General features: G+C 38.4%; 1 protein-coding gene and 1 non-coding gene across 9 annotated transcripts; both read right to left on the bottom strand.

The window, feature by feature from the left end:
* Positions 1-12,174: 12,174 nt before the first annotated feature.
* Positions 12,175-68,253, bottom strand: TNKS2 (tankyrase 2). 8 transcript variants are annotated; one of them, XM_059662823.1, is made up of 27 exons: positions 67,756-68,251; positions 60,109-60,333; positions 57,695-57,790; positions 56,168-56,204; positions 55,927-56,002; positions 55,476-55,570; positions 54,692-54,758; positions 49,927-50,113; positions 48,751-48,872; positions 45,461-45,552; positions 45,294-45,372; positions 42,497-42,668; positions 42,143-42,222; positions 40,403-40,548; positions 37,508-37,673; positions 35,092-35,311; positions 31,914-32,023; positions 31,030-31,218; positions 28,993-29,245; positions 28,087-28,169; positions 26,810-26,930; positions 24,420-24,517; positions 23,555-23,629; positions 20,709-20,814; positions 18,418-18,604; positions 15,788-15,944; positions 12,175-14,520 (listed from the first exon to the last, which is right to left on the bottom strand). In XM_059662823.1, exons 1-27 carry the CDS (start codon positions 67,952-67,954, stop codon positions 14,458-14,460), a joined length of 3,501 nt encoding a protein of 1,166 aa, XP_059518806.1. In that variant the 5' UTR covers positions 67,955-68,251; the 3' UTR covers positions 12,175-14,457. The 8 variants fall into 8 exon arrangements, 4 of the variants coding, with proteins under 4 accessions (XP_059518806.1, XP_059518807.1, XP_059518808.1 ...); XM_059662824.1 differs by having other exon boundaries at positions 48,790-48,872; XR_009448385.1 differs by lacking the exon at positions 12,175-14,520 and adding an exon at positions 17,429-17,557 and having other exon boundaries at positions 15,805-15,944; positions 67,756-68,252.
* Positions 17,896-17,998, bottom strand: LOC132215106 (U6 spliceosomal RNA). The gene has a single exon (XR_009448454.1). It is a non-coding gene; the product is annotated as a U6 spliceosomal RNA (small nuclear RNA).
* Positions 68,254-72,089: the final 3,836 nt, after the last annotated feature.

The following is a 72,089-nucleotide window of genomic DNA, read 5'->3' as shown; positions in this document are numbered from 1 at the left end:
GATTGTTCTGAGCAGTGTGTGTGTGTGTGTGTGTGTGTGTGTGTGATATAGCAAGCACTCAATACACACTGATTATATAATAAGCCAGGAGAGAGAGGCAATAGGACTATAGGAAAAGAATGCTGAGGTCCACATATGTAATAAGAACAGTGACAGGATTTGGGGAAAGTTTTAAAAATATTTTTAAAGGTTACCTATGAAGAGAAAAAATAATGGTTTAATTTGGGTTTGATCAGAGTTATTGTAAAACAGCACAGAAACCATGGATCCAAAGGGAGAGAGAGGTAAGAGAAGATGGAGACTAAGAGCCCTCTGGGACATGGCCCTGAAGTGAGGGCCTAGGAAAAGGAGCTTTGTTGCATCAGGTTTGGGTCAGACTCCAAGGGAGGAAAACACGTTGGTTTGTCTGCCCATGAAAACCAAGATGTGTACTGGAAGCTTAGCAACAAAGTATTTCTGTCAAAAATCCCGTTTTAAAATGTGCTAACCTTAAGGAAAAGATAGATCTAGAATAACCACAGTACCCAAATTTAAATTCCAGAAATGTGCTATGCAGGCTAAAAATAATAAAAACCTTTTAAGAAAATTACCATAAAAATAAATAGCATAACTAGATGCAATGCAATCCATCTTTATTCTGGATTTAAAAAATGTTGGTTCAAAGGCATTTTTGGAACAACAGAGAAAATGTAAATATGGCCTATATTTTAAGTGATTATTACTTAATTAGGGTTCGTTTTCTTCGGTGCGATAAATTATATCAGAGTAGAATGTCATGCGATCTCCAATATACCCTCAAATAATTTAGGAGAAAAATATATCTCTATACAAATAGCTGATTAAGTAATATAACAAGATGTTAACAAGTAATAAAGCTAGAAGGATAGAGAAATGTTTATTTGCCTTATTGCATTACATTTTCAAAGATTCCGCACATTTGAGTATTTTCTAAATAAAAGTTTTAAGAGAAACTAACGGGAAATTGATCATTCGTCTACTTACGAATGGAACAAAGTTACAGAGAAGGCGAGAAAAGAGAGACAAGGCCTGACTGTTCCCACATGCAAAGTGCGGAGGCGGGGGCTGCAGTTTGAAGAGCTTGCCTGGTGCCGGCTTCCCTCTTCTGGACGCTGTGTCGTGACTGCCAGCAAGGGAAGCCACCTACGTGACGTTGGCTTCCTGGGGCCCCACGATTACCTCAAACTATTTTATAAATTATTTGAATTGTAGCGAGAATATGTGGGCTCTGGGGAAAGTAATTATGGTGATTAAGCGGTGACAAAAAAAGGGCAACACCTAAGGGACCCGGGTACAGGTAGAGGACAATGAATTGGGCGGCGCTGCCACAGCGGTTAGTGCTTCTGCGCCGGGTGATGCCCGGGGTGCCCGGTGATGCTCGCGGCGGGCGGGCGCGCACAGGGTTAACCGCGGGCCAAGGGCTCCGAGCATCCTCTGCCAGCCCACATTTCGCCGCTGAATGGAGGCGGTGGCCTGATGCCGGTGGGGTGATGTCGCCCCTCCGCGCCCGACCTTCCCACTGGCCGGGCCCGCGCCCCTCCGGGACCCCCCGCCCCGCGCTCCGCAGTCACGTTATCTTCTCCACCATTCTTGCGGCCAGAAGAGGTTACAAAGCGGGACATGAGTAAGTCTGCGGGCGTCGCAGAAACCAGAATGCGGAGCCCAGAACGTGGAGACAATTACCATGGTTCTGAAAGCCGCCCTCCTTCGCCCCCCCGCGGGTCGCCCAACTTGTAATATGACCCCTTCCGCAATGTTACAAGGGGGTCTGTGTTTGCAAATCTGTTTCTTTGTCTGAATTTGGAAGATAAAGCGTCTTACAGCTTCAGAAATATGTGTGTGTATATGTGAGTGTGCACGCGCCCTTTCATTGAATCCATATGAAAATTACCAAATGGGGACACATTTACTAATTTGCCTTTGTCTAATTTTATAAAATGTGTATATTATAAACTCTTAAATAATAGCAAAACCAGGGTGTAAGTCTACAAAACCTAAGTGTAAATACACATTTTCATAAGTAACACTCCTGAGCTAAGTCAAATCATTTAACCTTGTGACAAACCACATTTCTGAATCTTTTATTTGAGAACTTCAGCTGGCAATAGTTCCTAAAATATTTTATAAGATATATGGAACATAAAATAGTGCAAATGCTTCATTTTTATTACATGATCAAATGACTGTGAAGAAATGGATCAAGTGGGCAAAACATAACGACACTGTCATCAGAGAAAGTAAATTGGCACGTACAGAATGAGTAAAGTAAAATGTCCAAATAGAAAATTAATCCACACTCTTTCAACTAGTCCCTAGCCCATGAGAATTTGGGCTCTGGTAATTCAAAAGTAAGTGGGACGGGCACCGGTCCTGCCCTCAAAAATCTCCCGGGAGCCCTGGATGGATGGCTCAGTTGGTTAAAGCATCCTCCCAGGTTTCAGGTTGGATCCCTGGTCAGGGCACATTCAAAAAGCAAATAATGAATGCATAAATAAGTGGCACAACAAATCAATGTTTCTCTCTCTCTCAAATCAATACAAATAAAAGAAAGAATCTCCCAGGATTCCTGAAAAGGGGCACCAAGTGTAGGGGCCAGTATTATGAAAGGGTAAGTACCAGGTACTGCAGGAGCCCAGGAGGGCCCCCCCACAGGGTCAACTTCACGGAGGTGTGTGGAGGTGAGGGGAGAGGGAGCGGGACTGAGGGAAGGCTTCTTGAAGGAAGAAATACGAAGCTAATTTGGGTCTAAAAGTTACCATGGCTGGTCCTCAGGTAAAGAGAAGGTAAATTGCAACATTTTAACAACTGGGGGGGGGGGGGGTAGGAGGGGATTTTTCTCTTCTCTCAACTCACCTGCTTCATCTTCATCTTGTGCTTTAGTTGTCGCAGCAGAGGCAAAGGTTAAAGGATTATGGTTTCTATCTTCAAATGGTTTCCCTCTCTTTATTAAAAAGCACAAGACCTGGCAAAATTATGAGTACATCCATCATGAAAGGTCAAGAACAGACCAAGGAAAGAGAGGCCACAGGAATGAATATTCCTTCATGTTAGTGGAAGCAAGCTGTGCGAGCTGGAAGTTAAGGTTCTCTCTGCCCTGGTCATGCAATGGCCTCTTGCAATTTAACTCTTGTTCTAAATAGTAGTTGCAGGCCTACAGGCGCTTTACAAAAGAGAAGGAAAGCTTCTCTTAATCCAGCTGAAGCAGCCTGCATTTTCATTAGGTCAGAGACCACAGAGCGTGAACTCCTTCTTTGGGAGGAAGAGGGTGCTATTTTCTGACATTCTAAGAGACCCACCAAAACCCTAACTAAACAGCACATACAAGAAGTTGATTGGAGAGCCCCAGGGAGTGAACCCCGCACTGGCTCTATCTTATTAACCTCTAGAAACCTTTGCATCTCTGTAGGAAAGCAGGAAGGCAGAAGCCAGGCATTTATTCCATTTCATTGGTCTTCCCCTGAAGCACTGGGTGTGTGCAACTGTGACCACATGGGATTAAAAAAGGGCAATCTTTTGTGACCTAGATTCAAGCCACAAAGGCGCTCCAAATTCGGGGACCTCTGAGGGGACAGGGCCAGGACGGGGTCTGGAGGGAGAACACTCTTTTCATTAGTCCCATACCCAGTGCAATAAGGAGTCTGAGCCTCTGAGCCTCTGAACCAACCAATCAGCACAAAGCCCTGAAAAGCGAAAGCTGACCTACTAGTAAAATGAAGTCAGTCACAGGCAAAGCCCGTTGACAGGGAAGGAGAATGTTTAGTAAGAAAATAAATGTGGATTTTGAAGCAAACTCCCCCAAAGTAGCCGGGAGCTGTTGTCGAGCCCTGAAAATAAATCAGGCTTTTCCAAATACCCTTTCTTCTTGGGCACAATGAGGTAACGCCTCCTCACATTTACATGCAGCTTATAATTTGCCAAGTATTTTCACAGACATTACCTCAGCCGAGCCTCATGGTTGGCAGGGCATGCATAATCTTTCCCCTCATTTAATACTGTGAGAAACTGAGGCTCAGAGGGAAAGAGCTGCCCCTTATGCCCACATCTGACTGTAAAGCACTTTCTACTCACTGTTTTTTTTTCAGATCTGGGTTGAGCATAAGCTCTACTGGAGCCACCCAGAGTGCTGGTGGAAAACAGATTTCTGGACCCCACTCTGATCTTGCCAGAGTGACCCTTTAGGGCAGCACTTGGGAGACTATTTTTAACCTGCAGATTGCCCAGGTGGTTCTGATAAGTATCATGTTTAGTAACTATCATGCAACGCACCTAGACAAGATTCAGGAGTGTTTCATTTTGATTCATGGTTCTTGTGAGGTCTTGGATCTAACTTTTTTTTTTTTTAATATATTTTATTGATTTTTTACAGAGAAAGGGAGAGAGATAGAGAGTTAGAAACATCGATGAGAGAGAAACATCGATCAGCTGCCTCCTGCACATCTCCCACTGGGGATATGCCCGCAACCCAGGTACATGCCCTTGACCGGAATCGAACCTGGGACCTTTCAGTCCGCAGGCCGACGCTCTATCCGCTGAGCCAAACCGGTTTTGGCTTGGATCTAACTTTTTAAAATATGTTTTGATTGATTTCAGAGAGAAAGGGAGAGGGAGATAGAAACATCAATGATGAGAGAGAATCATTGATTGGCTGCTTCCCCAACTCCCACTGGGGATCCAGCCCACAACCTGGGCATGTGCCCTGACTGGGAATCGAACTGTGACCTCCTGGTTCATAGGTCAACCACTGAGCCACAATGGCCAGGCAGATCTAACATTTTCTTGGTGTTGTACCAGTTAGACCGTGTGCTGCTGGAAAGATCAGACATCTACCTACTACCTTTTCCCCCTAACACCCTTCCCATAGTTCTGCAGGGATGCTCTGAGGACACTTGCTCCTGACCCCCGGACAACCGAAGTTGAGATACTTTATTCTATGTGATGGAATGCAACGCAGTCATTAAAAATAACCTTTTCAAAAAGAGAATATTTAATGAATGGGAAAATGCTATGGATACATTACACTGAGTGGCCCAATTATTATGACCACCTGACGTTTGTAGGCAAATTAGCCGTACACTGCATCGTATGGGATATGGAAGCCGAGGGCCTGTTCGAACACCTTTGCTGTCTGCAGTTACCAAGATAAAACGTCTCCAATTTGCACAGGAACACAAGGATTGGACAGTTGAGCATTGGAAAAAAGTCATGTGGTCCGATGCATCATGCAGGAGATAAATCACGTTTCCAGTTGCATCATGCAGATGGCAGAGAGAATTTGGCAGAAACAGCATAAAAGCATGCATCCCACATGCATGAGTACAACCCTTCAAGCTGGTGAGGGCAGTGTTATGATTTGGGGCATGTTTTCCTGGTCTGATTTGGGCCCTTTAATTCGTGTGGAACGTCTGAATAGCACAACATGCCTAAGTATCATTGCTGATCAAATTCAGCCTATCATTTTGATAGCGTATCCCAATGGAGAGGGCTTCTTCCAACAAGACAATGCGCCATGCCACGGTCCTCATATTGTGCAGGAGTGGTTTCAAGAACATGAGGGAGACTTTACCTTGCTTAGGTGGCCCCCACAATCACCATATCTCAATCCAATTGAGAATTTGTGGGATGAAGTTAAAAGAGCCACAGCCATCAAATTTCACAGAACCGGCCAGTGCTATTCATCAGGCATGGTGTCAGATTCCTTGCATCACCTTTCAACATTTTGTGGAGTCAATGCCGTAGTATTGAAGGCAAAAGGTGGCCCAACGAAGTCCTGATGGAGTGGTCATAATAATCTGGCCACTCAATGTATAAGAAAAGATTCAGGTTGAGCAATAAGATCTGGATTTGTTAAAAACAAATTGTCTGTATGCATAGAAAACAGATTGTAAATAATTGCACCAAAATGTTGATGGTGGGTTATTTCTATAATGGGTGATTTTTATTTTGCTGTTATTTTATAGCCTTTTCCAAATTTTCTACAATAAAATGGGCGTTACTGTTACCATCAGTAATTTATGTTATTACTTAAATGGATGTTTTAAGGCTCACCCCTAGCACCTGCCACAGCACTTGGAGGAATTAATCCCATCACAGAGAAGATGGGGATCGTGGACAGGTATCCAGCCCTGAAAGTAAGTGCTGTTACCACTTCAGTTCAGTCCTTTTGTTTGAAAGATGCTACTAGATGCTAAATGCCAAATTACATCATCTGGAATCATGGTGACTCTGTGTTGTCAGCTGGGAGAAGGGTGTGTGGTGTCACCTCTTACTTGCTCCCTCCAAGCCCCACCAGGAAGGGCTGGGAAGACATGAAGATGTTGTGTTACATCAGGATGGTATGCAAATGCCAGCTCGTCTCCAATTCTCTAATCCTATCAGGAATGCTTAGCGTGTTAATTTGACCACCTTTCACAGCTCATAAATCTACTTGGGGGCAAAGCTGAGCTGCCAGACACCATCAAGCAAAACTCTTTCTGAGGCTGGCAGTTTGAGTAAAGCAGCAGGGATCATGCATCAGTAAAGTCCAATAAAGAGCTTTGTATGTGGGGGACTGGAAAGCAGCGTCTCACATTTGGATACAATAGAACAAAACAGTGGGAAACGTGAATGTCTGATTATCTGGACTGGTGGTCTCCCCTATGCCCCGCCTGCCCACTGAGCCATGGATTCTCATTCATTCACAATTCTTTGCACGAAGATGGATCTATCTGGTTCCCCAACAACTGCCCACATAGACGGTCAGATTAGTTTATTTAATCATTGTCTGTAAATACAAATGGACTATATTCGCTTCCACTGGAATCTGCTAGCCTTTTTATATTAAAATCTTTTAAACTTCAGCCAGGTCATTTCCTTTATTCATTCTGTGGTCAGAACAGAAACATTCTACTCTTTTTGGGACAGAACACTTCCACCAGGAAGAGTTCCCACTATTCCCTCTTGAGGAATATGTATGGTTGAAATTGCCAATAGAAATCAGTTTCAACCTCTGGATGATAGCCTCACCCAGAATCCACCTGTTCCTCCATTGTTCAGTTTTAAATTCAGCTGTTTAGAGATTCTAAGTAAAAACATTCTTTCCAGCATGTTTCAAGAGGGAAGGCACTGAGGTAGGCAGTTTGATTTTCAACTTCCTTCTCAGTTCAAGCCCCTCTAAGGAAAGTTGGAGCAGTTTTCTGCCTTTAGGAGCATGAAGCTCCTCTGACCAAATCTGCAGGCTGATGGAGGTGGGGCGGAGTGCTGGCTCCAGGACAGAAAGACAGTTGATCTGAGACTTAAGTACCAGAAGCCAGAGATCTACCCATCCTGGATCTGTTACGCTACAGGCAACAAATGGCATTCCCCCAGAGCCTGGAGGACTCCTGTCCCCTTAGGACTGATGAACTGCTCCCGAGAGCACAGCAGACTTTGGAGGGTTGAGGAACACGGGGAAAGGGAATCCTAGAGACTTATCAGCCTTGGCTTTGGGCAAGTTTAACTCTTGAGCTCTAGTTCCCTTATCTGAAAGAGGATCCATGTGGAATTATGTGGCTCATGGTGCAGGAATTTAATACATGGTAACTATGATTGATAGTTATTGCTGGGGGTTAATAAAACCCTTCATATCCTCTCTTTATACATGGATGTATTTCAGTCTGTTTACCAATCTTTGTTCACCATGCTTATTGTATCCCACTCCGTCCTGGATTTGTCTTTTCTGAAGAACAATCCTGAGTTCTTTCAGCAAAATCTGAAAATGTATTTTTTGTCCTTTTTTTTGGACATAAATTTGGAATACCAATTTATCTATGTTAGAAAATTCAAGGCTAACATCCTTTTCTTTTTTCTTTCTCAGCACTTAGAAGGTATTTATTTTTATTTTATTTTAAAATATACTTTATTGATGGATGGAGTTAGAAACATCTGTGAGAGACAAACATCGATCAGCTGCCTCCTGCACATCCCCTACTGGGGATGTGCCCGTAACCAGTAATGGTGAACCTTTTGAGCCCGGCGTGTCAGCATTTTGAAAAACTCTTACTTAACTCTGGTGCCATGTCACATATAGAAATTTTTTTATATTTGCAACCATAGTAAAACAAAGATGTATATATATATATTTTTTTAAAAATATATTTTATTGATTTTTACAGAGAGGAAGGGAGAGGGATAGAGAATCAGAAACACCGAGAGAGAAACATCGATCAGCTGCCTCCTGCACACCCCCACTGGGGATGTGCCCGCACCCAAAGTACATGCCCTTGACCAGAATCGAACCCGGGACCCTTCAGTCCGCAGGCCGACGCTCTATCCACTGAACCAAACCGGTTAGGGCAAGATTTCTATTTTTGATATTTATTTTATATATTTAAATGCCATTTAACAAAGAAAAATCAACCAAAAAAAAAATGAGTTCATGTGTCACCTCTGACATGTGTGTCATAGGTTTGCCATCACTGCCTGCAACCAAGGTACATGCCCTTGACTGGAATCGAACCTGGGACCCTTCAGTCCACAGGCTGAAGCTCTACCCACTGAGCCAAACTGGTTAGGGCCTTAGAAGGTATTTAATGTCTTCCAGCTTTATTGCCGCCAGGGAAAGGCTGCTGTCAGTGTATTATTCCTTTGTTGTTAATGTCTTTTCTCTTTGGTTGCTTTTATTTTTTAAAAAATATTTTTATTGATTTCAGAGAGGAAGGGAGAGGGAAAGAAACATCAATGATGAGAGAGAATCATTGATTGGCTGCCTCCTACACGCTCCCACCAGGGATCAAGTATGCAAGCTGGGCATGTGCCCTTGTTTGGAATCGAACCTGGGACCCTTCAGTCCACAGGCCAATGCTCTATCCACTGAGCCAAACCAGCCAGGGCTCTTTTTGGTTGCTTTTAGATTTTTCTTGTCTTTTGCAATTCTACTACATGTCTAGAAGCAGACTTGTTTTTATTCACCCTACTAGGTATTTGTTATGCCTCGTTGAGGATTCACATTATGAAAAAAATCTTCAAATCTCTTCGATCACTTTTTTTTAATGTATTTTTATTGACTTTTGGGGAGGAAAGAAAGATCAGTGATGAGAATAATTGATTGGCTGCCTCCTGCACACCTCACACTGGGCACTGAGCCTGCAACCCTGGCATGCACTGACTAGTAATCAAACCATGATCTCCTGGTTCATAGGTCGACACTCAACCACTGAGCTATTCCGGCCGAGAACTATTCTGTTCTTTACATTGCACTTTCTCATTCTGTTCTCCAAGTCTCTTATGCCTTTTCTAGTTCCAATATCTTCCTGTTACAATCTGGGTCTTCTGGTTTATCTCCTAGTTCACCAATTCTTCAGATATGCCCAATCTGTGGTTTAATCTGCTCATTGAGTTCTTAATTTCATTAATTATATTTTTTAGTCCTCAAAAGTTTTTTCAGTGTCATCTTTTCTAATGGTTTTTAAGCGTTCTCCCCTCCCATTTTAAACATTCTTATCCCAGTTATTCTAAGTGTGTGTGTGCTAATCTTCTAAGATTGTGTCTGAAGACTTGTGTTCAAAACAGATAGTTTTGGATTTTTAAAAAATGTTTTCATTGAATTTAGAGAGGGAGAGCTAGAAACACCCTGCACGTCCCCTATTGGGGGTCAGGTCTGCAACCCAGGCACGTGCCCTGACTGGGGATTCAACAGACGACCTCTTATGGGTCGACACTCAACCACTGAGACACACTGGCCGGGCTGTTTTGGATTTTTGAATGAGTCCGTTTGAGTGGAGCTTGTTTTTTTTCTCACTGTAGGAACGATACAGCTTGGGTTATGGGTATATTTTCCTTATCCAACCAGGCTGCCATGTCTCCTCTGATGCTTTTATGAGTAATTTTCAAAGTGGGATCCTCAGGCACCTAGAGATTTATATACTTTACATTTTGAGCTTAAGATTTCATTTATTAAAAACATATTTTTAAAAATAGGGCTTTTTTTTTTTAAAAAAAACCTGTTTTTATTGGTTTCAGAGAGGAAGGGAGAGGGAGAGATATAAAACATCAATAATGAGAGAGAATAATTGATTGGCTGCCTCCTGCATGCCCCCTACTGGGGATCGAGCATGCAACCCAGGCATGTGCCCTTGACTGGAATCGAACCTAGAACCCTTCAGTCGGTAGGCCAACGTTTTATCCACTGAGCCAACCAGCCAGGGCGGGCTGACATTTTTTATTAATTTTTAGAGAGGGGGGGGGGGGCAGAGAGAGAGAGAGCGAGCGAGCGCGCATGAGAGAAAGAAACATTGATTTGTTGTTCTACTTATTTATGCATTCATTGGTTGTTTCTTCTATGTGCCCTGACCAGGGACTGAATCCGCAACCTTGGTGTATCAGGACAACGCTCTAACCAACTGAGCTGAGTGGCCAGGAAAGATTTCACTTAGATGAAGGTATCAGTGGCTAATCTTGCTGCTTTAAAAATTCTATGTTCTATGTCTCCATGACAAGTGAGAAAACCCAACCACTAGTTCAGGAGCATACAGGGAAATAATAATTAATACAAAAAGTAGTAATTAACTACAACAAGCAGTTATTGTCAAGTATAGTACTTAAAGGCACATACAGAATATCATTTGGAAAAAGAAAAGCATCATTTAGTTCTCTCAACAACCCTGTAAGTACTCTGAAACTTATCAAGGTCATATAATTTGGTCAAGACCACACAGTTGGTGAGGGATAGGGTAAAATTCAAATCCAAATCCATCTGACCTTAGAGCCCAAGCACTTAATCACTATTTATTTATTGACTCAAAAAGTTTCCTGAGGAATTATTATATGCCAGGCAGGATGTGCTAAGTGATGGGTCTAGTGGTAAACAAAACAGATATATCTTTTATACCTTTCAAATTATCTGAGGGACCAGTTTTTTCTTCCTTTTATTTGTTGCAAACGTTTTTGTAAAGAAAAATTAAAAACATTGCAGCAATGTCTAACTGCTCTAAAAGTTTCCTCATTTTTTTTCATCTCTCCATAAGCTGCTAACAGTCTGCGCACCAACCTACCCGCAGGCTACTTTTGTATAGCACTGCTTTTCAGTATATTGGCAGGCCATTTGGGGGGCTCTGTATACACAGGGTGTTCCCAAAAGTGTACACACTCTGAATAATTACTAATTCCAATGGGTTAAATCTGAAGAGAAACAACTGAGCTATCAGAAAAAAGTGTGTGTACATTTTTTGGGGACACCCTGTATTTGTGTGATTGGGGGCAACTGTGGGTGGATAATGAATTAGAGAAGACACTTCTGATAATGGTGGCTTGTAATGTGGAGAGCATAATTAAATATTTTAAGTTACAGTCTGCCTAGCTAGTAAGCATGAAAAGAGGGGTGGAGTGGTAGAAATTCAGGAGCCAGTGAAAAGGCCACAGTATAGTCTAACTTTACAAAAATACGACAGTCCTCCAGGGGAAGAATGGGTACTACAACTTGCTTCCTCTGTCACTCTAGTCCTCTAACAGCAGAGGACAGTAAGTAAATGGCAAGTCAGGAACTCTAATCACAAAGGCTTAGGGAACTTTATTTGCATGTTTTCTTTCTCCATCTCCCTGCAAATAAGTGGATCACATCATACATGGGAATGCATGCTTATGAACTAGCCAGCAAACATTTTAATACTGTCCTAAGTGAAGCAGGAAGATCAAACTGCTGAAAAATATTTAAAGCCGTGATTTATGGGTTATCTGTGCCATTATTCTCTTACTATGAAAAGCAGAGAATTGAGCACACACATGTGGACATTCAGTGTACTGAAATGCATAATACATTTATTATGCTTTCTTTCAAGAGTAATAAATACCACTAACTTTAAGATTTGAAAACTTATAAATAATTTTTTATATAATATAGAGAACAAAAATATACTCCTCTTTATAAGAAGAAAGATTTCCCAGGAATGAGCTTTAAGGTTTGCCAAAAGTAGTGTTGGGTGGACTAAGTGTCTAAAAGCATATTGCAGCTACTTTCAATCTTAAAGTAGCTGAGAAGATATGGTCACAACCTTCAATATTTCAATCTTTAAACTGCATTCTTTATCACTATTAGACTCAGAAATACAATGTTTTCCTGCAATTGTGGTTTATTGTAATCTTAATCCATTTTCTCAAATTCCATTCAACACACTTATACTAGTCCAGTAATTACCATGCTACCTAAAAAAACAAGTGAACAGTTTATTAAGAATTAAATGAGGGTATGGAATGTGATACAGTACAAGTAGGACACTCTAGATGAATATAACAGTACTACTCACACAAAAAGTTAAATCTCACTTCAAAAAAATTCACAAAACAAAGGAAAAAGCAATTCCATCATTATAAAGTAAGGTATTTCATGCAAAAACTCCAAAAAAATCCCCTAACCCCTCCAACCCCCCCCTTCAAGCTCCCAACAAACAAAAAGCTATCTGAAAATGTCACCATGCTAACATATTAACCACAATATAATCATTTATAGAAAAACTTGAACACACTAATTAAGCAATGGATTAGATGAAACAACACAGGCTGCAATATTGTAAACTCAGACCACGATAATTTTACATGATAAGCAATTCCAGATTCACTCATAGGGTGAGGATTATGGGCTAAATGATTAGATATAAGGTATGTAAATATAAACTCCATCAATTCACCTCATTATCTTAATTATAAAACATGGAAGCTTCCAGAATCTCAAAAATTATATAAAATTTGGCATACTTCATTTGAGTTCCAAGAAATGACTTTAGGATTATGTTTGCAATTATTAGAAAGCTGTATAAAATCACTTAAAGGTCAGGATTGACCTCAAATAATAATCACAACTTACATGGCATTTTATGGGATAGCGTTCTCTCTACAGCTGCCAAACAACTTACATCACAGAAACTCCAGATATGCATTTACTCTGATTAACTCTTAATCAAGGCAAAAAAAACCACCATGATTTTCTAGCACTTTATGTACAAGTTACTGTAAAGGACCAATTAGTTAGAGACTGAATGAAATGTAAAACAAAGGTAAATTGGTATAGAGTGAATGGGAACATCCTCATTTACAAAGACTTAAGTGAGTAAAACTCTTGCCTTGACTTATGAGGACGCTAGAGTCAACAAACAGACTGCCAAGCCGTAACTTGTGTCTCTGTACCAAGATGCCTTAGCATTTTTCATGGAAAAGATAGTTTATATTAGAAACTAGGAATGGCATTTTATGGGATAGTGTATCTCCAACTGGGTGTAATGTCATGATGAGGTGGCCCAGAGCAGAAGCACCCTTCTCACTGCACCTGCCCATTCAGGAGGCGAGGAGAGAACTGGGACACCTACACTTCATGTTCTGGGTGGAGCTTACCTATCGTGTGTAGACTGGCTGTAAGTATAAGGGTAAGGCCACGGAAAAAGAACAGGAAAAAAATAGGACAAAAAAACCACCCACTCCCATTTGCAATTTTTTTCTGCTTACATTTACAGTGATTAGAACATACTGGAAAATTATTCAAGATTATCCTTCCCATCTCTGAAATTTAACTTCCTATTTATATTCCATGAAAAGAACAACGTAATTGTTCAGTGGCAGTACATAACCTTTCTAAAAAAAATAAAAGCACTTGCTCTAATTTTCACAGAATGATATGAAAACTTTTTCCAACGTGAAACCTAGAGTTTGATGCCAGTAAAGAAGCATCTTTAATATTCAGGACTACCATAGTTAGAGCTCTTTGGAATGTATCTTATACATATAAAGGTAGCACAAATTAAATCCCCAGAGAGTTCATGAAATAGGCTCCTAAATGGGAAAGATTTCTAATGAGAGATACATGCTTCCATCAACAAATTAAATGTGATAAATAAATCTTTCCCAACTGACAAAGTCTCTACTGACAACTCAACACAGCCTCTGAAATCAAATGTAAAGATCAATCATGATGATGTAGGATGAAGTGCAGATGAGCGGTACACATGAAAAAAATCTGTAACCACTGCAATTCTGAAACGGTAGATTTATATTACAAAGCAATGTAAATAAATATCGGGCTAGTACAAAAGCTCTTATTTACAGTTTTACAAATGAAACTGTATTCAGTGTAAATGCTGTGTTTTAAAGAACACAGTACTGGATTAGTAAAACGAGTTCTGTTGAAGGATTACAGTTTCTGTTAGAATCAATGCATAACGTATAAAAGATTCAAGTTAATTGTTTATAATTTAGTACAGACAAACCCAGTTTTAACCTGGAATGGCATCTGTTAAAGTGCTGAAAAACAGGAAATATTTAGAAAACACTGTACATTATTAAAGCTTTATCAAGTCAGAATGTTAAAACTTCTTTCACATTTTTTATCCTTTTGCCACAGGCTTGTTGAACAATGATTTTTCTCAGCAAAGGAGTAAAAATTAAGAGGCCACCAGCTGTTTTGATGATTTTAGGTTCAGTGGAATTAGTTTCCTAAAATAATTATCCATCAACCATACCTTCAGGCCTCACAATCTGATAAGTAATTAAATATTCAGGATAAGCCTAAAAGAGAAAGATTAATTCAAATATTGGTAAACAAAAATTTTTTTTAGAAGAGACTTACTCTAAGCATTCCTAAGCTTCAGGGAAGAAGTTTTAAAACTTAGTGCTGTGGATCAGATTCATGTGAAAGCATTTTCTCAAAACACCTCTACCTTGATTCCTGTCCCTTAGATTCTTCAGATCTGGAAGGAGTACTAAGTATGTGTTTGTCTGTTTTTAATGACCTAGATCCATGGTCAGCAAACTGCGGCTTGCGAGCCACATGCGGCTCTTTGGCCCCTTGAGTGTGGCTCTTCCTAAGCCTTAGGAGTACCCTAATTAAGTTAATAACAATGTACCTACCTATATAGTTTAAGTTTAAAAAATTTGGCTCTCAAAAGAAATTTCAATCGTTGTACTGTTGATATTTGGCTCTGTTGACTAATGAGTTTGCCGACCACTGACCTAGATGGTTCTAATACATGTCTCCAATTCAGAACACAATCTAGAGATGCTTTGACCAGATCTGTGTCACTAAGAGCAAGAGGGAATTACACATTTCTTTGCTATAGGCAGATTAACTATTAAATATAGAATTCTACTTAACTGTATTTTAGAAAAGCTGGAAAAAAAATCCAGTATAACTGGCAAAATCTGAATAAGGTATTTTCCTGATTTTGATAATTTTAAGAGAAGCTCCATGCTTTTAGGAAATACACTTATAGTATAGATTTAAGGGTAAAAAAACATGCCTATGTTCCTAAGGGTAAAGGAACTGTCCTCTCAAGTAGGTCAGAAAAAGAAAAAGTATAAACACCTACTCAGGAGGGCGAGACTGATAAAGGAGAGAGAATGTTAAAATGTAACATCTGGGCCCTGGCCAGTGTGGCTCAGATGGTTGGGCGTCGTCCCAGAGGTTGCTGGTTTGATTCCCAATCAGGGCACATGTCTGGGTTGTGGGCTCAATCCCTGGTGGAGGGTGTGCTGGAGGCAGCTGATGATGTGTCGCTCTCATATAGATGTTTCTCCCGCTCCCTTCCTCTCTCTCTAAAAATCAATTTAAAAAATCTTAAAAAAAAAAAAGAACATTTGAAAAATCTGGGTAAAGGGAATTCTTTACTATTTCTGTAACTTTTCTGTAAGTCTGAAATTATTCCCCCCCTCCCCCAAAATTAAAACGAAACCCATTTCTCAAGACAATATACCTTGTTAATTTAAGAGATTAGTAAGAAGAGATTCAAGTATGGCTCTAAAGTATTTTTGAAGATAACAAATAAAAATGAGTTACCTGTTCTCCTCTGTAAATAACATATTCAGCTAATGCTAGGCCATTTACACTGGGTCGACCAGTGACTGAGTGATGTCCTGGAGGAGAATGTGCCATTTTCATTGCACTGAACTGCAGGAATGATTTCCCCAAGGTTACCCGGCAAAAGAGCAGCTGCCTATAGCGTGAAAAGGAAAAGATCTTACTGAATACAAAGTAGCATATGACAATTTTATTTGTGTACACTGTCTAAGCTTTTTAATACATTTATACATAAACATTTATGACTGTTTTTATCATTTCACTCTAAGTGAACTTTATAAGAATGTCTTCTACTATTCTCATTAATGAAAGAATTTTTCACTTTAAATATAAAACCTGAAAATGTAATAACCGTATAGGTATCCAGACTCAGCCATCCTGCTTCAGCAAAAGCACAAATCATAGCCCAAGTGGGAAGGAGGAGCTTTAAGGGACTTCCATGAAGTGGTTTGCAAAGAACGTTTTTTTTTTTTTTTTTTTTTTTTTTTTAAATATATTTTATTGATTTTTTACAGAGAGGAAGGGAGAAAGATAGAGAGCTAGAAACATCGATGAGAGAGAAACATCGACCAGCTGCCTCCTGCACACTCCCCACCGGGGATGTGCCTGCAACCCAGGCACATGCCCTTGACCGGAATCGAACCCGGGACCCCTCAGTCCGCAGGCCGACGCTCTATCCACTGAGCCAAACCGGTTTCGGCGCAAAGAACGTTTTTCCAATGAAGTCCAGTGGCTTCTACCTTCAAAATATATTTACATTCTATTCTCTTCTCTTAAATGTACACCTGGACTATAATAACGGCCTCTAATTTAGTCTTCCTGTTTCTACTCTAATTAATGTTTAAACTATTTTCCATTCAAGCAACCAGTGATTTAGGAAAAAAACAAAAACAAAAACCAAAAACATAAATCAGATCACATCACTTTTCTGCTTAAACCCTTTTAGAGGCTGCTCACTGTACTTAGAAGAAATCCCCAAATTCCTTACAATGGTACCAAATTCTCTAATCTTAATGTGTTCTTCATGCCCCAGATACATTTTCTTCTTTCACATAGTCAAACTTTCTTCCCCCACGACCATGATACATAATATGCTGTTTCCTCTACCAGCCATTCTAACACTCTTCAAATGGCTAACATTCATTTTGCAGGTTTCAGGTGAAATGTTACTTGCTCAACTAGGTCTTCCCTATCAGAAGTTTAAGTAGGTTACTTTCCCACTCCCCTCTGGCATATGATTGGCCTTCTTTAATTCCAAAGAACTATCTCCCATTCCTGCTTTTGATGGACCAGATGATGATTCTATTCTCCAAAGAGATACAATCTATACTTGCTATTTAGCCTCCAGATAATAAAAGTAGAAATAGCAATGTTCAATTTATAAAATATCAAGAAATTATAAGCCTTCTAACCAGTCCAATTTATGATCTAAAATAGAAATGGGTGGGAAGTCATATCCAGGAGGGCTGACTTCAGACACCTACACAAAGTCTAAATTCAGGGGGAAAACCACAAGAACTAAACAAAAACAGACCTCCCTCTAGGGCTATAGTTCTTCACCTTGGCAACCTCTCAAAATCAGCTGGGAAGCCTTTAAAAATCCCAATGCCCAGATCATACCCCAGTCCAATTAAATGAGACTCTCTGAAGGTGGGACACAGACATTCATTTTTAAAGCTTCCTGGGTGATTCCAATGTGCTGCTAAGACCGAGAACTACTGCTCTAGGTTGTTGTTTTTTCTTCTAGATCTGTAATCAGAAGCATCAGGAAACTTGGTAGAATTCAAGTTCTAGGACCCCACCCCAGAACTATTAAATCAGCAACTCAAAAGATAGGGCCTGTGAATCTGCATTTTCATTAACCTTCTAGGTAATTCTGAAGCTTGCTAATGTTTGATAACTATTGCTCTAGATCTTTAAAAGCAGTGCCCTAACTGTAGAATTCATCTCAGTGTTTGATCTTATTTGATTTTTCAAATGGCAAAAGATAATTTATCAGGAGTTTATCAATTAGAGCCAAGTTATTTGAATGCTTCTAACAACCGAGTTAGACCAGGATAACTACTTTGTACTCCCCCCTCCCCTTTTTTTCTTATTTACACTTCATGAATTTGCATGCCACCCTTGCACAGGGGCCATGCTAGTCTGCTCTAAATCCAATTTCAGTATGTGTGCTGCTGAAGCGAGCACACAAGTAGTTATTTGATAATAATGTGCTTTCTACAGGATTGATGTGCTTTATTATAACTTTTCAAGTAGTAATATTATAAATTGAAGATTATGAGTATATCATAATGGAAGAGAGACTTCTTCATGCATTGCCATGAAATAATTAGGTTTGGCAAGTAGTACCATTTTAGCATGTGAATGCTAGAATTTTTAGAGTTCACAGCCCCACAATAAAATCTCTTTCATGCCCAATGATATGTTCTTCTCCATATTCTTTAAAACACCAAATGTACTAATGATTAAATGAGTTAAACAGATCAAGTGCTTAGAACAGTGCTTGGCCCATAAAGTTTACCTAGCCTTGCACCCCCAAATTTTCAATATGGAACCAGTTCTTATCTGATTCTTATAAAAATAAATGAGAACAAGTGCTCTCTTACCTGTGGCAAATGTAACAAGATCTGTCTTTGTGAACTGGACACCCAGTACCTCCTCCAATTCCATATACATACTGATTGCTTTTGGAAGAGTTTTCAGCAAAATAAATCCCAGCTCCGAACATGCCACCTATATAGGCATGCCTTTCATCGAAGCCTTTATGGATAATTGCATTCACAAAGGGAGACCCTAAAACACATATAGATGAATAACAATTTTATCTTAAAAGAAAAAGAACAAAAACTAAAGCTTCTTAGAAGTTAAACTCTTAAATATACATACATCACTACAATAAAGCAAAATCATAAAACAAGGACAAGTTAACTGTCAGCTGATTCGCTGCTTTAGAATAATTATTTTAGAGGAATTACAAAAGTCAATCAATGTTCTAATAGGGTGGTAGTAGTTGAGCTGGTAAAATAAAGACACATACATATTCAACTAGAATAACAAACAGATCACTTGAAATACAAATGCTAGAGTTATCAAATTCCAGACCCTCAATCTATACAAATCAGAATCAATCCTACATAATAAAAGGCTAATATGCAAATTATCCCCTCAACCAGGAGTTCTAGCAGAAGTTAGACCAGGGGGCGGGGTCGACCCACCAACTGCCCATGTCCCCTCCCCCACCTGGCCCCGATCAGGGCAGGCTGGCTGGACCCCACCCATGCATGAATTCGTGTACCAGGCCTCAAGTAATCTTATAATTCACCTCATATAGCAAGGATGAGTTCATTAGGTCTCAGAATGACACCCATGTCTATGTACATTTTTTAGATATCAAAAGTAACCAAAGTGACCTTTTCAATGTTCATTCTCTTCTTTATATCTTGTTTTTCCTATCTTTCCAGTGCTCTGCCTTTCATCACCTGCTTTAACAGATTCCATCTGCAGAAGAGGTGTGCCTTCATTCCTGCACAGTGACGTCTTTCTCTTTCTTCCTTGTACGTGTGCAAAGACAGGGAGCTTAGCCAAAGGGGAGGAACTGAGCACGGGAACCGGGCTAGGGAGTGGGGTCAGGATATGAGTTGGGAAAAGCCAATATAAAATAGCTAACTGATTCATCAAAATCAGTGTCCCTGTTCATTAAGAGACAGGAAAATACAATGAATTCCACTTTACAGAAACACTGAAGAACAGAATCACTTATTTGAAATAGGAATAACAAACCATTTAAGTCAATACATAAATATTTTTGTAGGTCAATGCCAGAATAGGATGCATACATTCTTTTGAGGTGATTTTCAGTTCTTACTTTAATTTTAATTCAATCAACTAGTTAAAAATAAAACAATTTCTCAGAGTGTCATAATAAGCAAAATATTATATGAAGAAAAAAAGGCCCTAGCTGGTTTGGCTCAGTGTATAGAGCATCGGCCTGGAGACTCAAGGGTCCTGGGTTTGATTCCAGTCAAAGACACATGCCCAGGTTGGGAGCTCGGTCCCCAGTAGGGGGCATGCAGGAGGCAGCCAATCAATGATTCCCTCTCATCATTGATGTTTCTATCTCTCTCTTCCTCTCCCTTCCTTTCTGAAATCAATAAAAATATATTTTAAAAAAAGAAAAGAAACTAGGACTTAAAAAAAAAGGAGGAAAATATGAATAGTGAACATTCCCATTTCTGTATTTTTTCCATTATGGCAATCTTGTTTATAGAAGCTATCCATTGGGAAATATGTAAATTCAAAAGAGGTTGAAAATATGAATATAGCCCAGTCAGCGTGACTCAGTGGTTGAGCATCAACCTATGAACTAGGAGGTCCTGGTTTGATTCCCGGTCAAGCTCAATCCCCAGTGGGGGCTGTGCAGGAGGCAGGTAATCAATAATTCTCTCTCATCATTGATGTTTCTCTCTTCCCTCCTCTCTGGTATCAATAAAAAACAAACACAAAACAACGAAAAAAAATACGAATATATAAATATAAAATTTACAGAAATAGTTTTAAAAAATGACAAAAGGGCCCTAACCGGTTTGGCTCAGTGGATAGAGCGTCGGCCTGCGGATTGAAGGGTCCCAGGTTTGATACCAGTCAAGGGCATGTGCCTTGGTTGTGGGCACATCCCCAGTAGGGGGTGTGCAGGAGGCAGCTGATTGATGTTTCTCTCTCATGGATGTTTCTAACTCTCTGTCCCTCTCCCTCCCTCTCTGTAAAAAAATCAATAAAATATATTTAAAAAAAAATAAAAAATGACAAAAGGACTACATAGATTCATTATTATTTCATACTTGACAAAAAGCTATTCTAATGTGGAGAATGTGGTAAGGTAGGAGGAGAGCAATCTTACCATGAAATAGCATTCTTTCATTTGCATGGTTGTGGTTTTCTTCGGAAACTTCTTTTCTCCTGTGAGTATACCTTTCCCATAGTTTCTTGTTACAAACTTTCTGAATCTATAAAAAAGGAACAAGAAAAATAACATCTTTAGCTCATAATAATTACTTACCTTCTTGCTTATCTTAACCAGAAATGGGCCACATAGCCGGAAGAGGCAAAACTTTCCTCTAAAATGTAAACTATGTTATTTTAATCAACTAAAAATGGAAATATAGCTACATTTTGGAAACGGAAACCTTCAAAGGGAAAAAAGCTATATAGGCCATATGTAAAGGTCACTAATACCATTGATTAAAATACTTCCATTCTCATTAATTTATAATTATTACTAAATATCTCCAACTCAGATATGTTTTCTGTATTTAAGTATTAAAAAGAGAATATGTTTTCCCTTTGTTTTATCTGGTTCAAAGTACTTTATCTGTTTTTAATTAAAATATTTGAAATAGCCCACACCAATAAACATTCTTAAAATATACATACACATATCCCTTATTACTCCCTCTATCTTTCCCTATGCCTCCAATTCCTAAAATTTTTGTCTGGAGAAGAGTTCAAAATGGATGCTAGTCTCATCTGGAGTATTTACAAGGTCAAATTTCATAATCCTCGAGCTGTTTCTTAGCTGTGTTTAAAGGTGCTATAGCCCCCTGATGGTCCTAGAGCACACCTGGGAACTGGTTGTAATTCTGCTCAAAATAAGCCAATATACTGCCACAGACAAAATCGAGGAATACAACAGGCACAAAGGGATCTCATTTAGGTAAAAAAAAGTATCAAAATTAAAAGTCTTACCATTGAAAAAAAATTTTTCATTAAATATTGCATTAAAATATATTATAGAGGAAAAAACAGCTTTCTCAAATTCAACTACTGGCATACCTCAGAGATATGGTGGATTCAGTTCCAGACCATCACAATAAAGCAAGTATCACAAAAAAGAGAGTTGTTATATTTTTGTTGGGGGAGGGTCTGGCCTTCAACTTGCAAAATCTGTGAAGCTCAACAAAGTGAAGTGCCAATAAAGTGAGGTGTGCCCGTATTCTGGAAATCAAACATATGTTCTCTCTCCTGCCCTCACCCTTAACAACTGCTTGTTACTGTTTGCAGACAAAGTAGACTTGGCTGAAAATTTGCTTGTAATAGGCATAATTATTTGTTTTATTAAAAATTATTATATATGTCCGTGAGTGGAAATATCAAGATGTTATTCTTATGTCATCTTATATAATAAAAGCCTAATATGCTAAGTGTCCAACCGTCTGTTTGACTGTTCGACCAGTCACTATGATGCGCACTAACCACCAGGGGGCAGACGTTCTGACCAGTAGGTTAGCTTGCTGCTGGGGTCCGGCTGATCAGGACTGGGCAAGACAAGCTGGACAAGCCCTGGAGCCCTCCTGCAGTCTCTCCAACTGGCCTGCGCCCTCTCACAATCTGGGAGCCCTTGGGGGGTGTCGGAGAGCTGGTTTCAGCCTGATCCCTGCAGGCCAGGCCGAGGGACCCCACTAGTGCACAAATCCATGCACCGGACCTCTAGTACTATGATAAAAACTAACAAAAAACATTAGTCCCAACCCTGGCCAGGCCTGGGTTTGATTCCAGGCAAGGGCATGTGCCATACCTTGCTTGCAGGCAACCAATCGATGTGCCTCTCTCACATTGATGTTTCTGGTTCTCTCTGTCTCTCCCCCTCTCTTCCACTCTCTCTAAAAATCCATGGGAAAAAAATATCCTCAGGTGAGGATTAACAACAAAAAAAGAAAGAAAAAAGAAAAGGAACACACAGAAGTATGATCCTTTACCTGAATAATGTGTTTGTTTTAAATCATCTACAATAGTATGAGCATAGTATATAATATATATAATATTATATATATAATATATATAGTATATAATATATATAATATATATATAATAATAGTATGAGCATAGCAACCTCAATGTATAGTTTTAGTATTCACTAACTTTAAAATATGGCATCTAATGTTATACTCATAATAGTATATTTGTGAAACAGTAATATATACAACTGAAAGATGATGCTCACTCTTGAGTTTAAAATCTAGATATTTGCCACATTTTAATTCTAGCCACCTTATATTTATAATGATTAGGAATACTAGTATATCAATGTAAAAAAGAAAGAATATATCAATGTAATTATTACAAAATCATTATGCATCTCAAGTAGAATGTACACTTTTTGCTTGCTATAGTTAAAGAAAAACAGCAAAGTTGGAAAAGGTCCTAAGAAGAGTCACTGGTATCAACAAGGAGACAGAACTCTCATTAGAATGACTAAAAAACATTTTTGAAAGACTATTTTTGGAAAAGATGAAGGTATTGAGGGAGTACTATTAAAATTATGAAAAAGTGATAGGTATGTTGACTCACAGAAACCTGGAGTAGTCAGTTAGGACAAATAAAAAAAAGCATGATGTAACTATAAAGATGAAGTCCTTTTAGGAGCCACAAAAAAATTCAGCTTTGTTATCACAGAGCACCTTAATAATTTATATAAAGTCCTAACTCTACAGGACTTATCATTACCCCAAGGTAAAGCATAACTGCTAAACTTGAATATTTCAATAAGCACCGAATTACTGATCATAAAAACAGTACAGGGTTTTCAGAATTTTAAGCTTTCCAAGGGTATATTCTTTCCCAAAATATCCCCTGTGCCATGTCACAGACTTATAGGGCTGGATAGATCATTATATTCTTATGAAAGTTAATTATGGTTTTAGGCTTTGAAAACTATGGTCTCAGCAAACATTTTTACTAACTTATTACCTTGAGAATATTGTATCTGTTGAAGATTCCACCTGCATGACCTCCATCTCTGTGCTCTCGGACTGTACTTTGCATCTGATGGAAAAACATTTCAAATATTTAGCTATTATGTCTTTTCTGATTTGGGGAACATGGTTCTTGACTTATATGATTCTATTTTTGAATATAAAATGGATTTTTAATATTTTTTGTGGTTTAAGAAATATGAGTTCTATAAGTTCACAAGTACTATTTTCTAGTGATAGCTGTTAGCTAGTACAAACAATCTGAAAACGTATTTATAGGTGAAAACTATATAATTCAAACTAAAGAAAAAACAGCTAGAAGCACAGGGAGCTAAACATACAAAGCTAACTAACCACTTGACATACCAAAATACAAAGATTTGTTTCCATTTGTTTTGCCCTAATAAAGCACAATTTGTATTTTATCAAGAGTTGGAGTTTCTTGGGTTTTAGAACTAAGTCTCACTCAATTTTGTATCTTTGTAGTCAACTCACACATATAAAGGGTACAAGTTCTTCAAAAATTTTCTGGGTGTGTCCTCCACTGTTCTGGGTCCTGTCTGAGATACTGGGCTTTGCAATTGCCTTCACGAAGGGAGGTGACATTAGCATCTTCTTTCAAATGACAGCAACCTCTTCTCGAATGGAATTCTGTGTTAGCATTAACTGTAGTGCTGAACTGGAATTAAATTACTGGAATTAAGGTTTACTGAGGGAGTCTATCTTAAATGAAGATTTTGAAAGTTTTCCAGGTAGGAGTTAGGGACAATAAAATACTCTACGACATTTTCAAGCATATCTGGAAATCTCCAGGAAACTTAGTTACTGAACTGACATTTATTTAAGATATATGAACATACCTCTTCCTCCACAGACTGAAACTCTTTATCATCAGGAGACAGATCGATAAGAATTGTTCCACTTCCAGAAGTGTTCAGAGTTAAGTATGGATTAAGACCTATTGAATGAAATTTGCAGGCAAAAATTCATTTGTTAAAAAAACCCCCACAAAAACAACCAACCAACCAAACAAAAAACATCAACCAAAAATAACCTGATTTATCTGATGCTTACTACCAATTTTAAAAGATGTTTTAGATTTCACTGTTTTCCCCACTAACGTCCTTTTTTGTATTCCAGTATCCAAAACAGAACATCACACTGCATTTAAACTACTAATTTGACCTGGCAAGTCATAAGGGTTTTGTGGGAATAGTTCAGAAAATCTTTCTATTCTTTATCTTCTAGACTTAATGAGTATGTCTTCTTCAAATTACCTCCTTTATTAAATGTGCAACCCTTCCAGCATTTAATCCCTTTATTTATTGAAACTATGAGGAAGAATTATGACAGAAACTTGCATAACCTCAAGTAATTTTAAATCATCCTAGAATAAGAACTCCATAGTTTACTAACTACTGACACTTAGTCTTACCCATAATACCAGTAGGTTCTTTAATTCAATGCAATGAATTTGTCTTATTTCCTGAATATCAATGGTCAAGATAACCACATATATTTTTCTAACTTTATTCTCATAAAACTTTTTAAATGGAAGGTTTTTCCCATTTCTTTGGTATATTTATAACAATTCTCCTTTAATATCTACAACATGATCTCCAAAGTTCTGCTGTTTTTCCAGGTATGGATCGTCCTTTACTGCTGGGTCAATGCATGGCGGGCGGTTTGCCTCTGGAGGTTAAGAGCACTATTTGGATTTAGAGTTCTGGTCTGAATAACTGGATTACCACCAACATGCTTCACTCTTATGAAGATTTATAGGCATGGCTAAATTACAAGGTTTCTAGGAAGTACAGAGACTATGCAGAGGTGAATAGGTTACAGCAGAAACACTTAATGACGACTGACATATGCTTGAATAAGGCATCTTTGGACCTCCCTGAAGAAAGACGTTTATCAGTGTTGAAATATCAGGACAGGGAATCTATTAATTTGCTGCACTAAATAATAGCTAATAAAGCTTTTACGTCAGGACCAGAGGTGGCATGGAGGTACATATACTTGCCACTTGGAGGCAGTATCTGTTTCCATCATGGTTTCCTGAGCCTTTCAACAGTCTTAATAACTGTGTGCCACATACTATGATGTACTTAATGTACAAACACTGCCTGCTTTCCTTTTTAACCCACCTCTTTCCATCACACTTGCTACCTTACCAGATGGTTTCACTGTAATAGAGTCAGATGGCAGTCCACAACTGAGGGTTCTAGTTTCTCTTCATTTTTGATACTATTTATATTTATACTAACATTCCAGGGAGCCATGGGTTTTCCTTCCTCTTTATCTTATAAAATTTTTGTCATCTATACTGTAAATATTCAAGACTATCTCTAAACATTTTGCCCTACACCCTACCAGATAAGTAGGATGCATTTACCTTTAACTGATCCTATTCCAGACTTCTAGTATACAGCATTCCTTAGCTTGCATTACCTAATTTTTAGAGGCACTCCTTTACCTTCTTCAAGAGCTAGATCCTCTTCTGGCAGGTATACATTCTTTCCTGAAAATTTTCATTTTTGTTAACGGAGAATTATCTTCAACCCTAGTTGTATAGCCAGGACTTCAATTTCAGGATGCTTCTGACCCCAGGGTAAATAATTTCCTCAATTTAACAATGAACTTAAAATGTGATTTCTGAAACTTAATTCACCTTTTTATATTCAGGACCTGGTACATGGGAAGGGTTAACATCTGTTGACCCAATGCAATTTGTATATTCCTTAAGCATTAACATCCAGGAGAAATAAAAATATTCAACTTTGTTTTGTTAAATTTCCTCAGTTGCAACATTGTTTCCCTGTATTTTCACTGCAAGTGTTTAGAATTTAGCTATTTACTACAAAAGAGAAATTTACAAACTCTTTTATGGGCAGTCCTGAACACCTAATCATTGCCTATTACTATAAGATACAAGATACCCAAGTTTCAGATCTTTCAGAATCAAAACTTTGGAGCTAGGATAACTTCAGAAATAACTAAATAGAAATAACAGCGCTAAAGCAATCCCTAAATTTCTGAATGGCCCAGAAGTTTTCTTAGGTTCACACAGTAAATAGCAACAGCTCAGGAGGCTTAGTAGTAGCAGAGTTAAGACTTGATTCCAGGTTTCCCGGAGCTCTTCCTATTAAATGGACTCTTAAGATTTTTAAATTATCAATTAGTAAGTTGAGGACTTCCTTTATGGAAGCTGTTAAACTGACAATAGCAATGATTTAAAATGAAATACCTTGTTGTCCAGAGATAAGTCTCTCAACTCCTTTAATTAATTTGTGTCTATGTCCATAAGCATTGATTCCAATCTCTTTCAGCTCCTTGTGCCCCATCTCAACTAATACATCCAAAGTGATCTTACAAAAGAGAATAAATTATTTAGAAGACTTACTCATTTGGTGAACATTCATATATTGGTGATCTCACAATGTACTAGATTCATACATTTACTTCAAATTAATTTTTGAACAGCTTAGGAATGAAAATAAATCAGCTGTTAAACAAAATGAAAAGCTGCAGCTAATTTTAGCTAACTAGCTAATTTAATTATATAAAGTTGAGTCACGAACTACCAAAAGTATCACTATCATTTAGCATAAGAACCTGAGAACAAAGCAGCAAAACAAAAAATGTATTTTCAAATTAACCATATTTAGGTACACTATTATATCTTTCCACCATCCCTCATGTATACAAGGCTTTTAATTGTTCCTCCAGATCGTGCTTCTGCATCACTGTTCAAACTAATCCTTTATCTCAATTATCTTATTCCCACTTTGTGAAACTAAAGACACTTTAAAAAATCCTCTTCTATTTATACTATGTTTTCTCTGGAATCCAGCTCGCAGTAATCTTCTTTGCATTTCTAAAATAGATGCCCAAAACTTAACTCTTCATATGTTCTTGTTATAGCTCTATAACTAGATCGGAAGTTCCTTAGGGTATGAATAAAAAAAATCTGTAATTATATTCTGACAGAGTACTGTAAATTGGGACTATTCAAGAAAAGACCGGATATATAGATGGCATATCTATAGGGTATCAAAAAAAAAAAAAAAAGTATACACACAGTTTGAATAATTATAAAGGCAGTGTTTATTGAAATACATTTCACTTTTTAAATTGAGCTATCAGCTGTTAAAGTGTGTACACACTTTTTTGGGACACCCTGTATATAGAGGCTAGTGAAGTGTCAGGCTTACAGTGGGCAGTTACTGATAAAACAGAACTAAACAAACAGGGCTCAGGGGTAAATTATTTTTGGTTGAATAAGCTAAACTTTGCATTCAAAAAAGTTATTTTACTATTACTACACGAGAGTTAATTTTATGTGCTAATAAATTGAACAGAAATTCCAAGACTAAGCCAAATTAGAAGAGTGATTTCCCACTCTCTTAAAAAAAATAAATACCCTCCCTACACTCCAAACAAGTGGAGCATTTCAAGTATGCCCGACTTTTTCCTTGAGGTTCCATAAAACACCAAAATAAGGAAAACAGTTAACCAACTCACCTGTTCTCGCTCAAATATATCCATTAGGTGTTCAAGCCCAAGAATTCTTACAAATTGAGTTATGCTAAAATCTACCCCTGGAACTGAAAAATAAAAAATCCAAAACAAAAAAAATTCACACATCAGAATAATAGATATCAACATTATGACAAAATTTTTGTAATATTACTATATACATAAAGAAAGTAAAAATAAAGCAAAATGTGAATAGCCACTAGGGATATAATATTGAACAAAACGTTAAAAATTACAAAGAATGCTGTTAAGAGTTCATCACTAGAAGAAACAATTAACCAACAGGACACTCTCAGGTTAAAACAAATCTTTTAATTAAAATAATTTTATTTTTAACTATCTTTAAAATAAGTTTCCATAGAGCTGAAACTACTGTTATATGTAAATTTTATCTCCATTAAAGAAGCTTCCCTGTCTTTGAGCATGTAAGCTACTTCACAAAATAATTTTCACAATGTCACATAGGGTGAGATAAATTTTGACAGGTAAAAGGTTAAAGAATACAGCTTTTAGAGACTGCAGATATGTGTGTGTGTCTTCTTATCTTTTTTAAATTGGGTATTTTGACATGGAATAAAAAGTATTCCATAAATTTGTATACAAGAGGTAAATTAAGGCACAGCTACTCAACCAAAAGGACTTCTAAACTTTTTAGAAAGCATATTTACATCTAAAGAGTAGGTTAACAGCATCAAGTCTCAACTTGAAAGGAGAAAATGTCATTAGGAATTGTAATAATGTAAGGAAAGTAACAAAATGCTAAAACTTTCCGACTATGTTAACCTGATACTAACAGTTATATTTAAAGTTAAAAAAAGAGACTTTTTAGCATTCCAAATATCAAATATGTGCCTACAATGTGAGTTAGAAAGCATTTTCATAAAATCTCACCTTCTTTTTTCTCCAAACTGGAAGCACCCTCTGTTCCACTTGAACTAACCACTGAAGACAGTTCAGAAAAGCTCCCGGATAAGTTATCGAGACTGCTGGCTGCAGAAAGACTTGATGGGCTGGATGGACCCGAAGACAGAGCATCAGCAGAGACTCCAGGGCTTCTCATGCCATTGAGCACTTGAGGTTTATAACATGAAGGCAGTGCAGAAGGGGGCATGGCTGCTGTCAGGAGAGCACTGACATCATCTGCCTAGGTTACATGCCAGAGAGATGAAATCTATTAAAATTCTACTACACCCAGTAGAATGCATTTTCAAATGACAAAACCCCTGCATATTTGCTCTAGAACTGCTTTTCAATATAAAAACGATTATTTTAAAAAGTGAAGCAAATAAGTGATATTCAGCTATACTATTATTCAATATAAAACATAATTCTTCCAAGACACAGAATCAAAACTGTTAAATGTGGCAGAGCACTAAAAAAATCATAATTTTGATACTACAATGAAAAATATCAATTTAAAAAGGTAAGAGCTTTTAACACTTGCAATTACTGTGAGAGAAGTAATTTAACATACATTAAACTTTAGCAAACATCATGATCGTTTGTTTACTGGAAAATATTCAATGATATTTGTTCCTCAATACTGAATGTTTTTGGGGGTTTAACAAAGATAATTATTTTAATAAAATTTGCTAGAATTGAAAAAAAACCCAAATTTACTGGCAGGTTAATTTAATTAGTGACATTACCTTTCTTTCATAATGCTCAATTAAGACACTAGGAAATTAACATTCACCAAGAAGTAAATCAGTACTTGTTTTCATGGTTAGTGATTTATTTATACTGACTATCCGATCCTTATCCTTTTGTTCCCCCCGAGTCTGAGGACTCTCATGGGACTCATGGTTTGTATATAACATTTAAAAATAATATTAGCACCATTTATTTTTGGGTGCTTTTTATGTACCTGGTACATGCCAAGGACTTTAAGTACATTAAATCTCATATTAACCAAATATATTTTAACCCCATTTATAGATGAGGTAACTGAGGCTTAGAGGTTAGGCAACTTACAAGATTGTACAACTAGAAATGGTAGAGGTGGAATTCTAAGGCAGTCTGTTCAACTCTAAAGCCCACACGTGTTCTCTAGAGCACTTTGTTTCATTGTCAATTATATTTGGTGGACTGATAAACAAGTTGATTGAACAAGAAAAGTTGACTTTTAAGGAAGTTTGGAATGGGAAAGACATTTCCCTGAAAAAAAAGTTGCAAATATGATTGGGCTGTCAACCTAGAAAAATCTATTTAACCTCCAATGTATTTCAACTAAATTAGCTTTTCAATATAACTTATAACAATGGAATCTCTCTCAGTGAAAGCAGTCTGAAGAGACTTCCCTTCCTACCTCAAAAATTTCTTCTCCTTTCCCTCACTGCTCTGGTCAATATCCCCAGTGGTGGAGGCAAGACAGGTACCTGTGTTACAGTGGTCAAAGCAGAGGTAGAGGCTAGTATGGAGACTCCTACAGGAGTTCCCTCAGGAGAGGAAGAAAAGGCTTCCACAGAAAACTGGAGAAACAAGCTTGTTTCGTGAACAGCTCTACTGGGGAAGAAATATGAACTTTGGGATGAGGTAGTGTGGGAGGGAATCTACTAGAAGCAGGTTTTGTGGCTGCACCTGAGGGCAATGCTCCCAGCTGGGGAAATTCCTCAAGGCCCATGTCCTGTATTATCCTGCACCTGTATGCACTGCCAGTATTCAATGGGAGCTTGTGCCTATTTTGGTTCCCAACTAATGTAAGTAGTTATGCTTTATACTTCTTTTTTCCATTTCCCAAAGTACTTAAAACACAATAACTAATAATTCTATTATTTAGTTATTATATTTTAATACCAAAAATGTTCTACAATTAAATTGGGCTATAAAACAGATTTTACACATTCACCATGAAGACATTTTATATATACCAAGTGAATTTTAAAAAGCGAGAAAAGCACTGAGTTTTTCAAAGAGCCCATCACTTACTGAAACTAAATCTAAAGGTGTTTGTCCTTCCTGATTTTTAAGAGTAGGATCAGCTCCATGGGCCAACAATAAAGCACAAAGCTGTGTTCGTCCCTTTTGGGCTGCTTCATGCAAAGGTGTGAAAGCCCATTTATCCGTGGCATTGACACATGCATTATACTTTATTAGTAAAGCTGCTACATCTACGTGCTGTAAAAGAAAATATTTCTGTTACAGTCTGAAATTTTATTACACTTTAGTTCCTAAAAAGTAACTAGCCCTATATACCTATTTTTACATGTATTCATACTTAGCCTGGAAATGAAAAACTGTTTCTTCCCAACATCACAGTGTATAGGTAGTTAATTAAAAATTATAGTAGATATTTAAATTACTTGAGAAATTATCTAGAAAACATGAAGAATTTGACAAAGAAGTGAACTAACTAGTAGGACTTTAATAATTTCTCAATTATTCAGATGTTATAACTGCTGAACAATGATTTATAAATAAGCAGCCTTCCTCAATTATTCAAATTATACTACTGGAGATTGTCAATACTGGTGGCAACATTTAGGGTTATAAAAAGTCAGGAATAATGCATCTGAACTACAGATTCCTATGAATCCCAATGAGTTTCCTAGGCACCAACAAATAAATCAACAGCTTAGTAAAAGTAAAAGATTGGTGGTAAGATAGTAAAATGAATGACAAATGTGCTGCACATCTCACAGCAGACTTACAATAGATTCAGAATTGAAACTTGGAAGTTATTTAACCTCTTTAGCCCTCATATTTACTTCTCTATAAAATGAGAAAGTCAAGCTAAATTCCCGTTGAACTGTAATACTGATTTTCACTTTGAAAATCTCAAAGACTTTTAAAGGTAAAATGGAAGAACTTACCCCATAAGATGCTGCATTATGTAAAGGAATAAGTCCTCCTTTGTCTTGGGCATTCACATCAGCTCCATGTTGCAACAAATACTCTGCAACTTCTAAATTATTATAGCCAGCTGATTTAGAAAAGAAGTAAAATTACTTTTAATTGTTAATATAAAAAGTTACATATAATTATAGAAATATGAAATTCCCCTTTGGGGTCTATTAAAAAATTTATCTTTGAAATAAAATCTGCTCACTGGCCTCAAGTTGGAAGCTCTCAGGGATGATACTCATTCATTTTAGAAAATCTGCCGAAACCGGTTTGGCTCAGTGGATAGAGCGTCGGCCTGTGGACTGGAAGGTCCCAGGTTCGATTCCGGTCAAGGGCATGTACCTGGGTTGTGGGCACATCCCCAGTGGGGGATGTGCAGGAGGCGGCTGATCGATGTTTCTCTCTCATCGATGTTTCTGACTCTCTATCTCTCTCCCTTCCTCTCTGTAAAAAATCAATAAAATATATTTTAAAAAAAGAAAAAAAAAGAAAATCTGACTGATATGACTGTATCTTTTAAAACCTTTTTTCCAAAGAAAGTCCCAGCCTTCATGTTGTTATATACAACTTCCAGAATTCAGATATATGGTCTCCAAGGCTGCGAGTTAAAGGCATTCAATCATGTAAAAGCTAAGTTAGGACCTCAATGCAGAGCAGGAGACAGCACCCAGCATGGGTCTTAGGGCACCAATTCCCCAGAAGGCCACAAGAACATGCTTTTATCTCTACAAGTCTGGCAGCAGAACCTATGTGTTGCTAAACCCATGAAGTGAAACAATATTTTATAAATATGCCATAATCTGTCATCTTTGAAACTGTCAGCTATCTTAATACATACTCTTACGGTATAGTCCGACACATACTCACAGGCTGAAAGCAAATCTGGATGTTAACTTTGCCAAAATAAAACCAGATACGACTTGAAACTTTAAAATAGTTGAAAATATTTTATCTACATTTAATTTTTATTGTAGTTTTTATACTTTTGCTGAAGGACCTAAGGCAAAACAATTTTAGTAAAATAAAGCAAAGAAAGACAAACCTACAAAACTATTATAAGCTAAGTGTTGCACTGAATGTATAAACCCTTCTAGGTCTCAAGGTATAACACTGCCCAGGTGGGCAAAAATATTTTGTGCATACAACGTATTTGCCACTTAAAAAAACAACATAATTAAATAGTGATGTTAATGTTCTAGATAAGCTTCCATAAAAATTTAAAAAGCTAATATAAATAAATATGCACAGCACAATTCAAATCAGAGGTTAGGCCACTCTTGTCTTACATGAACTAGAAACTCCTGATTGCCAGTAGAAGCAGAAAAGCTTTTTATCACCATGTGGCTTATCACTTCCAAAATTCTCGAAAAGACACAGATAGAGTAATACTTTTCCCTGGAGAGTGGGGTCCTAACTTACATGGGGTGAGAAGTTAAAAATCACATCTAATCAAAATTATCCCTTAAACACTAGGAACACACTCATACTGAGACTGAAATGAATAGATTTTTACTTTTTTCTTTTTTTTAATACATGTTTTAGATAAAGTTGTGTGAGTAATATAGGCATAGGACACAAATCCACTGAAGTATTAGCTGTGGCTCAGTGATTTTAAAGGCCCATTCTCTAGCACCTTCAATGTAGCTGAAAAAGCTGTACTGAAACCACAATGCTGTATATCTGCACTAAAAACATGGTGCACGATGCCAATTTTTTTTTTTTATATTTTATTGATTTTTTACAGAGAGGAAGGGAGAGAGACAGAGAGTTAGAAACATCGATCAGCTGCCTCCTGCACACCCCCCACTGGGGATGTGCCCGCAACCCAGGTACATGCCCCTGACCGGAATCGAACCGGGGACCCTTCAGTCCGCAGGCCGACGCTCTATCCACTGAGCCAAACCGGTTTTGGCAACGATGCCAATTTTGAGTGAAAATTTAGAACAAATATTATGTACTTAAGTGTGTCCTCCAAAATTCCTATACTGAAGCTCCACCAATTACCTTAGAATGTGACCATCCTAGCAGACTGGTCTCTTATAAAAGGAGAGTGGGACCGAGAGAGAGAGAGAGAGAGAGACAGGGATGTGTTCACAACAAAGAAAGGCTATGTGAGGACACAGCAAGAAGGTAGCCCTCTGCTAGGCAAGGAGAGGGGCCTCAGGAGAATCTAATCCTTAAAATCTTGATCTCCAGAACTGTGAGGAAATAAATTTCTGTTGTTTAAGCCACCAATCTGTGGTATTTTATAATTAATATAAGAAATAACTTTGGTGAGAGGTTTATGTAACTTCTAAAAAGTCTTTTAAGATTTATTTTTCTGCTTGTGCTTAACAGCTATCATCAGAAGAATGGAAAGCTTTAGCTTCTCATGAGGAAAGCTGGGTCAAGCAGGCATATTTTTCAAGTTTCTGTACCTAAAACTCACTTACCAAAGATGATTCAAATATGGTGACCTGAAATAAAGGTTCCAAAGCACACATGGTGACTGGCAGAGCCTCTTTCAACTACTACTAGATTGACCATGACGTACAGTTGCCCTAGATCAGTGATGGTGAACCTTTTGAGCTCGGCGTGTCAGCATTTTGAAAAACCCTAACTTAACTCTGGTGCCGTGTCACATATAGAAATTTTTTGATATTTGCAACCATAGTAAAACAAAGACTTATATTTTTGATATTTATTTTATATATTTAAATGCCATTTAACAAAGAAAAATCAACCAAAAAAATGAGTTTGCGTGTCACCTCTGACACGCGTGTCATAGGTTCACCATCACTGCCCTATACAAACACACTAGAGCCGTGGTCGGCAAACTGTGGCTCGAGAGCCACATGCGGCTCTTTGGCCCCTTGAGTGTGGCTCTTCCTAAGCCTTAGGAGTACCCTAATTAAGTTAATAACAATGTACCTACCTATATAGTTTAAGTTTAAAAAATTTGGCTCTCAAAAGAAATTTCAATCGTTGTACTGTTGATATTTGGCTCTGTTGACTAACGAGTTTGCCCACCACTGCACTAGAGTGTAACAGTGGTATTAGGAGATGTTTGATTTGAACCCTTTACATTTATTTGTAGAAGATATTTTACTCAGATAAAATGAGTCTTAGGTTTCACCAGACTAAATCTGTGAAACTCTATTACCTTACCTGCTAAATGTAAAGGTGTTGAATGTCGGCCTTGGGTATCACGGCAATTGACATTATCAGGAGAAGACAACTTCTTTACTCTGGCTAAACAGCCCTTCTTGGCAGCATCTAACAAAGCTGAGTCTCCCCTCAGCAGATCTTGGATGTCAGTGTCTCCATCTTTAACAAGATCCAAAGGAGTATTGCCATCCCTGTTCTTCTTTGTAGGATCTGCACCATGCTGGGCATGTGAAAAAAGAGAACAAAGAGGAACTGACTTAGGTTTGTCCTTGGTCAATGAGAAAACAGTCAATGTAACTATACTAAAGAAAACTATTGCCTACTAAGACTCTACCTTAAAGGTTAACATGATTGTTATCAATGTTTAATATACAGAAAATTATAATAAAAAGAATATAGAGGCAGTTAAAATGTATTGGGGTTTTATAATGCAACACTAGTCAAAATTTTAAACTACATTTAAAATAAATTAACTTTCAAATACACCATTTTTAGTTTCCACAAACATTGAAATAAATTATAAATTTAACTTTACTCTTGTTTTTACTGTAAAATATATACACTGGTACCTGTATTGAATCAGCACTATCAATTTGATTAGATTCAAATAAATCTGGCTTAGAAACAAGGAAGCATGGAAAAGAGTGCAGAGCCTCAGAGGGAAGGTGGGGGGGGGAGGGAAGGTGGGAAGCAGAGAAGGTGGGGGGAGGGAGGTAACCAACCAAGGACCTTGTATGCATATTTGCATGGCCCATGGACACAGACAATGGGGGTGGTGAGGGCCTGGGGCAAGGGGGTAGGGGAAGGCTGGAATGGGTCAATGGGGAAAAAAAGAAGACATAAGTAATACTTTCAACAATAAAGAATTAAGTAAATAAATAAATCTGGCTTATTAATTATATAATGCATCAACTATTTTGAAGTACTAAGAAAAAAACATAATCAGAGAACTATTAATATAACAATAGTTGACTTTATACAATAATAAATCTACTCAACACTAGGATGACAAAAAATCCAATTAAAAAATGGGCAAAAGACCTGAATAGATACTTATCCAAAAAGGACATACAGATGGCCAATAGATATATGAAAAAATGCTCAACATCACAATAATCAGAGAGATGCAAATTAAAACTACAATGAGGTATCACCTAACACCTGTTAGAATGGCTACTATCGACAAATCAACAAAGAACAAGTGCTGGTGAGGAAGGATGTGGAGAAAAAGGAACCCTAATGCACTGTTGGTGCAGACTGATGCAGCCACTGTGGAAAACAGTATGGAGTTTCCTCGAAAAATTAAAAATGGAACTGCCTTTTGACTCAGTGATCCCACTTCTAGGAATATATCCCAACACTCCCAAAACACCAATCAGAAAGAATATATGCACCCATATGTTCATAGCAGTGTTTATAATAGCCAAGATCTGGAAATAGCCCAGATCAATAAAATAGAACCAGAAGCATGGAAACATGAAACAGACTGACAAGTGCCCATCAGCAGATGAGTGCATAAAAAAGCTGTGGTACATTTATACAATGGAATACTACATGGCTGTAAAGAAGAAAATTTTTGCTCTCGCTGGTGTGGCTTAATAGAGCATTGGCCTACACACCAAAGGGTCTTGGTAATAGACCCAGTCAAGAGCATGTAACTGGGTTGCAGGTTCTAATCAGTGTATCTCTCTCATATCTATGTTTCTCTCTCTCTCTCTCTCTCTCTCTCTCTCTCTCTCTCTCTCTCTCTCTCTCTCTCTCTCTCTCTCTCTGTCCCCTTCCCCCTCCCTCCCTTCTACACTCTCTAAAAAGCAATGAAAAAATATCCTCAGGTGAAGATTTAAAAAAAACACCCAAAAAACCTCATCCTTTGCGACAGCATACTAGATGGATCTGGACATGTTAAGTGAAATAAGCCAGTCAGAAAACACAAAAAACATGATCTCACCAATAGGTGGAATCTAATGAGCAAAATAAATTGATAAACAAATTAGAACCAGAAGCATGGTTACATGGAACAGACCGACAAATGTCAGAGAGAGGGGGATGGAGGGGACTGGATAAAGAAGGTAAAGGGATAAGCTAAAGAACATATGTACAGCTCATGGACACAGACAATAGTGTAGTGAGAGCCAAGGGACGGAAAGGTGGGAGCTGGGTGAAGGTGGGCAAAGGGGGGGAAAATGGAGAACTGCAGTATTATCAACAATAAAAAAATCTAAATAAATTAAATAAAATAAAAAATCTATGTGTGGTAAACATACTCATATTAAAATAATGTTCCTGGCATTTATTCTGATATCTAGGTAGAGAGTTAGATACTGCTTCCTATTCCTTTATTAGTTTAAACTTATATTAGAAATATTAAACATTTTCTATGTAATACACCCTGTCAACAGTAAGTGCTTAAATATACCTGGAGCAGGAGTTTGCAAATTTCATATTTTCCTTTTGCTGCAGCTTCATGTAAAGGTGTAAATTTCCATAAATCGGCTACGTTAACTACTGCTCCATGCTTAACAAGAAGTTCTGCAACTTCATAATGTCCGTAAGAACATGCATTGTGCAAAGGTACAAGGCCTCTGAAAAAAAAAAAGGTAAGCAATGCAAAGATATTTTTTAATTTAAATAATTACATATAGCTGATAAATTTCTTGAACTGTAAAAGAGATTATGCTGATTATACAGAACCTAAATATTGAATGAAAGCATAGATGGAATTACTTTGGGGGGCAAGCGGGAAATAGTTAAAATTGCAGAGAATATATTAAATACCTAGAATTGTATATTTTTAAAGAAAAATAATTTTAAAACAAACTGGAAGAATTTAAATATTACCAAAGCAAATTAAAACATTTTTTAAATCAACCACACTATTGTAATCTCCTTGGTTATTACTAGTATAAAATACTAGAGGCCTGGTGCAGATTGGTACACGGTGGGGTCCCTCAGCCTGGCCTGCGCCCTCTCGTAATCCAGGACCCCTTGGGGGATGTCAGACTGCCAGTTTTGGCCTGGTCCCCGCAGGCCAGGGCAAGGAACCCCACCAGTGCACGAAATCTGTGCACTGGGCCTCTAGTATGCATATAAGATCTTTGGTTAATCTCTTCCCACCCTCTCCTCGCTCCTCTTCCCTCTCAGATTCATCAGTCTGTTCCATGTTTCCATGCCTGTGCATTAAGCATCTGCCCCCTGGTGGTCAGTTTATGTCATAGCTACCAGTTGAAAGGTCGCTTAGGCTTTTATATATATAGACTAGAGGCCCGGTGCACAAAAATTTGTGCACTCAGGGGGGGAAAGGGGGGGCCCCTCAGCCCGGCCTGTGCCCTCTCGCAGTCTGGGACCCCTCGGGAGATAACGACCTGCTGACTTAGGCCTGCTCCTGGGTGGCAGAGGGCAGGCCCAATCCCTAGGTGCAGCCCCTGGTTGGGCTCAAAGCAGGGCCGATTGGGGAGTTGGGGCGCCGCCCCCTGTCATGCACAGAGCAGGGCGGATTGGGAGGTTGCGATGCCACCCTCAGTCATGCTCAGGGTAGGGCCGATTGGGGGGTTGGGGCACCGCCCCCTGTCACTCTCAAGGCAGGGTCGATGGGGAGGTTGCGGCGCCACCCCCTGTCACGCACAGAGCAGGGCCAATCAGGGGGGTTAGGGCTCCTTACTCTGTCACGCACAGAGCAGGGTCGATCAGGGGCTTGGGGAGCTCCCCCCTGTCACGCACAGAGCAGGGCCCATCAGGGGGTTGAGGAACTCCCCCCTGTCACTCACAGACTAGGGCCGATAGGGGAGTTGGGGCACCGCCCCGTCATACACAGAGCAGGGTGGATCAGGGGGTTGGGGCACCGCCCCCTGTCACACTCAAGGCAGGGTCGATGGGGAGGTTGCGGCGCCACCCCCTGTCACGCACAGAGCAGGGCCAATCAGGGGGGTTAGGGCTCCTTACTCTGTCACGCACAGAGCAGGGTCGATCAGGGGCTTGGGGAGCTCCCCCCTGTCACGCACAGAGCAGGGCCCATCAGGGGGTTGAGGAGCTCCCCCCTGTCACTCACAGACTAGGGCCGATAGGGGAGTTGGGGCACCGCCCCGTCATACACAGAGCAGGGTGGATCAGGGGGTTGGGGCACCGCCCTCTATCACCCACAGAGCAGGGCTGATCAGGGGGTTGGGGCGCTGCCACTGTCACACTCAGGGCAGGGCCGATGGGGAGGTTATGGCTCTACCCCATCACACACAGAGCAGGGCCCGTAGGGGGAGGGGGGATTGGGGCGCCGCCCTCTATCACCCACAGAGCAGGGCCGATCAGGGGGTTGGGGCGCCGCCACTCTCACACTCAGGGCAGTGCCGATGGGGAGGTTATGGCTCTACCCTGTCACACACAGAGCCACAGGGCGATCAGGGGGTTTGGGCGCTGCCCCCTGTCATGCTGATCCCGGTGCTGGGAGGCATATTACCCTTTTACTATATAGGATAGAGGCCTGGTGCATGGGTGGGGGCCGGCTGGTTTGCCCTGAAGGGTGTCCTGGATCAGGGTGGGGGTCCCCACTGGGATGCCTGGCCAGCCTGGGTGAGGGGATGATGGCTGTTTGCAGCTGGTCACACCCCCTTCAGGGTGGGGGTCCCCACTGGGGTGCCTGGCCAGTCTGGGTGAGGGGCCGAGGGCTGTTTTCAGGCTCGCAGGTGACTGAAGCTCCCAACTGCTCCTTTTTTTCTTTTTTCTTTTTCTTTTTTTTATTCTGGGCCAGCTTTAGCTCTGGCTCCATCTCTGAGGCCTCTGCTGCTGAAAATAGGTATCTGGTTTGTTTGGGTTCTATAATCGAAACAATGTATAACTCCAGCTCTGAGATCCCGGCTCGCCGAAAGCAGGTTTCTGGGGTTTTGTTTAGCTTCTATATTTATTACAATGTTTCAAACTGCAGGCTCAGAGGCCGTCAAGGCAGGCGGGGAACATTGGTTTCCTCCGTCACTGAAGCAAGCAAGCCTCATGTTAGTTTCAAGCTGCCTGGCTGCCTGCCGCCATCTTGGCTGGCAGTTAATTTGCATATCGCCCAGATTAGCCAATGGGAAGGGTAGCAGTCGTATGCTAATTACCATGTTTCTCTTTTATTAGATAGGATAAGGCACTATGCAAATAAGCCTGTATGTAAATGCTAACCATCATAAAATCTTAACTAAAATGAAGAAGCCATATTTAAGCTAATGTTAGGGAATAGATTTCCCTGAAAATAAAAGAACTACTAACTATCATAAAAATATTTTCAGATTTTCCTAAAAAGGTCTGATAAAAGAAAGAGACTATGGCAATGGCTGGTACTTGCCCTTTGTCTTTAGCATGCACATCAGCTCCATGTTGCAGCAGATACTCCACCACAGACACCCTGTTATAGCCAGCTGCAAAATGGAGTGGTGTAGACTGACGCCCTTCGATGTCTCTGCAATTCACACTCTGAACAGTACACAATTTCTGTAGGATGGAACACAGCATACATACAATGCTACTTATTCTGGTTTCTTATTTTCATTCATTTAGTAGAAATTTCAAACGTCTGAGTTATTTTCTTGCCTCATCAAATTAGCATCCTCAGAAACTATTGCTTTTTATTCTTATTTCATCTTGTTATTTATTGAAAATCCCTCTGTTCCTCCCATCTCTAGTACCTGTATTATCTTCTGCTAAGACTAGTAGGTAACTTTTACCATTATCACAATTACTACTTACATAAAGGTAATCTAAGTATCAATTATCAGCAATTGTAATTTGCATTTTTGGCAAATATATGTAGAGGCACACTGCATCATCAAATCATCAGTATCACCTCAGGCTTATTAAAAACTCAGAATCTCAGACCCCATCTATTGAGTCAGAACTAGCTTTTTAATAGCTTTTTGTAAGCACATTAAAGTTTGAGGATTACTGCTCTAGAGCAATGATTCTCAAATTTTCATGTTCATTGGTTCTCACCTCCAGATTTTCTAATGCAGTGTGCTGGGCTGGGACCTGAGAATTTGCCTTTCTAACAAGTTTCTAGGTAGTGCTGATGCTGGTAGTCAAGAAATTACATTGGTAGAAAATTAATGAACTACATGGAATGAACTAACTATAGAATGTTATTGTTTCTTAACTGGGAGAATTAAGAAAATAGTCAATCAAAGAATTTTTTTGTGTTCTTTGGTTTAGGTAACAAAGCCTAGCGGGGAAAGGCCATAAGAGTCACATTCAAAACACTCAAGAGTATTTTGCATGAAAAGTATAAACATTTGGAGAATAAAAGCAACACCAATAATAAATCACAGTGCTCAAAAAAGGTCAAATGAAGCTAGCTAGTTTGGCTCACTGGATAGAGCGTCAGCCTGTTGACTGAAGTTTCCCAGGTTCGATTCTGGCCAAGGGCACATGCGCGGGTTGTGGGCTCGATCCCCAGTATGGGGTGTGCAGGAGGCAGTCGATCAATGATTCTCTCTCATCATTGATGTTTCTATCTCGCTTTCCCTCTCCCTTCCTCTCTGAAATCAATAAAGAAATATATATATATATATATATAAAATGGTCAAATGAATGTTAGTATTAGTAAAACCCCTTTCTCTCTCTTTAAAAAATTTTTTATTGATTGATTTAAGAGAGAGAGGAAGGAAGGGAGAGGGAGGATTTGTTGTTCCATTTACTTATGCATTCATTAGTTGCTTCTTGTATGTGCTCTGACTGGGGATCAAAGCCGAAACTTGGCGTGTTGGGATGATGCTCTAACCAATTGAGCTAACCAGCCAGGGCACCTTATTCTTTTAAAGAAACAAATGTATGGGTTCTTTAAACAAAATTCATTTCCATGAACATGCGATTTATTTAAATTTGTGACTGTGATGCATTTACAGAGATGCAAATGAAACTAAAGTTTCTTTTATTATTTAATGATTCTTATTTTCAGAAAACTAGATTAGCATTATTTACCTCTTAAAACAAGGCATATATAAATAACTAGGCTCTTCATTATAACAATACAAACACATTAAACATTATCAAAATAAAAACAGAAAATTAAAAACATAAGATCGTATCTTACTTTTACGGTTTCTACATCTCCAGCCTTTGCAGCTTCCAGCAACTGTCGGTCAGCTTCTGAATTACCAAATGGGATACCCTCTAAAGAGAGAGAGAGAAGAGTAACTACTACTAAGGAGGTAGGACCAAGCTTTAGGGGAGGAGGCACCTTATCTGAAAGTAGAGTTCTTTCAGAGTTTGGTAGATTATGTAGGAAATCCCTATGGAGTAGAAGAAAAAAACAGTATAATGAGTTAGGAAGAAATAACAGCCAAAAATTCTAAAAATGTTTCCTTTTACTACCAACTCTTACATGGTATGTGGAAAAAATATAAAGGTTAATTAACAAAATTAATTTCACGGAAGCATGTAATACCTTGAAGAAGCTGCTGCACATTTTCATTTCCCATCTGTAAGGCAGTAAAGCCCTGAAGGGATATGATATTAGGATCACACCCGTAGCTCAGGAGTAGGCGGCAAGTTTGTAGATGACCACAGTGTGCAGCTCTGTGCAGAGAAGTCTGACCGAGGTTATCCAGAGCATTAACCTTAATAATGCAGACAAAGCTGAAATTAGCCTTCAATGCAAAATTTAAAGGACCCAATCATGTATTTAGCATTTGCTACTAATTTAACATTCTCAATTATTCTCTTAAGAAGCCTATTCAAAGCAAGTATTTATGCACAAGTCTAGAACATAAATTCACCAATTCATGATGGCTGACATCAGAAGGAAGATTCAATTTTGGGTTAAAAGTGTGAGATGTTGAATAATAGCTGTGTTTAGCATTAAAAAGTTCACTGCATTTAAAGCTGAACATTGCCTAAGTCTAATCCATGTATTTCTATGGCTCTCTGAGGTCCAGAAATGTGGACAATAAGCTGAAGAGTATAGTCAGTAACAAAGCCTGAGATTAGATAAGCACGAAAACATTTATTTCTACTGGCTTAATCTTCTACCTTTTTAAATCATGTAAAATATAATCTGTACATATAAATACACTATGGTATATTCACGCAATGGAATACTTCTGAGCAATAAAAAGGAACAAACTATTGATTAGTGGCTGAATCTCCAAGACAATATATTGAGGAAAAAGCCTTACACATGAGTACATACTGTATGATCCATAGACATGAAGACCTTGAACAGGCAAATGTAATGTATGTAGGAAAAAATTACAAAGGGTATTATCTCTAGGGGTGGAGAGTGCCCTGTCTCTGCCATGAGATAATGTTCTGTGTCTTGGTGATTTAGTAAATATACATTTAAGGTTTATGCATTTAATTGCACGCAAATTTTACATCTAAAAAAACCCCCTATAAATGAATATTGACCTCTAGATCAGCAGTTGCCAACTGGTGGTCCGTGAGGTCCGAAAGGTTGGCAACCGCTGCTCTAGATGTGCCTATTTGGAATTATTTGAGAAGTGCACAATAATTTGCAAATTACTTTGAAATGTGTCAAAAAATAAGATATATTGATAGAGGGAGAAAATTAAGTGGTGGATATATAATTATATAAAGTTCTTTCAACTGGGTTGCACTTTTAAAAATGTTCCTAATTTAAAAAAGAACACCACCTATAACATTCCCTATTCATCCCTACTCCACCCCTCCCAAATCAAGGAAGTAATTCCTCAGAACATAACTGAGAAATTAAGTTTCTTGGTAATCAATCCTGTGGCCACTAGTGTTTTGAGAAACTGTTCAATTCGTATTCATGGAAGTGGAGAATATTTCAACAGGAATATAGTACGACTTTCTCAATGAATCCAAAACTAGACTATAAACGGCTAATCTTCAGGCTTACAGGGCCTGAAAAGGCCATTTAAAATGCTCAGGGCAATTAATCTATTTATTTATATATGAAAATTCACTGAAATATGAAATAAATTCACTTTAAAAAGTTTATTTGGGTACCACTTTATTTTACGATTAGGGTAACCGACTTTGTCCTGGTTTGCCCGGGACTTCCCGTTTTAGCACTGAAAGTCCTGTGTGTCTGGAAATTCCTCAGTCCTGGACAAACCTAGATGGTTGGCCACCCTAGTCAAGACTGATTCGCTGAGTTTCATAACTCAAGTTTAATATGTATCCAGATGTTCTTCTAGTAATAGAGCACATGTATAAAAAGGCAATCAGTGAAAAGTTATAGAACAGACAAATGAGATATGCCAAGCAGTCAAGCAGAAATAACTTTATTTCATTCAATAATTTACAATAGGAAAGATGGAGATTATACATTATCAAGGATTCCCCCAAATCAAAGAGAAATTAAGACACTGAGAGGGAACAGAAAAAAAAATTATAGAATTCTAAGTGTTCCCTTGAGTGGGAAACCCAAGGAAGGACAGACAGAAACGACTCTGCAAAGCACATTTATAGAAGAGCCTGGGGCCCACCCAAGGGGAAAGGGTCTCTATTCCATTCTTCTCCCTTCATTCAGGGCAGCTCCATTCTTCCTGTTTTATTGTACATTTCTACTAAAGATTTTGTTTAAAGGCAATGATCTGTGGCTAAAAATTATAAAAACTGTTGAATTAAGTGACTATCATCCCAATCTGGGATGCTATGTATATCTTTTACTGAGTATTATTTTTTAAAGTTCCTGGGTAAGACATTATAATTTGTAGCCTGGATGAAAACATAATTATTCCATGAATAAAATACTTTGGGCACAAATGCCAACTAAAAAACAGTAACTTCCCAATATGATAGTATTTATTTCCCAATATGGAGAAAAAACAGAGGGTAAGAAATGCTATGGCTGGGGTAAATAACAGGAGTTATCATGGTAATCAAGGAACAGAAGATTTGAGAAAAGAATACTAGAAATGATGACAGGTCAGAATCAGAATGTCTCCAGGTGGAGACATTTTCCTGAAGAGTATAGTTGCTAGAAAAAGACCTTAAGGATAACTTGACCAGTGGGGTGTGGTTAAAAGGAATAGAGAAGGAAGGTTATATAGGAATAATGTACTTTTGAGTAAATCCATAGGATTTCTAGCAAAAAAAAAAATGAAGAAAAAATATCTGCAGGATTATTTTAAAATATTGATTCAGAGGAAAGAGGTAATACTTATGAGAGAGTAAATAGTCTAGGAAGGCATTTAACCTGCTAAGTATAAAATAACTCACTGGATTACCAAAGATTACCAAAACGGCGATACCTTTGCTTCGTGTTTCACCACGACTTCAACAACATCATTATGAGCTTTCTCAGATGCGACGTGTAGAGGAGTCAAGAATCTTAAAGAGAAAAAGCCAGCCAGACAATAAGTGCATTTTTTCAAAAAATAAAATATCAATAATTTTTAATTATTAAAAGTATACTTACTCTTTAGTCTTTTCATTGATGTTCGCTCCTTTTCTTAGCAACAGTTCACATATTTGCTTTCTTTTGGGGTATGGAGATGCGGCAGCACAATGCTAGATAATTTAAATTGCAGCATTAATCAAGGACTATACACGACTGCTTTTTATTTAAGAACATCTGTTTCTAATCTAGGTTTTTTTTAAGAAACAACTTTTATTTATTTATTTTTTATATTATTTTTATTAATTTCAGAGAGGAAGGGAGAGAGAGAGAGAGAGAGAAAGAGATAGAAACATCAATGATGGGAGAGAATCATTGATCTACCTCCTGCCTGTCCCCCACTGGGGATTGAGCCCACAACCTGGGCATGTGACCTTGATTGGAATCGAACCTGGGACCCTTCAGTCCGCAGGCCGACACTCTATTCACTGAGCCAAACTGGCCAGGGCTAGAAGTTATTTTACTTCTGTGTTTTATGTTTGACTTTAACTTTTTTAAACTTTGCTACTCAAAGATTTTCTATTGGATAGAATGTGCAACAATTACCAAATTCTGGCAGGGACTGAAAATCTTATTTGCCTGATAACATCTATTACTAAATATTCCAATTAAGCTTATAGTTGTCCTACATCTTTGAAAAAGCCACTACTGATGTGATGAAAAATTTAAATTAATGTGACTATTACTCCTTTCATAACTGTTCCCATTGAGAACACTGTTTATATCATTTTTTTAAAGGTTAACTGACAAAACAGCCCAAAGACTGGGGTTTCTTTACAGGAAGAAATAACACAGCACTCATCAGTTCTGGCTTCTGCTTGGTAATGGCACTGATGGAATAGTTGGCCAGATGAGTAGTATTTGTTTCTCTTTCAACTAGTTGCTCCAGCAGAATAAGGAACTTGGATTATCAGTGGTAGAAAATGATACACTTTAAGTTGAATGTGGCAGCATCTATGTGCATGATACATCAAGGAGGAAGGGAGACATAAGATAGAGATCCGCTAGTTTTAAACCTATAAATACCTCATGGTCATGTCCCAAATCTTTGAATCCCCAACATCCAGGATGACACTCATACACAATAGGTGTTCAATAAATGTCTAAATGAGCGAATGACTAAATCCATGTATGCATATGTTAAAATTGAAACCTGAAAATTCATGGAATAAAAGTTCCAGATAATTGTTAAGCTAGGTTGTTTTATATATCTAAATACACAGTACACATGAAATTTATTCTGATTTTGACCTGTTAATTACAAAGCATATCTGATAGTCATGACTTTGTTTCAGATTTATTCGTTGATGTTGCTGCTGTCACAAAAATCATTCCTTTGCTCTCAATGAAACCATTTCTATATGGTGAACATTGTTCCTTTGATATGGTATAAGTAATCACCCCAGGACATCTAACAGGACAGCACACAAAATGGAAATAGTTTATTTTCAAGAATTTTGATCACATCTACTTCAAATTGCTCCCATATTATTCTGTCCCATTCTGGGACAGGGCCTGCAGTCTCTGGAAACCTGGAAGGCAGTGCCCCTGGAATCACAACTATGCAATATTTAGGGAAAACAACAAGTAGTATTAGCTCTTTAAAATTTTCCATGTCAATCTTTCCAAGTTTCTCTGTACCATCTTAATGCTCCTACGATTTTATTTTATTTTAAAATATATTTTATTGGTTTTTTACAGAGAGGAAGGGAGAGAGATAGAGAGTCAGAAACATCGATGAGAGAGAAACATCGATCAGCTGCCTCCTGCACATCTCCTACTGGGGATATGCCCGCAACCCAGGCACATGCCCTTGACCGGAATTAAACCTGGGACCTTACAGTCCGCAGGCCGACGCTCTATCCACTGAGCCAAACCGGCCTCGGCAATGCTCCTACGATTTTAATTTTGCACTAGCATTTCTTATTAGCTTGCAGCTTTGCTATTGTTTTACTGGGTATTTTTTACATGTTAAGTAGCAAAACGGTCTAAAATGTTTTATAGATTTCTACATAACCTTCACATAGTTTACATCATAGCATTAGGAAGAAAATTAATCATAAAAGCTATCAGGGAAGTAAGGCTACTATGAGTTAAATTTGCCCTTAAACACTTGAATTTATGTAGGGCCATTTTTCCTCACCCAAAACACATTCTGCAATTCATACAGCAGGACTTGGTTCCTTTTAATTTCTACTTCTACGATAGGCTCTGACTATACCATTCCCGTTCCCCTCTTTCATCCCTTATCCTTTTTTTAAAATGTATTTTATTGATTTTTTACAGAGAGGAAGGGAGAGGGATAGAGAGTTAGAAACATCGATCAGCTGCCTTCTGCAAACCCCATACTGGGGATGTGCCCGCAAATAAGATACATGCCCTTTACTGGAATCGAACCTGGGACCTTTCAGTTCTCAAGCCAATGCTCTATCCACTGAGCCAAAACGGTTAGGGCTCATCACTTATCCTTGCCAGCTCCCATCTTTTCTGACTGCTTTTCCACAGACTGCCTGATTCTCTCATTTAATTTGTTACAGTTCCACAGAGTGGTTATTACCTCTACCTCTATCAGGGAAGTAGCCTCTACTCACACACTTTATTCACACAGGATAGAGTAGAGATATACAGACTTTAGATCTCACTTTGCCCTGGCTGGTGTGACTCGGTTGGAGCATCATCCTGTACACCGAAAGGTTGCGGGAATGGTCAGGGCCCATACCCGGGTTGCAGGTTCGATCCCCAATCTGGGCACATGGGAGGCAACCGATTGATGTTTCTCTTTCTCTCCCTCCACCCTTCCTCTAAAATAAAAAGCATATCCTCGAGCAAGGAGGAAAAATATTGTAGATCTAATATTGGAAAAAATAAAAAAAAGACAATTCTAGAAGAAAACCAAGTGATTTTTATCTTGGTGGTAGAATTGTTTTCTTTTTCCATTATTTTCAGTGAATTCCAAAATTTTAATCATAAACATAATAAAAAACAAATTATATGAACCATTCATAATAAAAAATTACACACAATATATACCAGTACATAAACAAAACTTGTTTCTGGAAATATATTCAAATGAATAATAACACTGCCTTTTGGGGGGTGAGGTAGGTTGTCTATTTTTCAGTATTATTTGAAATTTTTCTATATATATGTGGAGGCATTAATTTTTAAAAAGCACAGATTTTAAGATGCTATTACAAAAATAGGACATTATGGTAATTACCCTGTATCATCATCAGAAGAAGTAGGACACTATGATTAGTTTTGCATGTTTTTGGTTACTGTATTACAAAAACTTAAATCTGAAACATTACCAATGCTGTTTCATGCGTTTGAGGATGCTTAAAATTCACCATTTCCAGAGAGAGATGTTTTTTGATTCGTGTAACATCAGCTTCCCGTGCAGCCTGCAGCAAAGAATGGCCTTTAAATTCATCTAGATGAAGGAAAAGTATAGAAATCTGCATGAGAATTATCAAATTGGTAAGATTTACCTAGTAAAAGACATAATATTTTTCTTTAAATTATTTTCAAAATTATCTACCAAAATAGCCAAATAGAGAGTCTGAAGATATTCTCCAAATATAACCCCTAAAAAGGGAGACAGTGGTATTCCAGTTCCCCTGTTATGATCCAATTCATCTCCAACTGTATACACGGATTTAGCCCATGGCCAACTCAAAGTCTATTTTGGTCTGGAAATATCTGGAGTACTGCAACATATTCCCAGATCAGAGAGTTCTCACAATTTTCCAAAGAACAGAACTTTTCTCAGTAAATAAATAAAACAGAGGGTGATCATAGTCCCTACACTAGCATTACAGCAATAGCAGATGGCTTTGCTCACACATCAGAGAACTGGGGACTAGACAAGCTGGATATTCCAAGAGGTACCTACTGATGAACAAATGAAAGAGGGTATTTTCTCAAGATTGCTCTCTTTTATGTCTCAGATTTGTGAAACCATGCAGTGTCCTTTATTATTCCAAAATAATGTAAATTTCCTATTTATGTATAGCAAATTGTACCTGAACTAGGTGGCTATGTCTCATTACATCTATTTCAGCTATACATAGAAGACCATAGAACTGTCCAGATACCAAAGAACATTAGATGACAAAATCTGGGGACTAGATTTACAAGGTGGCAATCCTACAAATAACACTTGAACTTCATGGCAGTTTCCGTAGAAAGTCACATCAAAGACAGGAACAAAACCCAAATTCTTTTCAAAAGCATAGCACCTATAAGACTAATACATATAAAATGCATTTAACTTGACTTAAAAAGAAAAGAATACAAATATATTTTCATCTTAAGAGCAGAATAAGTAGAAACTTCTGAATGATTAAGATATGTTAGTCTGAACAAAAGATACCCACAGCTAAGAAAATTATTCTATCATTTAAAAATTTCTAGAAACAAACAAGAAATAGTTTTTAGTTTATTGATATAATATCTTAGCTAAACATTCATCATTTTATACTCACATGCTAATCTTTCTTTTAATTGTGGTGTGGGAGCCAAGTCTATAGCACTTTTATTGTGACAATTCAGCAGTGTTGGATCTGCACCATAACTTAGGAGAAGAGAACACACTTCAATCCTGTTCTTAGAAGCCGCCTCATGAAGAGGAGTGAATTGCCACAAGTCCATCGCATTTACACAGGCACCATGCTGGGGGTGGGGAAAGGAAGCACATATTTAGTGTCCAATTTTTAAGAGAAGTTAGAATTAGTAGTAGTCTATAGTATAACATCAAGGAAATTTAAACATGTCCCCAAAGTTCACTTTTTAAACCAATTATTTCAGAAAAAGAATACATTTTCTCCCCATGAACAAACAGTTACTGGTTGCTAGGCCTATGCACAAAGGCCTATTTAACTCTTTTATTGTTAAAAATAGTTGAGAATGAAGCTTTAGATTTAACATGCATCTTTTCCAAAAATTCTTATTATGTAATTTACATATGGCAAAAATGCACAGTTAAGTATATACAGTAGTTCCTCCTTATCCATGTATCACCAGTGGATGCCTAAAACCATGGACAGCACCAAACCCTATACAATCAAACCTGTTCTTGAACATCTTTCTGTTCTCCACCAAGCTTTCCACAGGAAAAATGTCTCGGTTGTGGACCAAACATTCAGTTTTTAACCTGACAACCCTTTCCTTCATGCTGATACCTCAAAAAGCACCTCTTAGGCAACAAACAAAGCATAATTTTAAATCATAAAGAGGCCATCAAGAGTGCTCACAAAACTACAATCCCAGACAACTTAATAGGCAGAAAAACTGTTGTTTTTAAATACTATCAGTTAACCTGTGATAGCATTTCAGAGTCAGTGAAATATGAAAAAGTTTAAGGCTAGTAGGGGATGGTTTGATAAGTTTAAGAAAATAAGTGTTTAATTACAGATTAAATAGTACATTAGACATGTTCTGTATAAAAGAAGGGTTAAAACAGGGAATCATTTGGGGGTCTGGAATGGAGTAATTCAAGTTACATAATGGAAAAAAATGATTCGGTTTTCAAACAAATTGATTCCCGAACAGCCTTCCGGGACAAATTAAGTTTGAGAAATGCGTTTCCATGTGTATGTTTTTTCCTATACATACATACATTCCTATGATAAAGTTTAATTCATAGATTAGGTAACAGCAAGAAGTTAATAACAACAATAAAATAGAACCATCAAAACAATACACTGTAATGAAAGATATGTGAATGTGCTCTCTCTCTCAAAGTATCTTATGGTACTGTACTCACTTTTTCACTTAAAGGAAGCACTTCACAGCTTCTTTCTGGCATATCTGAATTGCCATTACCACTAGTCTTGCTTTTGGGGGCCATTATTAAGTAAAATAAGGGTTAAATAGAAGCAGTGCAATACCAGGACAGTTGATCTGACAACAGACACAAATGGGTAGATAGCATATACAATGGGGATATGCTGAATTCATGTCTCAAGTGGGACAGTGTGACATTTCATCACACTACTCAGAATGACGTAAAATTTAAAAATTGTTTATTGCTGAAATTTTTCATATACTATATTTTCAGATCAGTTAACTGCAGGTAACTGAAACTGCAGAGAAATGAAACTGTAGATAGGTTCAGGGGAGACAGGGGGACTAATGTAGTTTGATGTGTTTTGAGAAATGTACATATTCATGATATCCATCACCCAATTCAAGATCTAAGACACTCACAGCTAAAGAAAAGAATTGGGGGAGGAGGGGGGAAAAAAAGACACTTTCATTATCCCAGAATGTTCCCTCATGCTTCTTTTATGGACAATTCCTGCCCCCATTCTGACTCTTAGCACATATTAGATTTACCTGTTCTTAAATTTCATAAAAATGGAATAACTCAGTGTGTACTTTGTGTCGTTTTTTTCACACACAATGTTTCTGAGATTCATTCATGTTGTCGTATCAATAATTCATTTTCATTGCTGAGTAGTGGCATTCCATTGTACAAAATATGCCATAATGTCATCCTGTCGATGGCATTTGGACTATTTCTAGTTTTTGACTATTATGAATAAGCTGTTATGAACATTTATGTACAAGTCTCTTTATGGATACATTATTCTTTTGCATATACCCCTAGAAATGGAATTGCTGGGTCATATGGTAGATATGTTTCGTTTTATTAAAAAGTGCCAAATACTTGGAATGTCTGAGTTCCAGTGCTCCACTGCCTTTCTAACACTTGGTATTTTAATTTAGCCATTTCCAACTATTAGAGTTGGATGGATCACAGAAGTCATTCTAGTTTAATCTCTCATCAAACACAAAATCCCTTCCACACTTACCTGTAGAAGGTGAACCAGCTACCTACTCTTAGTACTTTTAATGCCTGGAAACTAATTCTCAACTAACATAACTTTTATACTTAATAGATAACTTCTGTTGTTAAAAAGTTCTCTTTTACATTAAGTTAATTATGTACTTTAAACTTTGATCTATTGGTCTTTGGAACAAAAGAGATCAATATTCTTCTTTGCAATATTTGAAGGCAATTCTTTATGGTTTTCTTTTCCAATCTAAACACTTTCAGCTCCTTCACTCATGGTTTCTAGACTTCCTATCACCTTTGTGGCTCTCAACTAAATAGACTTCAGTTTAAAAAATTCACTTAAAAATATTAAGAGCCTAGAATGATAGATTCTCAATCGGTTTGACTGCACAAGTACAATGCATCTGTTAGGACATTTGCTCCTGATACTATACTTCTACTACTGGCATAAAATTATGTTAGCTTTTCAAGCAGTCACATCACAATCTGTATGCATCATTGTCATGAAAAGCAGTCTACTGCATGTTTGTTGTTAAATGCCATCATGTGCTAGCCCAGTGGTCGGCAAACTCATTAGTCAACAGCCAAATATCAACAGTACAACGATTGAAATTTCTTTTGAGAGCCAAATTTTTTAAACTTAAACTATATAGGTAGGTACATTGTTATTAACTTAATTAAGGTACTCCTAAGCTGGCCTTTGCTAAAAGCGTCCTCAATCTGATTGAGGTACATTCGCTGAGGTCAACCCCTTCCAACTCTCCCATCCACACTCATCTTGTACACTTGTTTCAGATAGACGAGTGTGGATGTGAGTTGGAAGGGGTCGACCTCAGCAAATGTACCTCAAAACAATGTACCTCCCCCGCGCTGCGTATCCCATGGCCCGCCTGTGCCACGGCTCCTGTCGCCCGACTTACCGACACCCCCCACTTCTTCTAATGCCACTTCAAAATAGACTCGCCCAGGCTGAAAACCGACTTCTGTACATGGGCCACAAAGTTTCAATCGCACTGTACATGCGCGCCCGCACGTGGTATTTTGTGGAAGAGCCACACTCAAGGGGCCAAAGAGCCGCATGTGGCTCGCGAGCCGTGGTTTGCTGACCACTGTGCTAGCCAGACTTGCTAGCAAGGATTGCTTACTGACTGTGTTGCCCAGGACTTCCACCTGTATTCCGTCTGTCTACTTGCTTTCTCCTGATTGTCCTGAACTTGAGTACTCTGTAACTGTTTGTACCCTCGCCTCTTCTAACCTCCTCTATCTATATATATAACCTCTAGTCAACTTCCCACACTTATTTAGTAAACACTACATCTTAGAAAAACACCATTCAATTGTCTTTTTATAAAAGTCTCATTGCAATCTGTCTGATGTTTCACTCTCATCCATAACATTCCAAATACCCTGCTGTATTCAGTTTTACTATAAGCAAAAGCATTACTGCTATGAATGTATGTAATATTACAGCCACATAATAAATTTTAAAAGGCTTATGACTATTCAGAGTATCTAACCATTATAACAAAGTTGTTTCTGTGGAAAAATGTATTCTGTGGTAGTACATGCTCCAAAGGAAGCATAGAGGCATTGGAAACTAATGTCTTCTTTCCGTTCCTATGACAGCTGCTGATATAGAATGAGGGAACGTATTCAAGGGGCAGAGTGAGTGCAGAGTGAGAGAAGTCTAAAGAGAGTGGTCAAATACATACAGAGAGACTGGGGGACAAAAAAATGTTGGGGTATGCGTAACATCCTTGGATCCACTCTAAGGAGAATATATATCTTCTATTCTCATCCAATAGGGAGCAAAATAAGGAATCTCTTGCCAGTCCCAGGAACCTGCTTGTTAAACAACAGTCACCCAGCATATTGGAAGAAGTAAAGCTATCCAAGCAAACCTGTTCCAACTCAAAGTACAACTGGGCAAGTCTTGCAAATGTAAATTGTAGTTTTAATATATGATTGACTAAAAATTGCTCTGATATTTTTAAGAGTTTCAAAATTTCACTTTAGCTACAAATTATAGAATCACGTAATCTGCTATTCATAAGATGGTAGTGCTACTTTAAAATCTTAAGGAATCTCAAAAATCTCAAGCAGTCAGATGCTGACCTATCAACCATCTACACCAGAGGTCCTCAAACTTTTTAAACAGGGGGCCAGTTCACTGTCCCTCAGACATTCCACACATGCGCACTGCGGGCCCGGGACAAGTCGGCTGCTAAGCAGGACAGGCAGCAACGGCAAAAACACCCGGCGGGCCGGATAAATGTTTTCGGCGGGCCACATGTGGCCCGCGGGCTGTAGTTTGAGGATCCCTGATCTACACTTTGTAATAATTATAAATACTCCTATATCCACTAAGCACCAAAAACACACAGAAAAACAGATACACTAGGTATTTAAAATAACTTATATAATTATAAGAAAAGTACAACAGAACTAACCTTGACCAGAAGTTCAGTTACTTCATAATGACCATAAGAACAGGCATTGTGTAAAGGCACCAGATCACTACAATATGAGAAGGGGGAAAGCCTGTTATTAGAGATTCCCAAGACTTAGTTAATTTAATTTAAATTTACAGTCAGACTTAAATAGCAAATTGCTTATGTGACCTCATAATAAAAACGTACAAAATTTAATAACATCCATTTGAACCCTAAGTCCTAGCAATTCTAATTCCCAAGTCTCTTTCAATACATTTCATCATCCCTCCCCCCGCCACTGCACTGCCATTGTCTTGGTTTGGGCCTTTACTATTTCTCCCTGTACTACTGAAATAATCCCCACTTCAATTTGTACTTGAAGCTATAGCCAGATTTTTTCAAAAGGTTACCCGATGTAGTTACTTCTTGTTTTAAGTCCTTTACTGGCTCTTCTTTGCTTTCAAAAGACCGTTCCAACTACTCAGCCTAGCATACAATGATCTGATGATCTCTACCTTACCCTTCTATAACACTATAGCAAACGCTGAATGCCTCTACACCTCACACTTACTAGAGAACTTGTATTGTCAGATATCTTTTCATGCCCCCTAAAGTGTAGTGTAAGCCTGAGTGGTTGCCTTAATGTTTTATAATTCCCTATGCCCTCAGATATATCTGAATATCATAAAAGCTCAATACATGTTTATGCTGTTTAGTAAAACATATGATTTTTATAAGGTCACAGAAATTACTATAAGGATAGTAATATTTAAGAAATCCTAATTTTTGTTCAAATACTTACCCTTTATCTTTAGCATGGACATCAGCTCCATGTTGCAGCAACAGCTGTACAATCTTTACTCTATTGTATCCTGCTGCCAAATGTAATGGAGTTGACTGAAATATCAGAAAAATTAATGAAATTCAAATACTGGCTGAAAAAAAGGTGTGAAAAGCTAAAAAAAACAAAAAAACCCCCCAAAATCCAGAAAAAAGCCCTTTAACTTTATTGTCTAAATAGTCATCAATTTGGTTTTAAAAAAATCCAATACATATACTGAAAGTATAGTACAAAAGTTTACAAAGAGGAACTAAATATTTATTATCAAAAAAGTTTTAGTAAGTTTAAGAATCCAAATTATTGCTTAAAAGAATATATCAGCATTCTCATCAAATGTTTTAATTTATAATAAGATAAATGTATTTTCATGTTACCAGGAGATGAATACAAACTTAGGGGTAAAAGAAAGTACCTTTCTACCATCACTTGCATGGCAGTTGACATTTAATGGTGTGAGCAGAGCCATCATTTTTTCCTCATTGCCACTCCTAACACACAAAAGAAAATTTATTAGCAATTTCTATTTTTTAGCACATCCCATATGAGGACATTTATGTGAACATTTAAAAAAATGCATTCTTTTTTTAGTTTTCTTATTAAAAAAAAACAAAAAACATTTAAATGATGAAGATTTCATGGGATATATAACACACCTGGCACTTTCCAAGAGTTCGTCTTTCTTATATTCACCTATGAATCGGGGGAAAAACAAAACCAAACCAGAAATTAAACATTTCAATTACAAAAGTAACTATAGTTTTATACATAAAGATGCTCATTGAATTATATTTAAAGTATATAAATTTGAAAATAAATTTCCAATAAAAGGAAAACGGTTAATCAGTAGAATATTGTACAGTTTAAAAATATTTATATGAAGAACATGGACTACCTTTGTTATAGAAGTGAAAAAAATTCAATGATATATAACAAAGTATCACTGCAACTATATGAAAACAATATGAACAGAAAAAAGAAAGCCAAGGAGGAAATATACAAAATTTTCAAAAAGTTTGTCTTAGGTGGGAGTTTATGGGTGAACCTTTTTTCTTTTTTCTCCTTAAATTATTATAGAAAACCAAAATGCTATTCGCATAACACACAAAATGCATATACAACTTCATTCAAAAGCCAACAAAACAAAATCCAATATACCAACATTTAAAATGACAAGATAATCTATAGCATCACCAACTGAACATAACCATTAACATTCTTGTGAACCCAAAAGATTTTTCAAGACTAAAATTATTTTTATTACAATGCTTTTTTAAATAGTCAGCCTTCCATATCTGCAGGTTTTGCATCCATGACTTTAACCAATCTCAGACTGAAAATCGTATTTTCAATTCACAGTTGAGAATATATGAATTTGGAGAGCCTACAGTATGCATCGATTTGCGCCTTTTTTTAATTTTAAATATATTTTATTGTTTTTTTTACAGAGGAAGGGAGAGGGATAGAGAGTTAGAAACATCCATGAGAGAGGAACATCGATCAGCTGCCTCCTGCACACTCCCTAATGGGGATGTGCTCACAACCAAGGTACATCCCTTGACCGGAATCGAACCTGGGACCCTTGAGTCCGCAGGCCAATGCTCTATCCACTGAGCCAAACCGGTTAGGGCTGATTTGTGCCTTCTTAAAGAGCTTGAACATCCAAAGACATTTGTATTCATGGGAATTAAGGGGCACTCTGTGGACAACGAGGGCTAACTGTATATATAAATAAAAACAGGATTAAATATATACTTTATGCCTATAGCTTTTATATTTATAATGAATACAAAGAAACCTTTACAATTAATATGGTTTAAATAAACATAATTTAACAAAATGAATAGTGTTTACTGATTTGCTGAAATGAAATCCAAACTGCTGCCCATAATATGAATTGCATATTGGCTACTAGTGCAAGGTTTCATTTGAACCTCAAGGTATTTTTTAAAAGACAAAAGCAGGGAATTGCATGGAATAGGGAAGAAGGAACACCAATTTTGAAAAGAAAAAAAAAAAAGCTTTATCTTTCTTAGATAAGAATCAAATGTCAACTGTACAGAAGTAAAAAAATAAAAATAATAACTGACACTATTTAAAAACATCTAGTTGAGGTCATTAACCACAGGAAGTTCATTCTTTATATTCTTCCTGGAATACCCAAAGAGAGTACACAAACTTACCAGTCAGCACTGCTTTGGCAGACGGGTCTGCTAAATCCAACGCTGTCCTTCCATCTGTATTTTGGATGGTTGGCTCAGCTCCATGCTGCAAGAGCACTGAAAAATAGCAATACTACTTTTTTCAAGATGGTATTCATGACAATTTGATTTCTGACTCAAGGTTAAAGATATTTCATATCCCAAAAGTGTGGTAAATGTTTTATTTTAAAGATAAGCATAAAACATTTTATTATTTAATGTACTATACACATTTAATGTATTATACATTTTATTATTTAATGTATTACACACATTAATGTCTCCTAAGTTCAGTCAGATTTTCCTTTGCTAGACAAGTGACTAAGGACAGATAAGAGTGTATAAGAAAATAAAAGGCAAGTCTGCTTGAAAGATTGTTTTTTCATTCCAAATGAATACTGCCTATGTTAGAAAGGTTGTTCTATCATAACAGAAATAAAATTTCTAATCCTATAGAAATATGGATCTGTGGTTATTCAAAATAAAAAAAATATGTAGGCAAATTCTTAAAAAAAGAAAACAAGAAACAAAAACACTCTCTGTAGGGTTAACAAACTCCAAATTAAAACTATAATCCAAAGCACATAAAAAGAAAGACCTGTGCTATATTCTGTATTGTTATTTGTTATGTAAAGATATTACAGCATACTCTACAAATAAGGAGCTGGGGAAAGACAGGCAAGTACATGCAGAAAGGGAAGCCCAAAGTCCATTCTTTGATTGGGTTACTGTTCATTCTACTCTATTCCTATCTGTAACAGTACTATCCAACAGAAATGAAATGTGAGGCATTAATGTGAACTAAATATGTAATAAAAAATGAAAAGAAACAGGCTAAATTTTAACACATTTTATTTACCCAACATACTGTCATTTCTTTTTCCTTTCTTTCTTTCTTATAATATATTTTATTGATTTTTTTATAGAGAGCTAGAAACATAGATGAGAAACATCGATCAGCCGCCTCCCGCACACTCCCCACTGGGGATGTGCCCGCAACCAAGGTACATGCCCTTGACCGGAATCGAACCTGGGACCCTCAAGTCCGCAGGCCAACGCTCTACCCACCGAGCCAAACAGGTTAGGCAACATGCTGTCATTTCAATATTTATATTTATATCGTAATCAAAATAAAATTGAGATACTTTGCATTTCCTTTTTTCATATTAAGACTTTGAAATCTGGTATATTTTCCCCTTAGAGTAGATCTCAATTTCAAGAAGTCCTCAGCTATCATACTGGATTGGATAGTGCAGATCTATAACTATATTTAGAAAACCCTACTTATTAAAACTAGTTATTTATATGTCAGAGACTCAGGAACTAGCAAAAGGCAGTAGCAATATAAGACAACAATATAAGATAATACACTGGGCAGAGGTTACTAGGTAATCTATTTCGTATCTTTATAAATTACCTAATTTGAACTAAGATGGTGACTTTAATCTAAACAGTGACTTGGGGTTTGGAGGGCAGAAGAGAACAATGTAAGTCCAGCACAGAGCCCTGGACTTTCCCTAGTACACAGGCTTTCTATCTGCCTCAAGAATTTCAACTGCCCCTATGTCAGAAAATAGAACTAAGGTAGCAGAGTCCAAAATCCCTATGTTAGGTTCAGAAAAGTCATACCAGGTTAATAAAAACTCTCAATCAAATAAGCGGCCTTCTCACTTATACTTTTCTGTCAATGATCAAACTGTTGAGCAAAGCCTATCTCATTTGTTAAAGTATTATAAATGACTGATAATTTTTCCTTCAAATGCTTCTTTATGCATCCTGCCATTTCTATTCTCCTATAATAACCCTAGTTCATAACCTCATCATTTCTTATCTGGGTTATTCTACAGTTTCCTAGCTAATCTCTCTGATGCCATCCATTCTACCAGCCACCTATCAGATCACTCTTGCTAAAACACACTATTCTCATCACACTGTTGTTCCCTTCCTTAACCGTCTTCATAATATCAAGCTCCTTAACTTGGAATTCAAAGTTCTTTATAAAGATGTCCCTGCCTACCTTTTCAACCTTTCTCCCACTACTTGTTGGAAAGACTTCAGAAAGGAGTGACTGGACTCCAGCCAACTCACTGCCCTCATTATCCTCGAACACTCCCTGTTCACTGCCATGACTTTATCTGATTCTGTGTGTGTGCTATCTCCCAAGAAAATTCAAATTTCCAGAAAACAGGAATTTTGTCTCTATTCTCTAAAGAGCTTAAGCCCAGTACTATACACAAAATGACACTTAGTAAATAGTGGTTAGTTTAAATTATTAAGTGTTCTTAAGTATTTAAGTTCAGCCTGGCAGAATTTGATCATATTAATGAATGAAGTCAGTTAGACTCAGAATGGTTACAAACTATTTCAGGAAAATTCTGGAAAGTAAACAGTCTTACCGATGCAAACATCAATCTTTCCTTTAATTGCAGCTTCATGGAGAGGAGTATAATTCCAATTATCACGAGCATTTGGATCTGCACCATGTCGCAAAAGGAGAGTGACTACTTCAGCATGACCAAAAGAGCATGCGTTGTGAAGAGGAATAAGGCCCCCATCATCACGTGCTTGGACATTTGCACCATTCTGAAGCAAATATTCAACTACATCTTTCCGCCCAAATCCTAAAAGAAAACAAATTATTCATATTTAAGTCCTCCAAAGAAAAATGCATAAATTAGAATTAAGTAGAAGCCATGCTAAAATGTTCCTGGATGGGAAATAATAAAGAGGGATTCAACAATTCAAGAACTCATTGATGAGATAAAGAGAGAGAGAGACTCAATACTGACACTTACGACAATACTGAAACTGAAGTTTAAGCTGGGTAGAAAGGGTGAAGTGATTATATTTATACTAGAGGCCTGGTGCATGAAATTCGTACACGGGTAGCGAATTCCCTAGGCCCGGCTGGCAATCCAGGGTCGATCTGTGGGGTGACTGGCAGGGCAATCAAGGGCCCCCCACTGGTACTCGCCTTGGCTGGCCTGGGGCAGCTCCTGCTTTGGATGTCTTCCCCCTGGTGGTCAGTGCACATCATAGCAACCGGTCATTCTGCCATTCGGTTGATTTGCATATTAGTCTTTTATTATATAGGATAGTTACAAACAGTCCAAGACACAGATAACTTCTACTTCTATAACTTTGTATCAACATGATGTCTGAAACCCATCTGGAGACTGACAGCAGAGATCAGCATGTTTCAAAGTCACATTGTAAGGACTGTACATGTGAGTGGAGATCATGTTGTTATGCTGAGAGTAGATGAAGAGTCTGAAATTTTGAAGCCACTTCTTGGCATAAAAGGAACTTAGAGGGGGTGAGTATGTAGCTATTTAAAATTTTAAAATCTTCCACTGTTAGTTTAGTGAAACCTTTAGATTCAAGATACTTCCTAAACTCTAATCCCTGATGAAATCCCATTCTTATAGTCTCAAAAATAGTTCAAAGCATCTGTTAAGTACTCATTTCTTGAGGAAAAATAGCTTTGCAGGTTTTTTTTTCTAATCATGTTCTTACTGGCCAGGCAGAACATGAATAGGCATACCTTAGAATCAATGCCAACCTCCATATCCTAAGGATCTCTGTATAAAGGAATCAGAAACCTAAAGTTAGTAGTCATGGCTGCTCAAGATATATTGTGGTTTATTTTATAATTATGGAAGAGCAGTCATCTTTAAACACTGCTCAATGTCATGTATGAAGATACTGATGAAATCATACATTGTTGAATCTACTATAAAGCACTAACAATGAAACAAAACAGGAATATTTGGAAAGCATACTTGCTGATCAATAAACTGTCACTTAATAGCAGGTAGTGTGTCCTGTTTATTTCTGTTCACTGGCCAAGGCCAGAATCTAGCATATAGGACTTAATAAACATTTGCTTAGTACATGTCTAATATTTTGAAATAGTAAGCAAATGACCCTGAGAGAATATGGAGCTGATGATTTGTGACCACAAAGAAAAGCAGTCTATTCAATTTCTCTTGTCAGGTTTCATCACTACCTAGTGCCATCATCAGTTTCAGCAGTTCCAGGAACTGCTAACCATGACTATTGTTAACAGTATCATATTTTGCTGCTATACTGGAAACATCCTTTCAACTGAATGGCTTCCATAAATACTATTAAGTAGTGGAAGTCATTACTGAGAAACCAACTTAAACTCTCAGAAAATCTTACTGAGAGCTGCCACCTCCCAGTTTTTATAGTCTGAAGATGAGATGGGCCACTGATGATTTAACTGGTCTAATCCTATATAATAAAAGCCTAATATGCAAATCGAACAGTGGAATGACTGGTCGGCGGGGCCTGCGAGAGAGCGGCACCAGGCCAGCCAAGGTGGATGCCAGCGGGCAGGGACAGCAATCAGGAGGCGGTGGCGAATAGCAGCAATGGAGGGGTGATGGGGGGAGGGGGGGCAGGGCTGGAGCTGCCCCCCTGGTGGTCAGTGTGCTCCCACAGGGGGAGTGCCACTTAGCCACAGGCCGGGCTGATGGCTGGTGAGTGCAGCAGAGGTGGTGGGAGCCTCTCCTGCCTCTGTGGCAGCACTAAGGATGTCTAACTATGGCTTAGGCCCACTCTCCCCCATCAGTCGGACATCCCCTAAGTGCTCCCGGACTGGGACTGTGAGGAGCAGGCCGGGCTGAAGGACCCCGCCCCCTGCCCCCGAGTGCACGAATTTTCGTGCACCGGGCCTCTAGTATGAAATGATAGTGATGACTTGACAAGCTAAAGGTAAGCTGGAGTCATATATGGCTTTATCAGAAAAAAAATAATCAGAAACAGGAAATATCAATAAATGCCATGAAAGAGAGAATGCTCATGTAATCTGGGAGATTGGATGCATAATCAAGCAGACTTAGGCTCTTATCAGGACTCTTGTCAGATTTTTCTGAGGGATGTCATTTTAAACTTACTAATAATTTTAGTTAGCAAAAACCCAGAAAGGTATTTTCTACATATATTTCTTTCAAATGAGAAATACAAAGAAGGTTTTGCCCAGCTCAACTTAGGACAATATACCATCTACCTGATCAGACTAAGAGAAACTTGGAAAAGGGTGCCATGACCTCTGGGCTGATGAAATTCTAACTATCTAAATGGAGAAGTACGTACTCCAAACTAGTTCTGAATGAAGTCAATCGCCTACCTCTAAGTCCAGCAAGAGCTGAGGAAAAAAGTGTAGCTCAAATCTTGATAATATACTGGGGAGATCTGCTAAGTCAAGAAAGATTCTGAATTCTTAAATATACTGGAAAAAAGTGTAGCTCAAATCTTGATAATATACCGGGAGATCTGCTAAGTCAAGAAAGATTCTGAATTCTTAAATATACTGGTGTTTATTTGATAATGGGGCCCGGTGCATGAAATTCGTGCATGGGTAGGGTCCCTAGGCCTGGTCAGTGATCAGGACCGATCTGTAGGGCAACTGGTGGGGGGATCAGGAGTCCCCCCACTGGCACCCAACTTGGCTGCTGGCACCGCCCACTCGCTGCCCCCTGCTTTGGCTGGCCTGGGGCCTGCGGGCAGCTCCTGCATTGAACATCTGCCCCCCTGGTGGTCAGTGCACATAATAGCAACCAGTCGTTGGATTTGAATATTAGGCTTTTATTATAGAGGATTTGGGTTTTTTACTGATGTAGGATTTTACTCACTCTCCCCCTCTCCCCAAAAGCAAAAAAGCAATTTTGGAAACAATAATGTCTAGTTCTAGTCCTAGGTAAGGAATGTGGGTACATTTTATGAATCTCCCATAATTATGATGTTGGCCTACAGACAAAAGAAGGAAATACTATTGAAACATACTGGATGTCTTTAAAAGTACCACTATGAGAAAGGATATGAACATCAAGTATAAAAGCTATTCTATCTTTGATAGCTGAGTTGTTAAAACCTTCAGTTGGGGCAATCATTCCACTTTGTTATACCAGTCAGTGTCTGACCTGTTGGTCCAACTGTCCGTCCTATGCAGAAATCCTTTCTACAACATCTCTGAAAGATGCCAACCCCACCAATTCTATAGCTAAACAGATTGTTAAAGGGGGTCTGACTCCCTGCAACCTTCCATCTACTGGTACTTGTTTTGACTGTTGAAGCTATACAACTCATATCCATTTACTTTTCTACTGGAATGTCTTAAATACATGTGAAGAGAGTAACACTGCCTGACCTTAGTCTTCTTTCAGCTCTAGAATAAGTAACTCTAGTTTTCATCTGTTGCTTGTATAATAAATTCCAGAGGCTTTAATCCCACTTCCCTTCTCTGAATAATAATAATAAAAATCCTTCTTATATGCAATCCACACAATTGAATACAATAATTGAGGTTCAGTCTGACTGGTCCAATGTAGAGTTGAGTAGCATACTATAAATACAGAACAGTAACATACACACTACAAATACAAAACAAGTGTTACTTTGCTTATCTAGAACTCTACAATGCAAGCTCTTTTCCAACTTGTCATTCTTCTAATATACATGTATATAGGACTTAATAAACATTTGCTTAGTGCTGTTTAATATTTTGATATGTATATCATCTTCTGCCACCATCTCTATATCTAAAATTCTTGAATCTGATAAATGGTTTTACACATTTCTCTATTGAACGATACCACGCTGCACACTTCCCAAAATATTTAAAATTCTCAAACCATGAAATTCTATTTTACCCGCCCCAGTTCTAAGATTCTAGAGAATGCTATGTATTTCTTTGGCTATGATGGACAATAAGATGACTTTCTCCCAAAGTTTCTGTCCCTCTTCTAAACAAGTTCAGAGAAGCAATCACCTTTACTGAAATCTGCTCTTTTCTAGGGGATTACACTGTCAAGCATTTCAGATGCTACTGTTTTTAGCAAAATTAAAGCTGCAGCCTCTCTCCACCAACTTGCCTCTACAAGTTTTGCAACATGTCACAAAAATTCACTCATATCCTCTGTATGAGGGATGGAGTGTGGGGGTAGGGAGAAGATAAGGAGGGAAGGGAGCTGGCAGTGGCGGGACTGAAGAGGAAACAATTTTTCTTATAAAAATGACTTCTTAAAGCATACTTATCTACAAGGATTGTAATCCAGTTCAATAAAAAAATACACCTAATAGAAAAGTTCCAGTTTATGTTGATTGCGTTTTTCACTAACAGAACTCCTTTGGGGATGGCAACTGATTATTCTTTTAACTAAATGTTTTAGATGAAAAGACAATTTTTTCTGAAACTGTTCTTCTATCCATTTTCCTTGGTCTGCACAGACTTATTCCTGTTCCTTGGACATCAGAACAAACAGACAAAAACACGCTCCCCCCCCCCCCCCACCGCAGTAAAACCTCCAAACTTTAATTGGCTAAAAAAACCTGTTTTCCTCCATTGCTTACTCTGTAAAGTACAAACCGAAGAAACAGCTTGGTCAGGCAGCTACATAGTCTCACCACCTACGTTGAGTTTCCAATGGCATGTTTAGATGCACATTAACATGACTGATAACTCACCATCCGGGATATACAATGTATTCTCCATATAGTAAGAGAAAATGCAGCTGGATGCATTTATTTAAAAATTGAGAAAACAAGTTCTCTCCCATCATCTAATAATTTAGATCAAATTTACAAAGCTAATTTAAAAGTTTCTTTTTTGTGATGTGGCATTTGCAACTTCTAAATAATTTTGGGAAGGACTTTAAATTTAAATTTTTTTAAAAAAATTAACATTATTTTTCAATTATAGTTCAACTACAATATATTATTTTTATTTGTACAACATAGTGATTAGACACTTATATATGGAGTTATATGCATGCTTTTTAAAAAATATATAATTTTATTGATTTCAGAAAGGGAGGTAGAGGGAGAGAGAGAGATTGAAACATCGATGAGAGAGGATCATTGATTGGCTGCCTCCTGCATGCCCCCCACTGGGGATCAAGCCTAAAACCTAGACATGTGCCCTTGACCCGAATTGAACCTGGGACCCTTCAGTCTGCAGGCTGAAGCTCTATCCTCTGAGCCAAACCGGCTAGAGCTATGCCTGGTTTTAAATTCAGGACTTTAAAGCTCTGGTATATGTAGACCATTAGCAATTTTTATTGTATTATTTTCTTTTCATACCTTAAATTCTTAACTGTATAATCTGTACCTGATAATATGGAAAATTGTGAGGGGTGGGCTTGTTCTCAAAATAAGTTTTCCATTTCAGTCTCAACAAACCACAATAAACCTTTGTAGAAAGTACTTTGAAATGTTGGGACAGACTGAGGGTGGAATGGTGGTGGTGGTGGGGGGGGGGCACACAAAATCAATAAGAAGCTAATCCTATAATCTTAAACCTCTAAATATTCCTATTTTCAGATATCAGTAAGAAGCTAATCCCATAATCTTAAACCTCTAAATATTCCTATTTTCAGATATGAACTCATTAATACATCAAATTCTTGAAAGGTAGCAACTAAGATCTTCCTTGGTTATTTTTATCCCACATATCAAGTGAACAGAATCTAAGTAACACTACCCTTTGAATTACGTATCAGTTGGTTATGACAGTTTGTCAAATCAGTTGTTTAAATGTTGAATATATGGTCAAACAGGACAATCCAAATTAGCTGAGCAAAGGCAGCACCAAACACCAAAATTTTAGGCAAAATGGCTAAACAGCTTAGATTTGACTTGAGCATTCTTAATCCCTTCTGCTGCCCACAGGCTGTTTCTAGTTCTCTCACCAACAACCCTTCAAACCTTCTCTCTTTAAAAAGGCTCCCCATTGGGAACCCAACAAAGTTGTAATTGATCAAGAAAGCATACCTCCTAATAATATTTATGTTTTAAAACTGGTACAGGTTAAAGCAAACAAATTTTTGTTGGGAGTAAAAGGTCTGTGAACAAGGAAATCTTTCTTATGCTCCTTCTTTGCACATCATTCCTATTCCAAAAGAGGAGAGTGCTTTAAAATATATCCTTCTGTTTCTTAAAAAACTATTTTAGCCTGGCCTGATAGCTCCCAATGCGACAAGGCTGCAGATTCCATCCCGGGTCAGGGCACACACAAGAATCAACCAATGAATGCATAAATAAGTAAACAACAAATCGATAATTTCTCTCTCTCTCTCTCTCTCTCTCTCTCAAATCAATAAAAAAATTATTTTAAGCAATCAAGTAATACATCAAATAAAACACCAGGATTATCAGAAGTATGAAACCCTAATCCCATTTTCAATTATAAGAACAGGGGTAGTCTTGATCTTTCCTAAAAGTGAAAAGTATAGAAATAAGCTGAGGGTCTCACTTCTAGTTCTTTTAAATTCTTCAATGAAATGTAATATGCTTATATCATAAAGTGAACCTAGTCAATACTAAAAGTCATTCAGACGATATAAATCTCAGAATGAAGCAAAATCAGTCCCAATGTAACTCTAGATCCAAGCTAAAGTATCTGCATCATCTTTCCTCTCTTCCTACTACTTTTCCACCCCAAGGGTGCGTGTGCGTGTGCGTGTGCGCGTGTGTGGCAGAGACCACCATCCCGATCCGGCCTAAATCAGACCTCAGTTCTCCCGATTTTGACCATTTCCAGTACTTGTCTCTCCAGAAACTTGCTAATGATACCTAGATAAACCCATTCAGGCAAATGTGTCAATGGCCCACTAAGCGACTCCTTCTAAATTACATCTTTGCATTTTACAGAGGCCTTTAACACCTTAACCAAAGGATTGGTGAGAATCACAGTGGAATGTGCAAGGAGGACAGATTTTGGAGGCCTTTCAGATTACAAGGTCTACCACGTCCCCGCTTTCTTGCGTGCAGAGGCCTTCTAGGGGAGCAAGACCGGAAGTTGATCCAAGTATTGACGATACAAAACAAAGCCACAAAAAACACACACCTTGAGCGCGGCACGCTCCGTGCAGCCCCTTCCCCAATCTTCCCAAGCCCCCCTGGATGAGAAGGAGAAGCCCAGGCCCGGAGTGCCAGCGGGGAAAGGCGGGCAGAGGAGCCCGCGAGCCCGGCGCGCAGGTGGGGTTTGGCGAGAGGCGAGGCGGCGCCGCCCGGGTTACCTGCGGCGAAGTGGAGCGGCGTGGACTTCCTGCCCGCCGTGTCGCGGCTGTTCACCTTCTCGGGCGTCACCAGCCTCTTGACTCGCTCCACGTCCCCGTTGCGGCACGCCTCGAACAGCTCGCGGGCGGCCGGCTCCATGGCCTCCGCCGCCGCGCCCGCGCAGGCCGCGCCCCCGCCGGCGCAGCGGCGGCCCGACATGATCCTGGCCGCCGCCGCCGCCAGCAGCAGCGCCAGCAACGGCAGTAGGAGCCCGGGCCCCGCGAGCAGGAGGGCGAGGCCCCCCGGAGGAGACGCACTCAGGGCCTGGGCCGCTCAGCTCCCTCCGGTCACCGGGGTCGGCGCAGTCCCATGGCCGCGCCGCCGGGCGCCCCTCGCTGGGCCTCGGGAACCCCCGACTGCCCCGCGACGGCGGAGGCAGCTTGAACCCGACGTTCGAGACCCCAGGCGACGCGGCGGCGGAAGCTGGGAAAGCCCCTCCCTCCCGCCAGCACCGCGCCGTCCTGGGAGCGCGAGTGACGACGTGTTGCGCGTGCGCAGTGGCCGCAGCCCGGCCGGACCCGTTTCGGCGAGCGAGGGCGCGCGGAGGGGCTTGTGGGAAATGTGGCCGCGGGAGGCGAAGGGGATTCGGCCCACCGCCATCTTTGCGGTGGGTTTTTCCGAAGTAGAACGACTCTGCTATTGTCCTTTTTTAAAGCGTGAGTTTCCTTGCTTTGTTACACCGAGAAGAGCCTTTGAAAGCGTCATCCCCCCACGATCTTGGAATTCTCACTGTGGAAGTTTCCCCCCTTTTTTCAGCTTCCACAATCCCTTTCTTCTGGGGGATTTATCTTGTTTTCCTTTCCTGTTTCTTCCCTGCTCTCCACCTGATGGGAAGTTTGGGTGCGCTGCCTCAAGATCATTTAAGTGAAATTAGGAAGGCCATGGAAGTTTGTTCCAATTCTAAATTAATAATTGCGAGGTATGGCTCTGGTTAATTAGTCTTTCCATAGTTGAGTTGTTAGCTGAGGACTAATCCAATGGCCCACAGGTAAACCAGTATTACACTGACGTAGTTGAGGTGTGGATGTCTGGGACAAAGGTCAATGAACTGCAAAAAAATTTCTTCCGTTGCCTGAACTTCTTTAACCTGTTTTTCAGGTTTTGGTTGGAAATGTTGACTCACTACTGTGCTAAAAGACAGAGGATGTACACTTTTGGCAGCATTTTTATAATTATGAAAGTTACGGAAATATATATGTATCCATTAGAATAACTACTATAAAAAAAACCATAAAATAGGGTTGGTGAGAACATGGAGAAATTGGAACCTTTGTGCACTGCTGGTGGGACTATAAACTGGTGCAATGGCTATGGAAAACAGTATGGCATTTACTAAACCTTTAAAAATAGAACTGCTAAAAAAATAAAAATAGAACTGCTATGTGATGCAGTAACCCACTTCTGGGCATAGAAAAAGGAATTGAAAGCAGGGTCTTGGAGAGATACTTGCATGCCCTTGTTCATAGCAGCATCTCTCTATATAAAAGGCTAATATACTAAGTGTCTGTCCGGGTAATGACGTCAGGTAGCAATGCCCAGCTTCCTCTCCCTGGCGACTAGCCTCCCTGAAGTTTCTTCAGCCCAGGAACATGACTTGCTTTATAGCCAGGTGGAAACATTTCACACTGTAACCAAATGTCAGAGGTACTGGGGGTGAGGACTTCCTGTGCCTCATCTCATCTGATCCTCACAGAAATCCTGGAGTAGGTAGATAGGAGACTCGGTGGAATCCTATTTTCTTTTCGTTAGCCGGAAAACAGAGATTTAGAAAGCTTAGAAACTTGACCCGACTGAAAAGAAGTAAGAAATGGTGGACCTTGAAAATGACTTCAGGGTTTCTCACAGAGCAGAATATAGTCAAACACTGCTACAGTTAAATATTTTACCCTTTGTTCTCCCTGTGTGATCTACAATAATAATCTGCTTCGTGTTGATATTTACTGCTGTGTTGCTGACAAGTACCTGAAAGAGAAGTTGGGGTGCTTCACTGGGCTGGAAAAAGTTTAGCTAAATCAAAAAGCAGATCTAATTAGGAAAGTTTATTCTATATCTATAAAAGGCTAAGTTGACTCGCACATGCCCAATACATAATAAAGCTCTCCCTGGCACCAATCACACTCGTGTGTTTCCATCTGTCATTGTCGATCATGAATTTGGTTGGCACTTCTATTATAGAGAAAGGGCAAATAGCAATATTAAAATATTTCTTCTAATTAATTTCCTTTCAATGTGCACAAATCTGTGCACCAGGCTACTAGTTATTTATAATAGCCAAGAGGTTAAAGCAACCCTGATGTCCATGAACAGGTGATTGGATAAACAAAATGTGGTGTATACATACAACAGAATATTATTCAGCTTTAAAAATAAGGAAATCCTGTCATGCTGCAGCATATACTAGTATGAACCTTGAGGACATCATACTAAGTGAAATAAGTCAATCCCCTTTGTCCCCAAATACTGTATGATTCCACTTATATGAGGTGTATTAATTAGGATTACCATAATAAATCCCACAGAATAGGTGGCTTTTAAACAACAGAAATTAATTTTCTACAGTTCTTGAGACTTGACATCCAAGATCAGGGTTGGCAAGTCTTATTTCTCCTGAGGCCTCTCTCATTGACTTGCAGATAGCCATCTTCTTGCTGTGCCCTCATAGAGTCTCTTCTCTGTTCATATGCATTCTTGGTGTCTTTGTGTCCAAATTTTCTCGTAAAAGGAAGCAAGTCAGATTGGATTAGGGCTCACTCATGTGGCCTTATTTAATCTTAATTTCATTTTTAAAGGCCTTATCTCCAATTATAGTCACATTCAGAGGTACTGGGGGTTAGGACTTCAACATGAATTTTGGGGGAGAATACTATTCAGTTCATAACATGGGGCAAAAATAGAAGCAGAAAGTTGAGTAATGGTTAGTTACCAGGGGCTGGGGAGAAGAGGAAATAGGTTTATTGTTGAATGGGTATAGAGGTTCAGTTTCACAGCATGGAAATTTCTGAAGATCTATTGCATAATGTGAATATACTTAACACTATTGAACTATACATTTAAAAATGGTTAAGATGGCATTAAAAATGCAAAGAAAGTTGAATATCTTCATTGTTTGTGGTCTATTTGTATTTTTCTATTGGGTTGATTGGTGTTTCAGGTTTCTAAGGATATATTCCTAGAAGTGGGATTGGTGGGTCAAGAGGCAGTTCCATTTTTAATTTTTCCAGGAAATTCCATATTGTTTTCCGCAGTGGCTGCACCAGTCTGCATTCCCACCAGCAGTGCACGAGGGTTCCCTTTTCTCCACGTCCTCACCAGCACTTATTGATAGAGAAACTCTTACATGGATGCACTAGGAGACATGCACAGGATGTTGATTGCAGTTGCTTGTGGTAATCAAGAGTTGGGGATAAATTACATGTCCTTTATAAAAAAAATGGATAAGGAAAATACATAAGCATAGGATTGAATATGATGCAATGATCAGAAGAAATGAGCTGGATTTTCATAGAGCAATATGAATAAACGAGGTTTACAAAAAATTAAAAACAATGCAATTGACAGCACAGTTTCATGTATGTAAGTTAAGAAATACACAAAAATACTATCAAATATTTTCAAGGACAAATACATATATGAAGGTAGATTGAAAGAACATACATTAAATACATAAGAGAGACCTTATGATTTGATGCAAGCTTTCATCTTGGGGGAGCACATGCTCTCAGATGGAAAAGAAAAGGCAGAAAAAGTGAAGGGCAATGAAAAAGTGAAAAATGAAGTTTGGGACCAGGGACAGAGATTAACAAAGGACAATAAATAAATCAAAATTTTAAAAAAGATGAGGCTTAACCTGGATGGATAATACTAACTTGCCATGAAATTAATATTTTTTGTTCAATTCTATACGCCTGAGGTAAAAAATATTCACCAAGGTATAACACTTTTTGAAAGAATTCTATTTTTATTTTATAAATATTTAGTTAGGTTATCTATACCAATATGAAATAAATTTAACATTTTGCTTCAATCTTTTTTTAAAAAATGGCAAATTATTTTATTAGGTTAATGCAGAATACATTTAATAACATTTCTATTTCTCTGAAAAACTTAGCACGTTTATTTTGCTCCAATCTTGAATAAAATTTGTTTTCAACATGCTTTATTAATTACATATTTGTTTTTAAATTATGTATATATATATTTTTTTGTTTGTTTCTTGACAGCTCAATGGCAAGTTCTCATAATTTATTTAAATTCATAATTTGCTATAGGGCACACTAATTACTATACGGTTGGG

The sequence above is a fragment of the Myotis daubentonii genome, chromosome 13, assembly GCF_963259705.1.
Source record: "Myotis daubentonii chromosome 13, mMyoDau2.1, whole genome shotgun sequence".
In the NCBI taxonomy this organism is placed as follows: Eukaryota; Metazoa; Chordata; class Mammalia; order Chiroptera; family Vespertilionidae; genus Myotis; species Myotis daubentonii.
Note: the sequence above shows the minus strand (reverse complement) of the source record. Positions and strands in the feature narration are given on the sequence as shown.

Excerpts from the sequence above, each read along its gene's own strand:
- TNKS2 (XM_059662823.1), bottom strand. The coding sequence starts at position 67,954 with ATGTCGGGCCGCCGCTGCGCCGGCGGGGGCGCGGCCTGCGCGGGCGCG. Across the intron at positions 45,553-48,750 it reads AAACGCATGAAACAGCATTG|CATTGTGCTGCCGCATCTCC; the intron begins GTAATGTTTCAG and ends TAAATTATCTAG. Across the intron at positions 23,630-24,419 it reads TTCAGTCTGTGGAGGAAGAG|ATGCAAAGTACAGTCCGAGA; the intron begins GTATGTTCATAT and ends TTTTTCCATCAG.